Source organism: Moschus berezovskii, chromosome 24 (genome assembly GCF_049115385.1).
Source record: "Moschus berezovskii isolate FMDL1 chromosome 24, NW_MosBer_1.0, whole genome shotgun sequence".
Taxonomy (NCBI): Eukaryota; Metazoa; Chordata; class Mammalia; order Artiodactyla; family Moschidae; genus Moschus; species Moschus berezovskii.
In genome coordinates this window covers 55,875,180-55,947,268 of record NC_142483.1, presented here as the reverse complement: position 1 = coordinate 55,947,268, position 72,089 = coordinate 55,875,180, and the positions used below count along the sequence as shown (strand labels likewise).

The following is a 72,089-nucleotide window of genomic DNA, read 5'->3' as shown; positions in this document are numbered from 1 at the left end:
GAGGGAAGTACAGGGGTTGAAAGCGATAAGTAGCAGATGGAAGTAAAGCACAACACAACTCTGACCACCACTCTCCATGTCCCACTTTATTCACCACTAAGGCCGAAGGCGAGCGATCAAATTAGGGAGGGTAAAAATTAGGACTTCCCTGACAATCCAGTGGTTACAACTCTGTGCTTCCAATGCAGAGGGTGAGGGTTCGAGCCCTGATTGGAAGCTAAGATCCCACATGCCACACAGTGTGGCAAAAAACATTTTTTTAAATTTTTTAAAAAACTGGAAAGTTGGAAGAGTGGATAAATTTGATGGGAAAAGCAGGAAGAACCACTACCAAGAAGAGACTCCCAAGGAAAGGCACCTAATGATCCTTAGTTATCATCATTGGTGCTGTTGAATCAAGATATACCATTGCTGACCTCGGCTTCAACCAAGAAGCTCTGGCTCAACTCAATAAGCAGCTCAGTCCAGAGACTGAGACTGAAAAGGGAATAAATTGAAGAGCAAACAGAGCTTATTTTTAACATAGTATCTTGAAGATGATGACAGAAAGGACTAGGCTTCGAGGACCACCCTTGGTGCCAGTTAGTAATATGACCTTGGACAAAGTCATAGCCCCTGGTTTAGTTCTCCTGTCTGTGAAAGGGGGGAATTTGTTCTCTCCCTCCCTCTCTCCCAGGAGGAATGGGAGCAGATCCAAGATAGAACTTTGGGCGACAGGAGCTCTCTCTGAGAGGAAAATGCTCTCACAATGGTAGGTAATCTGCACCTTTCTGATGGCGCATCTTCTCCACAATGAGAAAGCCTCCCTCTGAAGTGCTGCCGGCTGCGGATTATCACAGAGCTGGGTTTTCAGGTCATTTCTCCCTCCTGGTATCAGGCGCTGATCAGCAAATGGGTTTATGAAGAAGGACTGCTTGCCTGCTACTGTTCATAATTTCCCAGGCAGGAACGGCAGCCAGAAGTGACAGCCAAGCCTCCCAGGAGAATTGCTGAATTTGCCAAGGAGCTAAAATGCACTTCGTAGTTTACGGATTAAACCATTATGCTCCCTGCTATCACTGTCTCCATTTATAGACCCTCAGAGCCACTGAATGTTAAGATCTTCTGAGGATCCTGCAGGCTGTAAACCCTTAGCAGCCCCTCCCCTCCCTCCTTCCCCTCCACCCACAGTGTAACCACCATCAATACACAGGCTATATCCAGTCACGGAAAATTTACAGTGGGGCAGTCACTCTGGCTCTTCACCTTTCAAATGTGGGCATCGGGGTCCGGAGACATGAAAACCTCCAGCAAGATCACAGGGAAGATTAAAGGCAAAGCCATCAGTGGGCCCTAGGACCACTTAGCTGATGCCTTCCCTTGGACACCCACAGAAAATGACCTGTGTTACTGAGTCTGATCTCCCATCCCCGCCCCCCTCACGCTCACAGCCTGAATCAATGCAAGGAACTCCGAGCTCCAGGAAAGACCAAGACTTCACAGGCACCTGGGTGATCCCAAAGAGAGGCTGCCTTCCTGTGACTGATTTGCTTCTGGCTTCCAGTTGCACAGCAAAATTTATCTTAATTACATTCCCTTCAGCCTTCCCTCTGCCCTGGAGTCAAGGTGAACGTACAGACCTTCCATAGCTCTTTCCTCAAGAAATATGCTCATGGGCTGCAAGAGTCCAATGATATACTCTGGTGAAGTATTATTTGTTGGAGAAATATCAAAATGAACTGGGAGAAATGAGGGCCATCTGTGACCCCAGACTTTTTCCCCAGTGGGCTCTTCCACGAGAGTGGAGGTTTTGGTATCTTTCTGGGGTCTACTTCCCAGTAACCCTACCAGTCACCACCATCCACCCTCTCTTCTAGCATCTGTCTTGTGTTCCATGGAGCTTAGTCCTCCACCTTGAAACGCACAGGCCTGCCACCTGCTTTAAGGCCAACAAGAGGACTATATCCTGTCTTGCTATATCCACAGCCTCTCTTCTGGATTCCTCTGTCCTGTTCTTCCCAATCAGCCTCTCAACCTCCTCCTGCTCCCAAACCTCCTACCCCTCGGGCACTAATGCCCAGCACTGTGATTCACTCTGAGATTCAACTCAAACATCTTTTATTCAAGTAACCAAGAAACAGCGATCGTTTGCTATATTAGGTGCTTGACTAGAGAGTATTCAAGGGCAAGCAAAATAGACATGGTCCCCATAACCTCGTTCTGCACCTCCGTTTCCTCATCTGTAAAACAGGGGCAGAGGACAATTACATCAACCTCACCCAGTCCCTGAGATGATCAAATGAGTTAATTTGGCCTTAAAAGAGGGCCCGGCACAAAGAAAGTGTCTAATACATGGCAGCTGTCATTGTGATTGTTCTGATTGTTGTCTATAAGGACAGGGGTTTATCAAGGCATCATAGAAGCAAAGGTAAGATTCTAAGTGGTTCCAAGCCATGCTAGGAGGGTGTCTGCCAGGGGAGGGAAGCTGCTCAGGGAGATCAGAGTAGACTGGAGAAAGTGACCTGTGAGCTAAGATCAGAAGGAAGAGTGGAAAATGGTGAGCACAGAGAGGGAAGGAAAGGCCTCGAGACAACAGATGATGCAAAGGTCTGACGTGGGAAGATGCTCGATGAGTTCAAAGGCCTCCAGGAAGGCGTGTGGGGCTACTACAGAGACAGGCTGCAACGTGAGACAGGGGAGTCCCATGGGGTCGGAGCAAGCAGAGCCCCTTGGATCGTCTTTGGGAGTCTTCTTTACCCCCAAGTAACACTAGGAACTACTGTGACATTTAAGGGGGAGGGGTGACACGGTCAGATTTGCACACTGGAGAAAAATCAGTCTGTTCGGAATCCTTTACAGCATCGATCTTAGAGGCTCTCCTCAACTCTGACTTCTACTGGGCCAAGGCTGCTATGGACGATTATGCAGGCTGGCCGCTGTACCGTTTCAGAGACTGCTGGGCAGACGCCGCTCTCACAGACCCTTCCGTAGACCTAGACGCCTGCAGTGTCCACTCTGCACGTCATGGGCAGCAGCCTTCCATTTATGCTCTTGGGTTTAGTTTCTCCCCAGAGCTCTAGTTACACCTTGCAGCCATCAGACCTGGGGTGGGAAACACTGTTCAACACCTGGGTGAGGATCTTTAAATGAAGGAGCCATTTGCAGAGGTGCTGGCGGGCTGGCAAGCCTGCGTGCGGTGCTGTGGTACTGAGACCAGCATCAGCTGGGTAGGGGGTGGTCATCGCACCAGCCTCGCTCTCAGGGCTCCAACACCCTGTGAGAAATTGCCTGCACCTTGCCTTCGTGCTCCCCTCCCCATCTCCTCCTCCCTACCGAGAGCCAACATTTGGATCTCATTTCACAAAGGCAAGATTCTCTGATGCCCTACCCCATATCCTTTCATACTCCAGTGTTAATTCTCAGATCTGAGTCCCCAGCTCAAACTAAGAGTATTTCAAGCTGTGCGTTTTTGGAGACACAGAATAAAAGTCCTTTTTATCTCAAGTGCCTGGTTCACACCAATCAAAATCAACTAGGCTTTCGCACTATTGTTGCAAGCGTGCACTCGCAAAACCCTTAAAAGTCAGAAATAGCAATGAGCTCTTTGTTCTATCCTGTATCCAGCCGCCTCCTAAAGCAAAGAATACTATTCACTTGGATGGAGGGTGCGGGGAGAGGTGAAGGATAACCAGAAGCATCTGGGGCTTCCTGAAGTGAAAATACATCCTTTAAAAAACCCCAACCTGCTCTGTTTGCAAGTCTGAAAGGTGCCTGCCACTTGATAGGGAAGCGGGAGGGACTGAGGGGCTCACACGAACCCTCTTCCTGGGACTGTTTGCTTCTTAAGAAGGACAAGACACATGATCCTGCTTAAGCTCCCTTAAGTACAGTCCCATTCTAGTCCTGCTTCCTAAAGAGGAACTAGCAGCCATCACCTCAGCTCAATCGAAACATCCCCAGAACTTCTCAGCAAAAAGTTTCACAAGCAGTGTCCTGAATCACTTTTAGAGCTGGGTAACTCCTCCAGGATTTTTTAATGTTACTTATTTATTTCATGGAGGGTCACTTTTCCTGGTCTGCTGGGAATCTGTGATGCAGATGGCCTCGAAGTTAGCCAGAGACATTCAGGGCACGGGCAACAACTTACCTGGTTACCCTTCATCCTGCAACCAGGGACGCGAATGCGACCTTCTGGGCTCCAGCCCTTTATGAAAGTCATGAGTCGTGTTCACTGGATGCGGAGAACAAGGGAGAAGGAACTAAACCTGCTCACCTTTATCTATCTCTCATGTGCACCCCTGGCCACAGGAGAGAGAATCTCACCATTTGGGTCCAAGGTAGTGGACCCATTTAATGAAGCATCTTGGGCAATGACCATGGTGTTGGCCCCCTGAGGAGGTTATCCAAGCAATTCATGGTTCACAAAAACGTCACACTGGTCCACTTCCCCAAAGGCTGTTGTACTGGAATGAGAGACTTATTTCTCATTGACTAATTAGCTCTTAAGACCCACTCTTTGGAAGTAGAGGCCTAATTACTATTGGCTCAACTGCCTTATCTTATTCAGGGAGACACAGTTTAATAACTCCAGGAATTAAAAGGGTATCAGCCTCTCTCTTTGATGTCCATGGGGCTTTTGTGTATAGAAAGGAAAAGGCACTTGTATTTGTATTTTGTTTAATGCTCAATTCATTCAACTCATATACCTAATAAAGGACATGTTGAAAGCCTTTTATTCTTAAGCATTTACTCATTGATTACAAGTTTGATGAATTTAATTCCCTCATACAGTTTAAACTGCAATTACCAATGTTGTATGGATGATTCTTCTAAAAGCTTTCAATGCGCTGAAGAACAGACAAAACAAAATACAATGATTTCAAAACTATTTAAAACTCTTTCTTAAAAAATTAAAAAAAAAAAACTCCCAAGTGCAAAAATCATGAATTTAATCTTTTTTTCCCCTTGCAAATACTATCCTTTTCAGGGGTTTCAAATTCCATAGCTTCCCAGGGCTTCGGTAATCCTAACAGATACCATTTCAAAAGTTTCCTAGAGTTTTCATAATTTTACTGGACTCAGAAAGAAATGAGCTCCATCTCAAATAAGCTTAGAAGGCAGGTGTTGGATTGATAACCTGGTGGCTTTTAGCCAGAACATAGGATTTTGTCTGGCAGTCCTCTGATGATCAGGCCAGATACATTTTCCCCATTTTCACTTATGGGAAACTTACACCCATGCTTTTCATTTCTGAGGTTAGGAGTCCTCTCCCAAAATGAGAGTTTCTTTAAGTCTCGACTTGACAGCCAACCATTCTCATTGCCCTATCATTATGAAATATTGACCAGGATTGTTGGTGATATTGAAAATATATTTTCACCATTTTGGAAATTTAGTTGGGATTCTCATAGAGTTAAACCCACACCCACAATGTGACTTGGAAATTCACACTCCTAATTATTTAGCCAAGAAAATAAAACCATGCTTACAACAAGACTTGAATAAGCATGTCCACGGCAGTTTTATTTATGGCAGCCAAAAACCAAAAACACTCTCCACCAATAAGAAAATGGAATAGCAATTTGTGGTGTGTTCATATAATAAAATATTACTCAATAATTAGAATAAACTGCTGTATGTATCAATCTGAATTAATCCTCCAAATACTATGTTTAAAAAAAAAATACAGGTATAGTTGCTTTACAGTGTTGCTAGTTTCTGCTGTACAACAAAGAGAATCAGCCACTAAAAGTCAAAGTCGCTCAGTAGTGTCTGACTCTTTGCAAACCCCATGAACTGTAGCCCACCAGGCTCCTCTGTCCATGGGGAGTCTCCAGTCAAGAATACTGGAGGAGATAGCCATTCCCTTCTCCAGGGGATCTTCCCAACCCAAGGATGGAACCCAGGTCTCCCGCATTGCAGGCAGATTCTTTGCTGTCTGAGCCTCCAGGGAAGCATATCCCCTCCCTCTTGGACCTCCTTCCTGCCCACTCCCATCCCCCGCCCGCAGGTCATCAGAGAGCACTGAGCTGAGCTCCTTGGGTTATACAGCATGTTCTCACTATCTTCTGACTTCGGGAGCTCATCTTCTGGTGTCCTATCTTTTTGCCTTTCATACTGCTCGTGGGGTTCTTGGGGCAAGAATACCGTAGTAGTTTGCCATTCCCTTCTCCAATGGACCACGTTTTGTCAGAACTCTCCTCCATAATCTGTCCATCTTGGGTGGTTCTTCATGGCGTGGCTCGTAGCTTCACTGAGTTACTCAAGACTGTGATCCACGTTGTCACTTTGATTAGCTTTCTGTGTCTGTGGCTTTCATTCTGGAGGCTGTGGAATTGTAGTTCTTGCTCCTTCTGTCTTCCCACTAACTATCTGTTTTACACATTGTGGTGTATATATGTCAATCCCAATCTTCCATTTCATCCCGCTTCCCCATCACAGGGCACTACACACTGTACACTAAGAAAGTGACTTTCAGGCAGGGCTGAGTGTCCTGCCAAGGGATAGAATGGTATTGTCCAGACACGTGCTTGGTTGTCACAGCTAAGTGGGAGCAGATTAGGGGGGTGGGAGTGAGGAGGAAGTGAGAGGGTGATGGTGGGCTGCTGGCATCTTGAGGGGTGAGGTCAAGGGTGCTGCTAAACATCATACAATACCCAGGACAACTCCCCACAAATGGACATTTGACCTCAAATGTCAGTAGAGTGGAGGTTGAGAAACTCTGATCTGAGTCATGTAATCAAAATCCAAAAGTAAAAAAACAATCCAAAAGAACAAGCAAGATCTTCTGGAAGGTGTAAGAGTTTTAGCCCCTTCGTGGATCACAGTCTTGTCAGGGCCAAGGGGTTTATGTAACTCAGTGAAGCTGTGAGTCACACAGGGCCACCCAAGATGGGCAGATCATAGGGGAGAATTCTGACAACACTGGAGGAGGGAATGGCAAACCACTGCAGTATTCTTGGCTCAAGAACCCCATGAACATGGGGTCACAAAGAGTCGGAAATGACTCAGAGACTGAAAAACAACAGAGTTTTACAGCTGCCAATGGGTGAGCACCCTACCGCCACTGTTCCGAGGCTGATATAAAAGAATAAGGTCAAGTTCAAATTTATACTATACAAGTTATCTCACCATCTTGCTGTCCCTTTCTTATAATATGTAATTTTCTCAGCTACTGAGACTTCCTCCTACATTGGCCGAAACATTTTTGTGTTCAAGTCAAGGGTGACCTCTTTGAGGTAGATTTCATGTAACAGTTCTAATGGTTCCCATGAAGACAACCTTTGTTCTCCTTCCGTCATCCTTCAAGGAAAAGTAATTACAAAGAGAACTCAAAGAACTTTCAGAAAACTGTACTGATAATCTTTCCACAGATTAATCATACTACTCGGATATCGGGTTTCTTGGTCAGCAGACAGCACTCTGGCTATTTCTTCAAGAAAATGTCATGTATCGACAAATTCCTACCTTTCCAATTCTGACAAAAAGGAAAGAAATACTGCCTTTCCTAGCCTTCTGAAAGACAATTCTAACTGGGAGAATCAGGAAAGTTGAAAGCCTTTATTTGTGGTACAATAATCCTTCGGCCAAACCAGTAAACTCAATCTCCACCCAAAATAAGTTTGCCTGCCTTTCTCAAAGTGCACAAATACATTCATTCACACCTGCAGACATCCCTCCCCATCTCAGCCACACTTAGAGACACACGCAGGCACACACACATGCACAGTCCATGTACATTTTCAGTCTTTAAGTTTTTGAATCAAACATTGTACAGAACAGATATATTTTCAGTCACTAAGTCCCTTAGGGGCAACAAGGAACCCAGTTCGATTCAAATTCACTGTTGAAAACTTATTTCAAGCCAGTTGACTTGGTAACCAAGCCACTGCTACAGTTTAGAGCTCTGGCCTGAAAAGATGAGTGGATGGAATAAGTGGCCTGATGTGTGGATGGCATAAGTGGCCTGAAAAGATGAGTGGATGGAATAACTCTGATAAGCATCAGTATTGTTCCTTTAGGCAGCAGGTTACAATTTGAAGTGTGAAGTCTGTGTTCTTTTACTTCCTTCAGATTTGCATTTTTCCATCAGAAAACTGAAACCAACGTTTATTAGCTGTATCTTCAGCATATGAGATGGAAAAAACAAAGGCTGCAGATGAAAGCGACCTGGCATCCTGCCACAGATAAACATGACAGTCAATATTCACCCATGGAGACTTCCCTGGTGGTCTAGTGATTAGGGGACATGGGTTCGATTCCTGGTCCAGGATGATCCCACATGACTCAGGGCAAGTAAGCCTATGAGCGGCAACTACTGAGCCCATGTGTTGCAATTGCGGAAGCCCTCGAGACTGGAACCTGCGCTTTGCAACAAGAGAAGCCACCTTATTGAGAAGCCCATGCACCACAACAAAGAATAGCTCCTGCTCACTGTAACTAGAGAACACCCACACGCAGCAACAAAAACCCAGCACAGCCAGAATAAATAAATTAATAAAAGGAAAATAAATAAACAGAACCAGCAGCATTAAAAACAATACTGACCTATGACTTAGGGCCAAGATCACTTTTAAAAAGTATAGCCACAGAAGGGTAAAAAAATATTAAGAGCAGGAAACAAATCTAAGCTACCCTTTTTTTTTTTTTTTTTTTGGCCTCGCAGCTTGTAGCATCTTAGTTTCCCAACCAGAGACTGAACCCCCCACACCCACAGCAGTATGGAGTCCTGACCACTGGACTGCCAGGGAATCCCCAAACCTAAGCTGCCCTTTGTCAGTTACATATCATGGCGGAATGTACTCAGTCATGGCTGTTTGCACAGAAAACAACCTCAATTCAAAGTGTGAGTTAGATACTAGATAATTAGGATGAGAGGGATGCATTTTCAAAGGTCATCAACTCCAACTATGGAAAGGACAGTGAAACCATTTATAAAGCAGTTACATATGTGCCCTGGAGGATGATGTCAAACTGTCTGATGGAGAGACTCTCGTGGAATTCTTACAGCGATTGTGTAAGGTAAGTTTTGGTGTCCAGACTTTAAAGATGGGAAAACTGATACTAAGAATTAGGATAACTTGCTCAGAGCTTAAATTCAAACCCCTATTACTCTGACTCTAAAGCCATAAGCCTATTACTGTGTCAGAAATCCACAGCAGAAATCTCAGTGGGCATGGGGAGTTCAACCTGGTGTTCTGTGATGAGCTAGAAGGGTCGGATGGGGTAGGGGGTGGGATAGAGGTTCAAGAGGGAGGGGATGTATGTGACCTTGTGGCTGATTCATGACATTGTATGGCAGAAGCCAACATGATATTGGAAAGCAGTTATTCTCCAATTAACAATAAATTTAAAAAATAAAATCCAGATGAAAAGCATACATTCTGGAGCAGGTATATGTATACTGACATGGATATAACACATGAAAAAGGCATAAGAGCCTGTGTTCATAAGGAAGATACTTCCAAATGGAAACAACATCGACAAATACCACTTCTTTTTATTTACATAATTGAATTCTGAATATTAGATTTAATCAAAGTGAATAGAGAGAGGAAATGGTAGATTTCATATGGAATTGACGATAGACTTCACCTTGTAGAGATAATATAATTGCATAGAAATTGAACTAGTTCCTAATTTTAATGGAATAGGTTTCATCAATGCTCTAGAAATCCAAGTACTATATGAGAGTGACATTTGTGGGAAAAGACACTTTTAGTGTTAAATTTTAGTCACTGATAGCAGATATCTACACCAACGTTTTCCAAATTGTACTTCATGGACCTTTCCTCTTAAAATAGACTCCAGGATTCAAACCATTTCAAGAAAGACTGGTTTAACACCACAGGGAATTTCTTACTCTCCAAGAAAGAGGCAAAGTAGGCTAGGATGACCAAATGTCCTTGTCCATGGGATGCTTGTTTCACTGAACACACAGCAGAGCATGTTTTCTATAAGGAAAAATTTGGGAAATGTTTGTCTATATGCAGTTATGGGCTAAGGAAAAAGTTTGGCGGGAGTTGAGAACAGGAAAAGTGAGAAGATTGCACTGTTCAATAACCTTCACAAATCATTACCTTACTTTATTCTTTCACCTTCGGGCCTGAGAGGACCTGCACCATCCTCAATAGCCATTAACATGAAATTCCCATTTCCTTCCATGTCTGTAACTTCACTTCCTTGACCTTCATTAGAATGAAAAGCATTCAAACTCAGGACGATTGACCTTGCAATTACACATGGCTTAATGTTTCCTTTTCCCCTCAAATTAAAGTAGCAGGCCATTTCTTCTACCTGATTTCATTTTAACAACTTCCTATTGATCTTTGGGGAGGTCTGAGGAAATCATGGGGAAAGGATTTTGAAGCTCAGTTGGCAGAAGGGTAGATTTAAATCTGTTCATGATGGTTTGGGGCAGATGTTTATATATATATATATATAAAATTTTAATTAATTTATTTATTTTTGACTGTGCTAGGTCTTCGTTGCTGCCCTGACATTTCTCTAGTTGCGGAGAATGCGGGCTACTCTCCAGTTGCTGTGAACTGGCTTCTCACTGTGGTGGCTTCTCTGATGGCAGAGCACGGACTCTAGGGCGCATGGACTTAAGTAGTTGAGGCATGTGGTCTCATTGGTTGTGGCTCCCGGTCTCTAGAGCACAGGCTCAAGAGTTGTGGCCCACGGGCTTGGTTGCTCTGCGGTATGTGGGATCTTCCTAGGTCAGGGATCGAACCTGTGTCTCCTGCAATAGCAGGTGGATTCTTTAGCACTGAGCCACCCAGGAGTCCCTGGGGGCATGTTTTATGCATGTGATTTGAGTTCATGGCTGCTGCTGCTGCTAAGTCACGTCAGTCGTGTCCGACTCTGTGCAAACCCATAGATGGCAGCCCACCAGGCTCCCATCCCTGGGAGTCTCCAGGCAAGAACACTGGAGAGGACTGCCCCCCAAAGAGTCCAATAAATGAGTTGGGGCAACATAAAGTGGGCAGATAGAGCATCGCTGAGGAAGTGCGTGCAGAGATATGGAAAGATAGAATTTTGCCTTCAGATTTCTTTCCTCTCATCATAATCTTGAAAGGATTCTTTATCCTTCATGATGAATGTTGATAATTCTCGGAGAGAAGCTGGGAGTTGTTTTCTGCATTACACAGACAAGATAATGAGCCTGATTTCAGAGTGGAGGTGTCCATACAATTGGGAGGTTGCCTATGAAGCTGCAGGGAAGTGCCACTCCCTGGAAATTCAGTCATGTCACCAAGCATGTTGATACTGATTATGGAAACAAAATAGGTGAGAGAATCTGCACTGATTGTGCACCTACTACTAAATGAAGCAGGGCAAAGGCTAATAGAGTTTAGCCAAGAGAACGCACTGGTCATAGCAAACACCCTCTTCAGACAACACAAGAGAAGACTCTACACATGGACATCACCAGATGGCCAACACCGAAATCAGATTGATTATATTCCTTGCAGCCAAAGATGGAGAAGCTCTATGCAGTTAGCAAAAACAAGACCAGGAGCTGACTGTGGCTCAGATCATGAACTCTTTATTGCCAAATTCAGACTGAAATTGAAGAAAGTAGGGAAAACCACTAGACCATTCAGATATGACCTAAATCAAATCCCTCATGATTATACAGTGGAAGTAAGAAATAGATTTAAGGGTCTAGATCTGATAGACAGAGTGCCTGATGAACTAGGGATGGAGGTTCGTGACATTGTACAGGAGATAGGGACCAAGACCATCCCCATGGAAAAGAAATGCAAAAAAGCAAAATGGCTGTCTGAGGAGGCCTTACAAATAGCTGTGAAAGAGAAGCGAAAAGCAAAGGAGAAAAGGAAAGATATAAGCATCTGAATGCAGAGTTCCAAAGAATAGCAAGGAGAGATAAGAAAGCCTTCCTCAGCGATCAGTGCAAAGAAATAGAGGAAATCAACAGAATAGGAAAAACAAGAGATCTCCTCAAGAAAATTCGAGATACCAAGGGAACATTTCATGCAAAGATGGGCTCGATAAAGGACAGAAATGGTATGGACCTAACAGAAGCAGAAGATATTAAGAAGAGGTGCCAAGAATACACAGAAGAACTGTACAAAAAAGATCTTCATGACCAAGATAATCACGATGGCGTGATCACTCACCTGGAGCCAGACATCTTGGAATGTGAAGTCAAGTGGGCCTTAGAGAGCATCATTACGAACAAAGCTAGTGGAGGTGATGGAATTCCAGTTGAGCTATTTCAAATCCTGAAAGATGATGCTGTGAAAGTGCTACACTCAATATGCCAGCAAATTTGGAAAACTCAGCAGTGGCCAGAGGACTGGAAAAGGTCAGTCTTCATTCCAATCCCAAAGAAAGGGAATGCCAAAGAATGCTCAAACTACCGTACAATTGCATTCATCTCCCACACTAGTAAAGTCATGCTCAAAATTCTCCAAGCCAGGCTTCAGAAATATGTGAATGGTGAAATTCCAGATGTTCAAGCAGGTTTTAGAAAAGGCAGAGGCACCAGAGATCAAATTGCCAACATCCGCTGGATCATGGAGAAAGCAAGAGAGTTCCAGAAAAACATCTATTTCTGCTTCATTGACTATGCCAAAGCCTTTGACTATGTGGATCACAATCAACTGTGGAAAATTCTGAAAGAGATGGGCATACCAGACCACCTGACCTGCCTCTTGAGAAACCTGTATGCAGGTCAGGAAGCAACAGTTAGAACTGGACATGAAACAACAGACTGGTTCCAAATAGGAAAAGGAGTACGTCAAGGTTGTATATTGTCACCCTGCTTATTTAACTTATATGCAGAGTACATCATGAGGAATGCTGGGCTGGAAGAAGCACAAGCTGGAATCAAGATTGCCGGGAGAAATATCAATAACCTCAGAAATGCAGATGACACCACCCTTATGGCAGAAAGTGAAGAGGAACTAAAAAGCCTCTTGATGAAAGTGAAAGAGGAGAGTGAAAAGATTGGCTTGAAGCTCAACATTCAGAAAATGAAGATCATGGCATCTGGTCCCATCACTTCATGGGAAATAGATGGGGAAACAGTGGAAACAGTGTCAGATTTTTTTGGCGGGGGCTCCAAAATCACTGCAGATGCTGATTGCAGCCAGGAAATTAAAAGATGCTTACTCCTTGGAAGGAAAGTTATGACCAACCTAGATAGCATATTAAAAAGCAGAGACATTACTTTGCCAACAAAGGTCCGTCTAGTCAAGGCTATGGTTTTTCCCGTGGTCATGTATGGATGTGACAGTTGGACTGTGAAGAAAGCTGATCACCGAAGAATTGATGCTTTTGAACTGTGGTGCTGAAGAAGACTCTTGAGAGTCCCTTGGACTGCAAGGAGATCCAACCAGTCCATTCTAAGGGAGATCAATCCTGGGTGTTCATTGGAAGGACCGATGCTAAACCTGAAACTGCAATACTTTGGCCACCTCATGCGATGGGTTGACTCACTGGAAAAGACTCTGATGCTGGGAGGGATTGGGGGCGGGAGGAGACGGGGACGACAGAGAATAAGATGGGTGGCTGGCAATACCGACTCGATGGACATGAGTTTGAGTGAATTCCGGGAGTTGGTGATGGACAGGGAGGCCTGGTGTGCTGTGATTCATGGGGTCGCAAAGAGTCGGACACAACTGAGCAACTGAACTGAACTGAACTGAAAGCCAGACAGGTTTTTTTTTCTTTTTGATTGACAGTAAGCACAAAGGTAAATTTTAAAACTTAATAAACTCTTACATATGTTTACCCATGTGTAACCACCACTTCAGTTGAGATGCAGATCCTTTCCAACATCCCCGAAGGCCCCCTCATGCCCCTCCCAATCAATATCATTCCCCAAAACAACCACTGGTCTTATTTCTAGCAGCACAGATTCATTTTGCTTATTTCTGGACTTCATATAATGAAGTCGCACAATACAGGCTCTCTAGAATCTGGCTGGCTTCACTCAACATTCCGTTTGGGAGGGTCCTCCATACGTTGCATATGGCAGTGCTTTGTTTTTTCTTATCGCTATGTGGTGTGTCAATGTACCGCACTTCAGTGAATGTTTATACTGTGAATGGGCATTTGGGTTATTTCCTGTTCGGGCTGTTAAGAATAAAGATAATATGAACAGCCTTACACATGTTTTTAGTGGAATTGCTTAGGCCATAGGCTAAACCTGTGTTTAATGCACCTATAGGCGATATTCCAAGAATATCTGTACAAAGTCACTGTTAACCAGTGTGGACTCCTCTCAACTCTGAAGGAGAGTTCCCATGGCTCCACATTCTCACCCACATTTGGCATGGTTAGTCCTCTTCATTTTAGCCATGCTAATGGGGAAGGAAATGGCAACCACTGCAGTGTTCTTGCCAGGGAAATCCAAGGACAGAGGAACCTGGTGGGCTATAGTCCATGGGGTCACACAAGAGTTGGACATAACTTAGCGTCCAAACAGCAACAATATGGATGAAAGAGTAGCTTTTGTCATTTAAATTTCCATTTCCCAGTGGTCTAATTATGGTAGGCACCTTTTCATAATCTTATTGTTTATCTGGAGTTCATTTCTTATGTAGTGCCTGCAGGAGTTTTTGGAAACGAATTTGATGTAGCTTGTGACGGGCCAACTTGATTTCCAACTGCGCACTGCATAAGATTTACAAAAAGGAGGGCTTCCTTGGTGGTCCAGTGGCTAGGACTCCACGCTCCCAATGCAAGGGGCTCAGGTTTGATCTCAGTCAGGGAACTAGATCCTACATACAACAATTAAGAGTTTGCAAGCCACATCGAAGATCAAAGATCCCACATGCTGCAGTCAGATAAATACATAAATAATTTTTTAAAATCTAATGTTTAAAAAAAAAAAGATTTACTAAAAGACACTTTCTTCTCTCCAGCCCTTCCCCTCTCTCCAGTCCTCCCCACCCCACTTTCTCCACACTTGCTCCCCCTCCCCACTCACCCACCATGGGGAGCTTGTGTTAGCTAGAGATGGGAAACTATTTTAAGCTCATGGGAAAACCCAATTTCATTTAGAAAACTGAAAGAGATTATGACACTTTGGAAGTGTTCGTCTCTGCCTGCTTGTTTTCTGCTCGGTGCCCATTTCATATCTCTATTACAGCTCTGTGATTTACCGTATTTTGGCAGAAAAGAGCCCAGCACACGCTCTACCTCCCAGCATGCTAGAAATACGGCATTACATATATTTAAAAAACCTAAATCACTGTGAGGCCTGCAAAAGATAACTCAGGTATTGATTTAAACATGTCTTTTTGCAACATTCCCCCTGCACACTCCAGGGAACAGAAAGTGACATAAATCTTCCAGAAGAGCCACTCATCTTCTCTTCTGCTGTCACCCTGAGCCACAGAACCATTCCTTCCTGGGTGCTCCCAAGAGGTGAAATCAAGGGGCAGGTTGGCTGAGAGAAGAAAGCTCTGGCTGCAGTAGATTGCTGCAGGCCGTCTGCAGACAGTGCTGTCTGATCTCCCTTTAGGCTATTTCTAAAAATAATAAGCCATGGTTCCTCTTTCACATCACCTTTCTCCCACAATGGAGAGTTCAAAGAGGTTCTAGCTTAATTCATTCACTCCCCAGCGCCTTCCGAGGTAAAGAAAAATTTGCTATCCCAGGTTTTGAGAAGGATTTTAGGGTCTGGGTGTATGTATGTTCCAGGTTCTAGAGGAAAACCAAACAAACAAACAAAAAAACACAGATGGAGATTGGCTTCCTAAAATCCATCATCACTGACCTCCGGAGCCAGGAGACTTTGGAGCCCGAAGGAGCATCCAATGGAAACAACTGCGTTCAACCTTGCTCAGGGGCCATACTGATCTTCTCTACCGCTCCAGGTTCAGTGTATGTGCTGCTGGAGTGAGCGCTAAAGGCTACTATTTTCAGACGAAGAAGCTCAGACCCAAGGGGGCTGGGGGCTACCCGAGGTCACACGGAGAAAAGGTTGGAGGTCCCACCCAAGATCATAGAAACACTTCATGACTGAAAAGGATAAGACCCAGTTTTCTGACTTTCAATCCAATGATCCAAGAGATTAAACATCAACAACTTCAAGAAGAATGAGCCTGAGGAAGAGAAGGGGAACTGTTTTCATCCTCAAGATTCCAAAGGAGTGAAACCAAAGTTTAGCTCAAGATTTTAGAGGAAATTTGCCTCTGGTGGGGTCAAACAGGGAACAAGCAGTGGGTTAGAACCCAGATCTGACTGATACCAAAGTACTCTCTGAACCACCCTCTTCCTACTGGAAGGTAAATATTTGAAGTGCTTTATAATGTTCTAAGAAAGTACTTGGGAATTTTCTTTAAAAGACGCTAGAAAACTAGACAAGTGGTTTAAGGGTGAAGTGGAACAGAAAACCTTTTCCTTTTCATTTCACACCCTTTTTGCTGTTTGAATACTTGTTAACCATTATGCATTTATTACTGTAATTGTCTAAAAAAAGAGAAGTGGTTGACATATTTTTAAGGATTTTCCTGAACTATCAAATATCATTTAATTAAACAAAAAGAAAAAATTATTCTCTTTTTTCAGAATGTGTGCCCCCATCAGAGCATTATTTTATCTTCTTTCTACCCAGAGTCCTCTCACCCCATTTTCTCTGAGTATATTTTTCATGTATCCTGTGGGTTTGTTACTTGATAATTACAGCTAAAAATATGCTTGCTTCTGCCCACTCCCAATTTATTATTTTTGTGAGCTCTCACTCCATACACTCTCTCGTTATGAAGACTCAGCATAGGGCTTTAGTCCTTGTTAACTCAAGAGACACTCACTGGCCACCTTCTGTATGCTGAGCAGCTGTGACCCTGCCAGCCAAGAAGCCCGACCCTTGAGCAAAGAGCTGCCATGGCATCAGGAGAATACAGAGGTAAGCTAAGATAAGCTCAGCTAAATTAACCAGCTAAGGCATGCTTAGAGGACAAGAAGAAAGGAAAATGAGTCTGCGGAGAGAGGCAGGGAAGGGCAAATAGAAGTGACTTCTGGGACTTTCCTGGTGGCCCAGGGGCTAAGACTCTATTCTCCCAATGCAGGGGGCCCTAGGTTCAATCCCTGGTCAGGGAACTAGATCCCACATGTCACAACTAAAGATCCTGTGTGCTGTAACGAAGACTGAAGATCCCACATGCCAAAACGGAGACTTGGCACAGCCAAATTAATAAAAATAAATGTAAAAAAAAAAAGTGACCTTGGACTTAGGTCTTAAAGGATGCAATGAACTTTCCAGAAATCAAAGAAGAAACAAGTTACTTCAGGCGTGTACAGGGGAAGGAGGTGGAGAAATTGACTCACCAGAATGTTCAAGGGCTGCTCCCTGGAAGGAGCAAGGCAGTCAGGAAAGGGAAAGCAGAGACTGCCAGCCAGGAGGCTGTGGGAGAAGGGGAATCATAGGGCAGGACAGAGCATGAAAGCAGAAGCATAAAAAGAGGATAGGCGAGGGGCAGGTGAGGACCGAGAAAGGAGGCAGGGCTGTAGGATGTATCCACGGGGGTCTGGATAAACCCCAGCGCCATCCTCCAAAAGGGAAATCTGTTACCGGCCCAGAGACGCCCCCTCTGGTAACAAATCCATACAAAGTCACTCAAGGATGTGATGCATATAGGGGGAATGGTGGCACCAGGAGTAGTGACGGGTGAGGGGCGTGGGAGCCTCTGGCGTGGCCGGCGTGGCCTGTCGGTTGTCCTAGGCAGGGGTGTCTGTCCTTACTAGGTTGTTTGGGAGTTTCAGTGTCTATGCTTATTTTACAGTGTGAACGGTGACAGACACCTGAACTCCGGACGTGTCTCCCTTCTCATGGCCTCAGGATGGTATGTGGCTGCCGGGGAGCTGAGGGCGAGCCTTGGGAGGCTTGGCCATGCCCCAGTCACACGTGCTCATGGTCCTCAGAAACGCACCGAGACGGGGAGCAGGGAGGGGGCCACAAAGAGGCCCAGACTCGAGACAGAGGAGGGAGGGGCAGGCGCGGAGCCTGAGGAGACCCAGGGAACGTGGGTCTGTCCCCGCCAGCATCACAGCCTCCCGAAGCTCAGCTGACAGTGACGGGGCCTGTGCGCAGGGGCAGAGACCAAGGGAGATGCCATTCTGAGCCACGGGAGCACTCAGCCCGGCCCTCCCCACTTCAGCACGACCCGGGGCACCTCCTCCACCCAGGGCTGGTCCTCTTTCCAAAAGGAAGCAGGAGACGAGAGCCACCCCATCTGATCTGCTTTTGTGGCTGGGACAGGGCGTCCGTTCCGGCTCTCTGGCTCAGAACCCTGGAGCCAGATGGCTGGGGGAGGGAGAGACACACAGTCCTGTGTGGGGAGACAGCGGACACCCCCATCCCCCAGAGGCCACCCTAGGGGCGTGGCTGGATTCAGAACACCCTTCCTGTTCTGCTCAGGATTCCACTTCCCTCCTTCATCCTGACCCTGCGGGCTCAGTACCACAGGGCAGGGAAATGAGCGCTTGCATCTTGGTGTCGGACTGAATGGATCCAAGGTGACCAGGGTCTCGCCACTTAGGACTTCCCTCCGCAGCCTCCACCACACCCAGACTCTCTGGTCTTCCCCCGAGCAGTGAGGACACACCTGGATCCCGGGGCTCATTTGCGGACTGAATGAAGTATTCTCTACCTGACTCAGGGTCTGGCACTTACTAGATACTCTGTGTTCATTGATTCTAGAGTTAGGTAGAATTCACAAGCAATTTTTTAAAAACCCAGAATGAGATAACCTCCATAAGTGATCAGCAATGTCAAAGGGCGGGAAGGATGGGAAGGATCCAGAACTGTTATATGACCTGGTGGGAGGGTGAAGTGGTCCCATCACCCTGGGAAGCTGGTCACCAGAATCTATCAAGGGTAGAACTCGACACTTCCACCCCTAAGTGTCTACACACCCAATACAACACAGAGTACGCGTCCTGAGAGATAAGATGGCCATTGTAGCATCTTTCACAGCAGCCAGAAACTGGAAGTTACCCACATATGCAGCATCTGCAGAACAGATACATAAATAATGGCGTACACCCACAATGGACTATTACCCAGTTGTGAGATTAAATAGATTCCGATTTGACTCAGCAACAGTAACGAACCACCTTAGGCAAGGGTTGAGCTAAAGAAGCACACACACGAAGGGGCACATCTCCAGTGTCCTCTTATGTGTGTATTTCAAGAAATAGACCAAACTCACTTGGAGGTTAGGAGTCAGGAAAGTTGTCACTCCTGGGGCTGACACAACGGGTTGGTGATGGGAATGGGCAGGTCAGACATCTCTGGAGTTCTGGAAGATTCCATTTCTTGATGGGTGGTGGTTCCTAGGTGGTCTCTGTGTGTGTTCACTTCATGATAATTCAATAAGCTATATACCAGTTGCATGCATGCGTGTGAGCTAAGTTACCTCAATTGTGTCCAACTCTTTGCAACACCATGAACTGTAGCTCACCAGGCTCCTCTGTCCATGGGATTCTCCAGGCAAGAATACTGGAGTGGGTTGCCATGACCTCCTCCAGGGGATCTTCCTGACCCAGGGATTGACCCTGCCTTTCCAGTGGCTCCTGCATTGCAGGTGGATTCTTTACTGCTGAGCCATCAGGGAAGCCCTATACACTGGTTATATGTCTGTTTTTCTAAGGATGCTATATGTCAATTTTTTTAAAGGTTAAAAAGAAAAGAAGTGTAAAAAAATCAGGCCATTAAATACTGGTGCACCCCAAGTTATAAACTCCATCCCATATAATCAACTGTCCATCTTTTCTCAGAGTCTTCAGAAAGATTGCATCTTATCAGGAAAAGCTGGCCATCACTGAGCACTACCGCTGTGTCAGCATGCCTCAGGGAGCTATGTGCATTCATTTCTTTAATATTCATTGGAAGGACTGATGCTGAAGCTGAAGCTCCAGTACTTTTGCCACCTGATGTGAAGAACTGACTTATTGGAAAAGACCCTGATGCTGGGAAAGATGAAGGCAAAAGGAGAATGTGGTGGCAGAAGATGAGATGGTTAGACAGCATCACCAACTCAATGGACGGGAATCTGAGCAAACTCCAGGAGACAGTGGAGCACAGAGGTGCCTGGCATGCTGTGGTCAATGGGGTTTCAGAGTTGGACACGAATTAGCGACTGAACAACAGTTTCGTTAACTCCTGTAACACTTTATGTGGACAATGACCACACTTTAGATTCTGGGTGGGGGCCCAGTTTATTCCTGTCACCCAAACAGAATTATTAACAGCACCCCACCCCCTCTTTCACAGCCCGGAGTGCCTGGGTTTAAGGGACAAATCGCAGAGCCATCCTGCCCACGAAGTGGGTCACATTATTCTCATCTTTGTTTGTTTTAGCAACACACAGGTAAGTTTGGTAGTTTTCCCAAGGACACAGAGCTGATAAGTAGTAAAGTCAGAATTGAACCCAGAGTCTGGCTCCTCATCACTAGGATATATAGTCTTTTTGGTTCAAATATCATTTACCCTGAGATTCAGAAATTTCTTGATATCTACATTTTCCTCGGTTGCTACAGTTTTAACCTATTCTCTGTGGCCAAGGATTTCCTGGAAATAGGAGGAGAGCTGCCCATTTCCCACTGTGAGCCCCATGGCTGGTCCGCCTCACATACAGTGGCCTTTCCAAAAGCCTGAAAAATGAGAGGAACTCATCTTCTTCCATTTAAATTTTTTTTCATCTTTTTTTTAAATGATATGAATATACTTCTTTTCACATTTATATTTTGCCTCACAAAATATATTTTCCAATGCTTTGGCTGTGTCTGTAAATCTGTTTCCCACTTTTCCATTCATTCATCCAGCAAATTATTCAATGAGCCCTGCTCTGTGTCAGGCAACTGCCAGCCTAACTGGCAACAAAATGGTCATAAACAAGATGAGGGTAGCCTGCGCTCCAAGGAGCCTGTGGTCCAGTAGGGAAAATGACACTAAAGAAATGATGACACGAACAGTTATTTACTAAAACCACAATAAGGGCAGTGAAGGGTGTTCTGGGGGACTTGACCCGATGGGGTTAAACATCAGCAAAGGTTTCTAGAGGGAATAACATTTGGGTCAAGTCCTAAAGGATAATTATGGGCCCTGGCCTGGGAAAGGAAGCAGGGAAAGGATTCCAGGCAATGGGAAAAGAATGAGCAGAGGCCCTTGAGGATGGAAGGAGTGTGGACTGTTCAAGGAACCCAGGACCAGTCTGAGAGCCTGGAAAATCCTTCACATGTATTATTCGACCATTTGCCTTCATCTCCTCTGTCCTCATCTGTTCTTTGGAAAATACAATAAACTGCACATGAAGTGGACAACTGGATAAGCACAGCCTATGTAACTAGCCCCATACCTGTATCACGGCACAGAGGAGCATCCCCCCAGGGAGGCAGGTATAACCGGCAGGGGAAGCTGGATCTCGCAGCACCTGAGACCAGCGAGTTCTCGCTCAGTGGGAAGCATTTGGACCCATTCAGCAGAGACGCCCAGCTCGCCTGCCCACTGTGCTTCAGGTCTGGGCTTTCAAATCACTGGAGCATTCCAGCTAAATGAGCAGGGAGGCCACCTGCACTCACCCACGTATCCCGAGAGCAAAGACTATTTTTAGAATGTTTTTGAGGACAGTTTTACAAATGAAAAGCCTATCCCCAAATGCCCTTGGTTACCAGAAACTTTCTCTTTTTCAGAAACACACTGCCAACTGATCCACAGAGACTACATTTGTCGGGAGCCCTGGATCACTGACCCCAGTGGCCTGACTCCCGTCTCCCGTTCTGGTCTATCATTGTGCTCAAAGACCATGATCTCCACAAACAGCGAGGGTAGAAGCCACTGCGGTTGGGTGATGTGACTGCCTTGCCTACATTCAGCGTCTAAGACTTGGGTATCTACTTGTCTTCATATTTGCATCTTTATTTACGAGTCTATGTGCCTACCTTATTCTAAAAATGATTTAAAGAGGCTTATAAGGATAGAGAAAATAGAACAAGATTACAGAAAGAGGACATAAATTCAAACAAGGAGGAAAATAAAAGGAAGAACTAGAGGAGGGCCATAGAAATGATTCAGGAATGAGATTATTACAAAAATGCATTCTTAGAGTTCTGTACATTTGCTGCTGAGCTTTCTTTTTTTTAATCATTTTTTTAAATATCTACTTATTTATTTTTGGCTGCACTGGGTCTTGGATGTGGTGCATGAGTGCTTCACTGCTGTTCACAGGCTTTCTCAAGTCGCAAAGAGTGGGGGCTACTCTCTAGTTGCGGTGGCTTCTCTGGTTACAGAACACTGGCTTTAGCACAGGCAGTCTTCAGTAGCTGCAGCTCGCGGGCTCTAGAGGGAGGGCTCAGTAGTTCCGGCACACAGTCTTACTTGCCCCATAGCATGTGAGATCTTCCCGGACCAGGGATTGAACCCATATCCCCTGCTTTAGCAGGTGAATTCTTAACTACTGGACCACCAGGGAAGTCCTGGCTCTTGAGTTTTTAACAGCCAATATTGTTGGAATTTGAGGGCACTAATTAATCAGATCCTTCTTTAGAAGATTCAGAACCAATTAAACAAATAGAGCTGGGAGACAAACACCATTTCTGTTTTCATGCTGGAATACCTGGAACTGGACTTGGGTCTGAGGTCCAAATAGGCTTCCTCCTGAAGCATACTGACCAGGGTCCACTGCCCCAGATATAGTTGTGGACAAATGTCGACTTCCCCTCTCCAAGGAGCAGAACCTGCCTGGACCACCCATGACCTGGGGAGGATGAGAACACCCTTGCCCTTGCCCTGAGGGTTGGCCCCAAGGGAGCACTGAGAGATGTCTGCGGCAGCCATGGTCCCAGCGTCACCACCCGGTTCAATTGTCTTCCATCGCAGGAAGGAGGTTATAAAAGGCACAGAGAAGAATAAAAACAAATTTGCAGCCAGACCTTTTCAGTCCTGTTCAGGAACACAGCTCTCTGTTGCTTTGACCTCACTAAACATCTGTTTTGTATGGCTTGTCAAATTTCTGTGTGCTCACAGACAGCTCAAAGATTTTTGTTGAACTGTGGATTTGGATACATGGGTCTGGGGTAGGGTTGAGATCCTGTATTTCAGCAGCATCCAGGTGATGCCAATGCTGCTAGTCCATATCGAGAGCACCTAGAACCGGTGTCCCTGACCTGGGTCCATATGGAATTCTTCTACTCATGGAGTCTGTGAATTTGGATGATAAAAAACATGTACATCTGTGTTTTTACTATCTTCTATTACCAATCCTGGGACTTCCCTGGCGGTCGCGTGTTTAAGACTCTGAGCTTCCACTGCATTGGGTGTGGGTGGGATCTCTGGATGGGGAGCTAAGAGCCTGCACAACCAAACTAAGGCCCTGTGCCTGTGTGGCACAGCTGAAAAAAGATAGAAACTTATCACTCCCTTCTATTATGAACGTAGACAACAACTAGAGCAGTAGGAGGAGCACCTGTAACTTTGTCCCAAATAGAAACCTCAGGTCTCTTCAATATCCCTCCATTGCTCCAAATTTCCCTTTATGATCTCTCCAAATCCTACTGATGACTGTTTGGGAATTACAGTAGAGATTAGGCCCACCACTAGTTCTTATTGTTTCATATGTTAATAAAGAGCCATGTACTTTATCATAACACAAATGAATACAATAGGATATTTTTAATATTGCAGTAGCCACATTTCAGTAAAATTGGTTTCCTTTGTCATCCTATGCATTTTTTTCATGTGCAATTGGAAGTAATATTCCAGAAAACAAACAAGGAAACAAAAAATATTATTCCAGGAAAAAGTTCATGGACATCCCCAGAATTCTAGAGGCACACGGTAATGTAAGAATCCCAAATTCCAGGACTTGCCTGGCAGTTCAATGGTTATGATTCTGAGCTTCCACTGAAGAGGGCGTGGTTTCGATTCCTGGTCAGGGACTAAGATTCCACATGCCCTGTGGCACAGCCAAAAAATAAACATCCTCGATTTGGAAGGAAGGTTCCACCAGAAGGCCTCTACCCAAGGGTGCATGCGTGTGCGCTCAGCTGCTCAGTTTTGTCTGACTCTTTGCAACCCCAAGGACTATAGCCTGCGAGGCTCCTCTGCCCATGGGATTCTCCAGGAAAGAATACTGGAGTGGGCAGAGAGCTACCCCCTTCTCCAGGGGATGCTCCTGACCCAGGGACTGAACCCACATCTCCTGCGTCTTCCACATTGGCAGGCGGATTCTTTACTGCTGCACCCCCTGGAAAGCCCCCTCCCCCAATGGTGGTGGGGACGTATTCTTAGGATGGATTCTGAGCTGACAGCGTGGATCTGAATCCTCCCTCCTACGAGGTGTGAGAGCCCAGGAAAGTGTTAACCCTCCCTGTGCCTTGAGAGCATGTAATTCAAAAAAGAATGTCAAATTACATGCTCTCAAGGCACAGGGAGGGTGTAAACTTTCCTGGGCTCTCACACCTCATAGGAGGGAGGATGCTCGGGGCTGGCATGCGGGGATGACCCAGAGGGAGGATAAAAGGAGGAGGGAGGTGGGAGGGGGGTTCAGGAGGGGGAACTTATGTAAACCCGGGGCGAATTCATGTCAATGTGTGGCAAAACCAACCAATATAATATTGTAAAATAATTTGCCTCCAATAAAAAATAAATTAATTACCAAAAAAAATGTCAAAGAATTAAAGGAGGGGGAATGGAATGAATTGGGAGATTGAGATAGACATATATACACTATTGATACTCTGTATAAAATAGATTACTAATGAGAACCAACTGTATAACACAGGGAACTTTACTCAAAGCTCTGTGGTGACCTAAATGGGGAGGAAATCCAAAAAAGAGAGGATAGACCTATGCGTATAACTGGTTCACTTTGCTGTACAGCAGAAAGTAACACAACACTGTAAAGCAACTATACTCTAAAAATTTTTTTAAACAATAATTAAAGAAGTTACTGTTATCAAGGTATAGGAACAGTCCCTGGCTGAAAGTGGGTACCTTACAAGTGTTGGCTAAATAGAGCGTAGGAGTACTATTTTCAGAATCTCAGCTGAACAAGAATCTCTCGAGCACTCACCAAGGAGACAGAAATGGAGACTGCAAACTCCCTGCTCTCATGTAGCCCATGAGTTCAGGAGAGAGGGCAAGCCAGAAAACTGAACACACAGCTCAGCAAGCAACTCATCTCCAAGCAGAGCTGCAGGGTGTGCTTAACTGACAAGCACCCCTCTACCCTCACCTCAACCTCCAGTCCCAGAAGCCCCAGTGACCACAGGCTCCCCTCAAAACTCAATTTAAAAACCACTGTTGGAAGCCATGCATAAGCTGGATTAATCCTGTATGGATCTGTTTGGTTGTTTAACAGCTTTACTGAAATATGAATGAAACACGACAAACTGCACATCAAGTGGGCAACTGGATAAGCACACACCCATGCAACTAGTGCCACACTTAGAGAATGAATTCAGCCATCACATCCAGGGTTGCCTCAGCCCTTTGTAATCCTCTCTCATCCCTCTCTGCCCTTCCCCAGTTACCCACTCCTCCAACCCCATCCCTATCCCAAGGCAATTCACTGTTTGGCTATTTAAATGAATTACAATGAAATAAAATTAAAAGTCACTTCTCCTGGAAAGCTAGTCATGTGTCAAGTGTTCAGTCGCCACGTGTGGAGCCGTGTTGGATGGTGCCGGTAGAGGACATTTCTGTCATCACAGTGTCCAGTTGGACAGCACTGCTCTGAATATTAGATCTTTTCCCTTTAAGAGCACTAGGTAAAAGTGATCCAGATTTCTTCCGAGGCTCACATTTCTTTTATAAAAGTTTCTTTTCTAAAGTGTATTTGTTTATTTGTTGCTGTGCTGTGTCTCCCTTGCTGCATGTGGGCTTTCTCTGGTTATGTGGAGCAGGAGCTACTGTCATTTTGCAGAGCACAGGCTCTAGGGTGTGCGGGCTTCAGCAGTTGTGGTGCGTGGGCTCAGCTGCCCTGTGGCATGTGGGATCTCAGCTCCTGGACCAGGGTTCAAACCCAGGTCCCCTGCACTGGCAGGCAGACTGTTACCCACTAGACCACCAGGGAAGTCCTCAGGCTCACATTTTAAAAGATGCATGTGTGCTAAGTCCCTTCAGTCGTATCCGACTCTTTGCGACCCTATGGACTGTAGCCCACCAGGCTCCTCTGTCCATGGTAGTCTCCAGGCAAGAATACCGGAGTGGGTTGCTGTGTCCTCCTCCAGGGGATCTTCCCAACTCAGGGATAGAACCCAAGTTCCTTATGTCTCCTGCATTGGCAGAAGCATTCTTTACCACTAAAGCCACCTGGGAAGGTGTTTTTAAGGACGTTTACAGCTAAAGATACGTTGGGCTATTGCGAGCTTGTTTAATGAAATGAATAATCACAGTGGCCCTATGAGGTAGGAACATTGAATGTGCCCATTCTCTAAATGGGAAAACCAAGGCTCAGTGAGGTTAAACGGATGGGACAGCTGGGCCAGCCTCTCCAATTTGCCCTTGCCCTTGCTTTATTTCTGAGACAGCACACTTCAGTGATTAAGAGCACAGACTCAGGAGTCTGCCTGCACAGGATTCAGCCTGGTTCCACCACCAGCTGTGTGATCCTGGGCAAGTCATCAGTAATCTTTGCTTCATGTCCTTCTCTGCAAAACAAAGATAAGGATAAAGCCTCCCCTGTGGTTGTTGTGAGGATCAAATGAGCTAAAATAGATAAAGCCATTAGGAGGGTGCCTGGCACACAGGAGGGTCTCTATAAGTGCTTCTTATTTTAAACCCTGTTCCTCACTCCCACCCTGAGCTCTTTTGTACAACACACCAGTTTCTCAGAAACAGAAGCACACACTCCGAATAACTGGCCATTTATCCATCCCGTTATTCCCTAGCTTGATGTCCCCTCGAAATTAAGTCCCCACAAAGCTCAAGGCTCGCTGGGGTCTGCACTGGCACACAGAATGATGAATGAGGTCCCTATGGCTTCTGACTTGATATTTCTGCTCAGACTTCCCCCCAGTGATCCATAAGTCACTTTATTTCCTTTTTAAAATACACACAAGGTGATTTGAGGAAACAGAAGCACAGAATCATTTTCCCACTTCACTGGTTTTTCGAAAGAGTTAAGTGGTGTTAGGTTCCTAATTTGTACCTATTCTTTTCCTACCTTTTTTTCTTCCGTTTGACTGCCTCACATCCCCGCCAGAGCAAGAACATAGGTGTTTTCTCAAGGAAACTCAAATAACATATTATCACCATAAGAATCCTCGTGACAGATTATCATTGCAAGAATCATTAAGTCTCAGTATAGAAGTCCATTAAGGGAAACTTCATTTGGGAAACAGAAATGCAGATTTTGCAAACAAGAGACTGCCTTTTCTAACAGACAAGACAGAAACACCCATTCACAAGGTTTTTTCTCCTTTAGCGAACAATTCTCATTTCAGTCTCTGTTCTCGGCTCCCTGCCTGCGTTCAACATTTGACTCCCAAGAGAAGACTTTCACTTGATGAAGATGGAAGACGGTGGCCCACCTCACTCCACTCTCCAGTAGTACCAGTGTCCCCAGGACAAATGTCCACTGGTCATGGGACTGAACTAGGAGTCCTTCTGGACTCGAAACTCACTACGGACAGTTGACCGCAGCCACGAAATTAAAACATGCTTACTCCTTGGAAGAAAACCTATGACAAACCTAGATGGTATATTAAAAAGCAGAGCTATCACTTTGCTGACCAGAAGCTCTAACAACACACACACACGCACACACACGCACACATATGCACACACACAAACATTTCTTCAGCTTACTTTCAGATGATGTCATTTACATTCTAAAGTCACAAAATTTTTATCCAACCTAAAAGTGTTAAAATTTCTTCCTAATTACCGAAACCAACATTTTTTAAATGGATAGAGTTTCGATTAGGAAACCATGAATCTATCCCATGAGCATGCAAAAGTTCTCCTTGGGTACATATTGATCCTTAGAAACACAATTTTATTTTCTTGGACAATTAAAGGGAGATTATACCACTGGGTCTAAGAAGATGCTATCACCTCTTATCTCCTGGCATCCAGCCGATTGCTATCTTAATTTAAAAAACCCTAAAGGTCAATGATTATTTAGTTCCTTGCAATAATCTGTTTTGCCATAATTTTGCTTTTCTATTTAATTCCCTTATCTAGAGCAGCATTTTCCAACTCTAGTTTTGCAGAACAAGAGATCCATGAGGTGTTAATGAGTATCCCTGATGAAAAATAAACGGTTGTATAAGCAAATACATTTGGCAAAAAGCTGGGCTGAAAATTTAAGCAGGTTTCTTTCATGCAGGACTTCTCAGAGCCTTTAATATGCTAATGTGCAGAGTGAACAGGATTTAAGAGAGCAGTTTGTAATCTGCAGGTAATTTAACAACAATCCATGTTAGCTTTTGTAATTATTAGCTATGACAAATTTGAGGCTTTCTAAACAGTCATGTTAAGAGTACCCTTCTTCCACAGAACAGCTCTCTGGATTTTTTTTTTTTTAAGTAAAAATTCAGTTTATTCACTAGTGGGGCCTGATTAAACTTAAAAGCTTTTGCACAGCAAAGGAAACTATAAGCAAGGTGAAAAGACAATCCTCAGAATGAGAGAAAATAATAGCAAATGAAACAATTGACAAAGGATTAATTTCCAAAATATACAAGCAACTCATACAACTCAATACCAGAAAAACAAACAACCCAATCAAAAAGTGGGAGAAAGACTTAAACAGACATTTCTCCAAAGAAGACACACAGATGGCTAACAAACAGATGAAAGGATGCTCAACAATGCTCATTATTAGAGAAATGCAAATCAAAACCACAATGAGATATCACCTCGCACTAGTCAGAACGAACATCATCAAAAAGTCTACAAACAATAAATGCTGGAGAGGGTGTGGAGAAAATGGAACGCTCTTGCACTGTTGGTGGGAATGTAAATTGATACAGCCACTATGGATGATGGTATGGAGACTCCTTAAAACACTAGGAATAAAACCACCATATGACCCAGCAATCCCACTCGTAGGCATATACCCTGAGGAAACCAAAACTGAAAAAGACACATGTGCCTCAAAGTTCATTGCAACTCTGTTTACAATAGCTAGAACATGGAAGCAACCTAGATGTCCATGGACAGATGAATGGATAAAGAAGCTGCAGTACGTATATAGAATGGAATACTACTCTGCCACAAAAAGGTACTCATTTGAGTCAGTTCTAATGAGGTGGATGAACCTAGAGCCTATTATACAGAGTGAAGTGAGTCAGAAAGAGAAAGATAAATATCATATACTAACGCATATATACAGAATCTAGAAAAATGGTTCTGAAGAATTTATCTGCAGGGCAGCAGTGGAGAAACAGACATAGAGAATAGGCTTATGGACGCGGGGAGAGGGGAGGGGAGGGTGAGACGTGTGGAGAGAGTGACGTGGACACTTACCATACATAAAACAGATAACCAACAGGAATTTGTTGTCTGTCTCAGGAAACTCAAACTGGGGCTCTGTATCAACCTAGAGGGGTGGGATTGGGAGCCAGATGGGAGGCAGGTTCAGAAGGGAGGAGATACATGTGTCCCTGTGGCTGATTCATGTTCAGGTTTGACAGAAAACAACAAAATTCTGTAAAGCAATTATTCTTCAACTAAAAAAACAATAAATTTTTAAAAATTCAGTTTATTCATCTGTTTAAGACACAGTACTCAAGATACAGTGTTTCACATCATAGAGTTCACTTCCAAATCCTTGGAATGTTCATTTCTTTGGCTATAAAGAGGGACTAGATGGGAAAGTCAGGTGATGTGCAGGCCTCTAAACTGACAAAGGAGACGGTGGGGTGGGCAGCGTTAATGTCATCCTCCCAAGGATGGGCACAGGGGCTGTTAGCCCAAGCTGACAGTGAAGAGCTGTTAGCTGGCGCACGGGGCAGCCATCCTGGAGGCTCGGGCTGTTGTGGGGCTCAGTCACCCCCACCACACAGGTACAGCAGCGCTTTCTGACTGTCGCCCTTGGTGTCTTGCTGAATGTAGTAGTGCAGGGACTTGCCGAACTTGACTTGAAATCAGATCTTATTTTCAACATGTCCATGTCACTGTGGGGGACTCTAATCAGGACCTTACCACGAGAGCCCTAGCCATTCATGGAAACGTACAGTCTGTCAGCAAAATACAGGGCCTTGTTCTGAATGCACTGGACCGGGTTCAGGAAAACACTCTCCAGGGCGCCTTTGAGCTCCTTCGTGGCGCCCACCAGCATGTCGTAAGGGCTGCAGCTCTGGTGCCTTCAGGAAGGGACACACGCCCCACTCGGCCATGATGCAGACACACTTGGGAACATCAGGTTCTTTCCTTTCCACACCAGCATCACAGAGACAGCAGGAGTCCTGGTCAGTCAGTTCAAAATCAACAACAGAGCCATTCTCTGCTCTTCAACCCTTTGTGAGGGCAACCATCAGCTTGTGGAAGTCGCCAGACACGTTGGAAACGATGTCCCTCTCCAGACCCGTCTTGTACATTTCCTTATAGACTCTGATTTCCTGCAGCTCCTGGTTGGTCCTTGAGCAGATGATCTCAATGAGAGGGTCCTCATCAACCCCTAGTCCCTTCATGGATGCTTTCAGCTCAGGAACATCATACAGAGCAGGTGTTTTCAATAGGCCCAAAACCACTGCCTCCAGGTGGCAGAGACAAGGTTGACTTCAGTGCTGATGCAAGCTCCTTCTTGGTCCTTCGCTCGTAGGCGAAGGTGATATCCTGTCTCTGTTCATTGCTGCGGTTGGCCAGGATGTTGACAGTGGTGAGCTCATCCACACTTTGGTCTTGATGGTTGTCTCAATGTTCAGAGCATCCCACTCAGCACGAAAGTTGGTGTACGCTTTGACTAATCCATGTGCACTTGGAGGTGTGAAATGATGACCCTACAAGGTGATCATTCCGCAGAATTGCAAGAATGGTAGACATTTTGAAAGAAACTGGGCTGGGTGCAATGCGCTCAGTGTCCCCAGATTCAGAGCACACTCTCTAGATTTAATATTCCATGAAGCATAGTTTGGGGAAGGTTAACCCAGCTCACTTCCTATAGCTGTTTAATAAGTATTTTATTCATGTCTGTGAGCAAAGAATTAAGGTAAAATATAGTGCAGTGTAAAAAACACAGTTATATGAAAGAACCTTACTCCAGGATTTACAATCTCCAAACAAAACTAGATCCTGAAAAAAATAAAAACTAGATCCTGTCTGGATAGGAAGTCATTTATTCTGTCTCTCTCACCAGAACTAATGATCCTATAGTTTTATATGGTCCCAATGCCTTTCTATCTACCTAAAAAAGGATGCATCCACACATGTGAACCATTTATTAAGAGAAAAACTTACGGGACATAGAGAAAATCCACAGGTTACTTTGATCAGTCATGAATTCACCCACTCACTCACTGAAATACACACATGTGTGCGCACACACACATGCACGCACGCACACATACACACACACACATTAGGCTGGCCAAAAAGTTCATTCATGTTTTTCTGTAAGATAATATGGAAAATCCCAAATGAACTTTCTGTCCAACCCTATATATATTATAGATATATGTGGATGTATATACACAGACACACATATGTATTTATGTGTATATGGACTTGTTATGTATCAAATAACAGGTCCTGGAGATAAAATTTTAAATTTAATGTTCTAATTTAATCTTAAATGTTGTAGGTCCTGGAGATACAATTTTAAATCAAGTAGATTACTTCCTCACCCTCCTGGAGTTTTGCATTCTAGTGGACAAGTGAGATAATGCATGGATAAATAAGGAAATATACAGTATGCTAGTATAAGTTCACTGGAGAAAAATCCATCAGGATGAGAGGCTCAGAAAGTGACAGAGGAGTAGGGGAGGGTGTTAATTCAAGTAAGGGAGTTGGGAAGGCTTCACTGATAAGGTGATATTTGAATGGAGACCTGAAAGTAGCAAAGGACAAATCTTGCAGAGGGTGGAAAGAACTTGACTGATGAGTTTGAGTAAAGTGGAGTAGAATGTGGCCGCTGTGGAGCCAGCAGCGAGGAGAGTGATGAAGCTGCAAGAGGAGTGGGTGGATCTGCAGCAATATGGATGGACCTAGAGATGATCGCACCCAGCAAAGTCAGAGAAGACAAATACCATATGCTGTCACTTACATGGAGACTCTAAAACAAATGACACAAATGAACTTATTTACAAAACAGAAAGAGATTCACAGACTTGCTGCTGCTGCTGCTCCGCCGTCCCTGGGATTCTCCAGGCAAGAACACTGGAGTGGGTTGCTATTTCCTTCTCCAATGTGTGAAAGTGAAAAGTGAAAGTGAAGTTGCTCAGTCGTGTCCAACTAGTAGCGACCCCATGGACTGCAGCCCACCAGGCTCCTCTGTCCATGCGATTTTCTAGGCAAGATTACTGGAGTGGCTTGCCATTGCCTTCTCCACAGACTTAGTAAACAAATTTATGGTTACCTCAGGGAAAAGGAGGGCTTCCCTGGTGGTTCAGGTGGTAGAGTCTGCCTGCAATGCAAGAGACCCAGGTTTGATCTCTGGGTCAGGTAGATCCCCTGTAGAAGGGAATGGTTACCCACTCCATGGATAGAAGAGCCTAGCAGTCTATAGTCCTTGGGTCCCAAAGAGTCAGACACAAATGAGTGATTAACACACAAAGGGAAAAGGTGGGGGGAATAAATTAGGAATTTGGGATTAACATATACACACTACTATATATAAAATAGGTAACCTACTGTACAGCACAGGGAACTATACTCAATATCTTGTAATAATCTATAATGGAAAAATTCTGAAAAAAAAATCACCTGAATCACTTTGCTGTATAACTGAAACTAACACAATATTGTAAATCAACTATACTCCGCTAAAAATAAAGTAAAATTTAAAAATCAAAAAGGAGGAATGAGTTGAAGAGGCTGTCAGATCATCTGGGCCTTATAAGTATTTGTCAAGACTTTGGCTTTTCCTCTGGGGAACTGCCTCAGGATCTTGAGCAAAGATCAAGCTCCATTTTGATTTCAAAGGATCACATTCTCTGCTTGAGTGAGATGAAATATGGTGGCCATAGAGGGCAGAGGTGGGAACAGGGGGAGCCACCTAGGTACAAAGGACCATGGTGCCTAGGACCTTAGAAATAGTGATGGATGGAGCTCCAGGAGTGAAGTTCCTTATGGAAGAAGTAACACCTGTCAGACTGCTCATCACTCAACAGACCCCTCAGGAGCTTGGCTGACGTGTGGAGCAAGGCTCTCTGTCTTTCTGAGACTGGGGTATCCAGCCACCATGGTTAATCTTGCTCAGTGAGTAAATTAGCTTATTAGAAACCTGTCATCTTCTTCCTCTCCCAGAGATTCTTACAATCAAGATCTAAATTGAGATGTCTGGCAGATTACCATAGCTACAGGTGCCTGGCAACCAGGACTAGACTGATGGCCATTGATCTGTGGGCTGCCAGATCAATGTGGGCTCCCAGGGATGGAATGCACTGCAAAGGGCATCCAAGTTCCTGAAATAGTCCAAAGCAGAGAGAAAACCACGCAGTCATTGCCTTGTTCTATCTGACTGACCTTTGTCTCGCACAGACAAGGGGCCAGCTCTCATCCCATCATGGGTTCACTCAGATAAGGGGCCATCCAAACCACTACCACCAGAAGACGTGTAAGATCTAAAGGTAGAGGCAAAGTCATGAGAACAGAGGAGATGAAGGCAATCAAAAAAATACTTAACCATTCAGTGTTGGAGAGGAGGGAGCAGAGACAAAGCAGGACAGAGGGTAAGAGGGAGTCAAGGTTGGAGAATAGGAGCCTTGGGTCTGATTGGCCCACAGCCTATTTTTTTCCTTAATAATGTTTTATTGGAAAACAGCTATACTGTAATCATTTACATACTCTCTATGGCTGCTATCATGGTGTGATGACAGAATTGATTAGTTACGATTCACAAAACCTTTTGGCTTCCCAGGTGGCAATGCTAGAGACTCAAGAGACATGGGTTCGATCCCTGGGTTGGCAAGATCCCCTGACAGAGTGCATGGAAACCCATTCCAGTATTCTTGCCTGGAGAATCCCATGGACAGAGGAGCCTGGTAGGCTACAGTCCATAGGAGTGCAAAGAGTCGGACAACACAGAAGTGACTTAGCATGCACATACGCACACAAAATTTTTAATATGTATTACTTGAGCATTTGCCAAGAAAAAAAAATTGTTCTCTTCTGGTCCAATGGTTCCTAAGATGGGCTGGAAGACGTTGTCATCTTGTTCACCAGAGAGATTGGCTTGGTTCAAGGCACAGAAACATGGTGGGCCATGAGGCATGCTAAAGAAATAGTAACAGCTTAGAAAATTAGAGCCAGCATCACTTTTATGATGAGGAGATACACCACCGCTGCAGCTTCTTGTCTCAGCTGGCAAGGTACAGAAGAGTATCTCTCCCTCAGGGCATACCTTGCACATGGGGAGTCAAGACATGGTGGGCATAGAGATGGGACAGGAAGAGGAGCAAGGCCCCCAAAGGAAAACGATTGATACATCAGGACTTCAACGCTGTTTTCATCAACTTCACTGCTGTGGACTGTGAAATTGTGTCCCACCCTGGACAAAATTTCATGTTGAATTCGTGCTGAAGCCCTAACCCCCAGTGTGTTAGTATTTGGAGGTGGGGCCTTAGGGAGGTGATTAGGTTAACTGAGGTCATGAGGGTGGGGCCTCATGATGGGATTAGTGCCCTTATAAGAAGAGACACATCAGCCCGCCCTCCCTCCCTCTCTCTCCCTCCCTCCCCACCTCACCCCCCTCTCTCCCTCTCTCTCTCCCTCTCCCCTCCCCCTCTCTCTCTCCCTCTCCCCTCCCCCCACTCCCCTCCCTCCCTGCTCTCTCTCTCCCTCCTTCTCTCCCTTCCTCCCTCTGCTCTCTCCCTCCCTCCCTCCTCTCTCCCCACCTCCCTCCCTCCCTCTCTCCCCACCTGCCTCCCTCCCTTCCTCCTTCTCTCCCCTCGACCTCTCTCTTCCATTTGGGGGCACAGTGAGAAGACAGCTATCAAACCCAAAAGGGGGCTCTCGTGGGAACCCAACCATGCTGGCACTCTGACCTTGGACTTCCAGCTTCCATAATAGTAAGAAAACAAATTCCTATCGTTTAAGCCACCCAGTCTATGATGTTTGTTATGGCAGCCACAATCAACATAGACACTTGCAAAACTGTTTGACCCAACACAGTGTGGCTTGGTGAGCAGCTGAACAGGCATGACTGCAGAGAGATCTCGGAAATAGCCTATTCCTTCTTCCTTATGTGATAGGGACTCTCCCTCTCTAGGAAAACCAAATTTTAATTTTATCTCTTCCAAGCACCCAACCAGAAGTCAAGCACCTGGTACAAGATGCTGGCTCCATTTTTCCAAGAAACTGTTCCTCGTTAATGGCCCATGGACATTGCCCAGTGTCCCCCAGGTTTTCCTGCAGTACTTCCATTTGCTGCTGATTATTTTCTGGAATCAGAGCTCATGGAAACAGGCTCCAAAAAGCTTCCCAAAATAGCCACTGTACAAAATGCCAAGGATTCTGGTTTCTTTCTTGCAACCTTAATTTATTGGAGAGTACTAGTGTTCACGCCTGGAGAATTCCATGGACAGAGGAGCCTGGCAGGCTATAGCCCATGGGATCACAAAGAGCTGGACACGACCGAGTGACTAACACTAGGGCTTCACTGTCACTTCACGAGTGTTCAAGAAAGTGGTCATCTATGTTGGGCTTGGAGAATTTTGAAAGATTTGGGAATTTCAAAGACTTTGTGGGACAAAAGGTAAAATACGGTAAAATAAGGTCATCTATGTTGGGCTGGGAGAATTTTGAAAGATTTGGGAATTTCAAAGACTTTGTGGGACAAAAGGTAAAATAGTGTGGCTTCTCCTACCCACCCCTCATATCATATTGACTGAACCAAGGGAAGACAGTGAGTTAGTTTTTGTTCCCTTGACCTTCATTACATGAGCCTCAGAAATTCTCTGAAAGTGAGAAATGGTGAGGGGAACAGACATTTTGTTTTACAGGATTCTTCAAACCCTAGGTCTCCTTTGTAAAGCTCTGTAGCCACACAGCTCTTCCATCCTCTGTTGAGAGATGGATTGAGTTTGCTTTGATGACAAAACAGTTTAAGACCTTTCTCTGAAAATGTTGAGTCAGGACCTGAGAATGCTGTTGACCATGCTGAAATTGTTTCCTGATGTCTTGTGCTGGGTGCTGTGTGTGTTTAGTTGCTCAGTCGTGTCTGACTCTGCGACCCTGTGGACTGTAGCCTGCCGGGCTCCTCCGTCCACGGGGAGTCTCCAGGCGAGAACACTGGAGTGGGTTGCTTTCCTTCTCCAGGGGATCTTCCCAACCCAGGGATTGAACCCAGGTCTCCTGCATTGCAGGCAGATTCTTTACCATCTAAGCCACCAGGGAAACCCCTTGATGCCTTGCTGGGGGGAGGGGGGGTACAAATAGCTTACACTTAAAAGGTGGAAGCAGTTGTTTCTGGGGTCCTACCCTGTCTGCAGAATTACGGGAATCCATCCCTTTCTGCTCCTGGAGCCACATGGCAACAAGACAGGCCCATCCTATACGCAGCTCATTTTCCCTTCTTGAAGATCTGTAGGTACAAGGGGTATTTTTCCATCACAGGTTTTGCCTTTTTTCTTCAGCATTTTCTGTCCTTGACTGTTGATTTCTTCCACCTCGTGTTGTTTTGTTAAACCTGAAAAGAGTCTAGAGGGAGAGGAGAGAACACAGGCTCTGATTTCCCTGTGGGAAGGGGAAGTGTGGGGCTCCCCAGGATGCTTTTCTACTGAGCTGGAAGTCAGTGCTGTTCTGAACTGTGTCTCTTCTTTTGAAGACTGGGGCACATTAAAACACACAGTTAAATTTAACTGGTCTGAGAGAGGCTAATGGAAAAATTGGAGACCATGAAGAGGTCAAGAGCCAAAGGGAGAAATACAAATGGTCAATAAACATGCTAATAAATGTTACATTTTACAATAATCAAAGTTGCTAATGCAACTCAAATGACAAGATTTCATTTTCTGCCATGACATTAGCAAACAGTATTAAAAATATATGTAATGGACTCTGACCCGTATGTTTCACCCATGAGGTTCTGAGGGAGGTGCACAGGCTCCTCAGCACGCTCTCCAGAGTAGGTGCTCAGGTGGGATTTGTACCTCCTTGCTCGTCCTGCTTGGGTGGCCTCACTGGCACCTCACTCTGGGGTGCTGGAGTCACCAGCAGCACCTCCACTGAAGCACTGACAGGGCTTCGCGTTTGCGCACCGTGTACCACCTCCAGTGCAAGAAGGCTGCCATCCTGGTGCACAGAGTTCAAAAGTTAAGCCTTCAGTAGATGAATGGATAAAGAAGCTGTGGCACATTTACAAAATGGAATATTACTCAGCCATGAAAAGGAATGAAGTGATGCCATTTGCCGTAACAAGGATGGACCTAGAGATTATCATGCTGAAGTAGGTGAAGTAAGTCCGATGGAGAAAGACAAACATCATATGACATCATTTATATATGGAATCCAAAAAAAAATGATACAGATGAACTTACTTACAAAACAGAAAGAGATTCACAGACTTAGAAAACAAGCTTATGGTTATCAAAGGGAAAAGGGTAGCGGGAGATAAACTAGGAGTTTGGGATCAGTAGATCCACACTAACTATATATAAAATAGATAAATGACAGGACCTACTCTGTAGCAAAGGGAACTATATTCAAGATCTTGTAATAACCTAGAATGGAAAAGAATCTGAAAAAGAGTATATATGCACACACACACACGTGTGTGTGTGTGTGTGTGTGTTACATTGCTCTACACCTGAACACTTGAAACTGATAAGGACAGAGTAAAGACACAAGGTAGGTGATTAAATAGCTAATGTCACTAGGGGATTGTAAGCAGAGAAAAAAGTATGGGAGAGTCTTCTAAATTAAACATCACTCAAAGCAGGTTTGCTTAACCACAAAACCAAGTGGGCTTACTTAGCAACAAACCCATGCAATGGAAGCATGGGACATGCACCCCCAACAACGGTACATCCTGCCCACTGATGTCAGTAAGTTACTGATTCCTAGGACATGCTCCTCTATGCACACTAAAGACAAAAATATAGGCAAACATGACCTTATACTAAAACCTGAGATCCTTTACCATACTTTAGTATACATTACTGCCCTTTTGGTTGTTTCCACTGCACCGTGACAATCCCAACCTGACCACCTGACATGGAGGAGGAGTTGGTGATGGAAACGTGACATCTACTCAAGAAGGAGGAAGAAGATGTCTTCTCCCCTTCCCCACTTTTCCTTTGATTACAAAAGTGTAGCCCACTAAGTTCTTGGCAAGGTACTTCTTTGCCCACCTACTTGTAAGTCTCACAAGCATCCTATTCTAATAAATCACTTCTTATCTATCACTTTACCTCTTGGTCTGCTGAGACATAAACAACTAGATTCCCCCGAGACACATTTCTGAGATTTCACAACTAACACAACACTATAAATCTATTGTGGATCAATTTTTAAAATGTCTCCAGGAAACTTCTTACACTTTCTAAGATCACACAACCAGTCTACAGCAGAGCGTGGATCTGAACCAACAAATGTTTGACTTCAGGTCAAGGTCTTGGCGCTCCTCTGCTTAATGAAAGGGCTTTCAAGAAGTTTGGCCTTCAAATGAACCCCATCACCTCCCAAGGTATTCCTTTAGGCAACTGATCCACAATACGGGGCTAGGTGTATTTCTCCCCACCACCACCCCCATGAGCCACACCTCCCTGAGGTCGTGTCGCCTGGGCCTCGAAGGACATACTGTGTGCTCTGCAGGAATTTAGGGCCAGCAGGTAGATCTCCAGCACACCCAGAACCCTGCACCTCAGCTGCTCTCCATCATCTCAAGAGTGGGGAACAGCAGAGTCCATATGCCTCACCCTCCTGACAGATGTAAGGAGAGCACATTGTAAGCAGCAAACATCAGTCTGTGTCTGTAAAACTCATTATAAACATCACCAGAACGAGAGAAAAACAAAGCATCTCTATTTACAGTGTGAGAAAGAGAAAAACAAAAACCTTCCAAGCATATGCTTAATCATACTTCTGTACTGGGAGGGGAAAATTACCTGTAAATCTTTCCTTTGTGGTTGATGCAGAGCTGATGGATCTTCCCTTTGGAGATAGATGTTTATGACTCCCTAATGGCTGGGGGAGAAAGCAGGCCCCCTCTTTCCCGTGCCAGCCCACTGGGACCCACATCAAAGCTGTTTTGTTTAAACTGGGACACGCCCGCCCAACCGACCCCACCCTATGCCTTTTTGGATCCTCTTGCTCTCTTGGTGGAATCTGCAGTAAGCTCTGCAGCTGACCTCAGGGGTCACCCACAAGCACTTTCCTGTTTGAAACTTATTCCGCAGGCTGCGTTTCCACCGCCTTTGAGTCATTGTCCTCCAGCCCTGACATCCACACCCCCAAAAGATGAAAGAGCTCCGCCATCTCCGCCGTCCTGAACACAAAGGCGGCAGGGCTTCTTGTTGTTGTTTAGATTTGCTCTCAGTTTTTAAAAATAAAAACCTATGTTGCACTTGTTTCTTACTACAAAAGCAATACCTATTTATCATCAAAATATTCAAACAGTGCAGACAAGCAGAATGCAGAAATAAAAAGCACCCATTATTGCACCAGAGAGAAAGCACAGGAAGCACGTTGGAATACATCTTTCTGACTTTTCCCTCGGCAGAGACCTATCTATCTAGTGCTGCGAAAGGAGATCACCCTGAAAATCCAGTAATGGACCTGCTTTTTCATGAGGCCCTATGTGGGGAACATCTTTCCATGTCATTAAATATTCTGTATGTTTGGTCATATTTTGCAACATGAACCGGGTTTAGTAGTTTTCATCTGAATATAAAAGCAATTCACACTTAAAATTTCATCTCCTTTGCTCAGGCCGTTGCTTTCCTGGGGCTGTGGAGGAAACACTGTGGGTCGATCAGAAGAAAGCATGCTAGATTTTTTTTTTTTTCCTTTCTGAAAAATGAGGACATTGCTAATGTTCTCTTAACTTCTAGGGGCTTTGATTACCTGCTTTGGGGAGCTTGATGGCACTGTTGTGCAAAGATGTTCCCTCTCCCTTACATTCAGGTCAATTCAGAAGAGGACCAGGCTCTTGCCCCGCTTTCTGTTTCCTCCCCGACTGCTGCCATATTGGAAGTTATACCAGTTATCTTCCCACTGGGGAACCTGCCTCCCCAGGAACTATTACACAAAATGCAAACCTCAAAATCACAGCTCTTAGGAGAAAAGAGTCAGCCCAACTTCCCCATCGACTAGGAGACCACTGGGATCTACCCTGTCTTCTAGTACCACGCTGTCTTTGCTCCGTTCGTGGCCTTGTGGTGCTCTAGGGCCAACGATGTTTCTGGGTCATTGGTGGTGATGCCAACCGCAGGCTCGGTCCAGCTCCGAGCACGGCAGCCACTGTGCTGGGACAGAGGATATCTCCACTCTTTGTACTGCAAGGCCAGCTCCAGGGGCCTCTCACTTAGTATCCAGGGCCCGAGGCTCCTGGTCCTGTCCTTCCCACAAGAGCTATTTCTACTGGGACTTCAGCCAGGGGAATCAGATCAGAAATGCGTTCAGGAACCCAGGTTTTGCCAAGTAGAACCACTATTTATTCCATTTTCCTCTTATGTGGATCCCACAGCCATACACCTGGCATCGCCACCTCCCTTTTCAACACTGTATGTATTAAAGATCTCCTTTATCCCCCTTTCTGGTCAGTAGGACACTGGGGCAGTGACGTAAGAATTCAGACCCTCAAAACAGTGAGCCCCGCCAGGCAGCTTCACCACGTTGACCCTAGATAGCATTGCTGGCTTTCTGCTTTCAAAACAACAGGAAACAGTAACACCGAAAGGGAGACCAGACTCCCACCAAGAGGCTGGGGGATAAAGAGGACATTTTATTCGTGATGGAGGAGGAATAATTTCCCTTCCTCACCTTTTATTCTATAACCCAAACATAAGCCAGGGAAACCTTCAATGTGTCTTGCTGTAAAAAATAAAATCCAAGCTAGGTTTTAAGTGGGTCACCCTGCTAAACAGCAAAATTAATCTTCAATGGATCGTTCCCTCTGTCTTTAAATGAACAATTATTGTTTCTAGAGAAACAGCGTGGCACCATGAGAAACCCCTGGGGTTGGAGTTGTGAAACCCAAGATGTTCTACCCCTCCCTCTTACCACCTTTTGACTCTCAGTCGAGTATCAGGCTCTCTGAAGCCTTTCTGTCTCTGCCTAAGTTTGGACTTGACAGTGGAACCTTAATACCCAACGTCTGTTAACCAAGAGTCCGTGCATCCTTGGGCAGTGCTGAACAGTTCACCATCAACATTTGTCAAGGCAGCTTATTTTCCTGTGCATTTTGATTTTATGATTTCCAGGGGAAAAAAACAAAAACCCTGAAAATCCAAATACTTTCCCAATATGTGGGAACCATTAAAGTATCCTAGCAAGGTCAGTTCAGTCACTCAGTCATGTCCAACTCTTTGCGACCCCATGAACTGCAGCATGCCAGGCCTACCTGTTCATCACCAACTCCCGGAGTCCACCCAAACCCATGTCCATCGAGTCAATGATGCCATCCAACCATCTCATCCTCTGTCGTCCCCTTCTCCTCCTGCCCTCAATCTTTCCCAGCATCAGGGTCTTTTCAAATGAGTCAGCTCTTCGCATTAGGTGGCCAAAGGATTGGAATTTCAGCTTCAACATCAGTCCTTCCAATGAACACCCAGGACTGATCTCCTTTAGGATGGACTGGCTGGGTCTCCTTGCAGTCCAAGGGACTCTCAAGAGTCTTCTCCAACACCACACTTCAAAAGCATCAATTCTTCGGTGCTCAGCTTTATTTATAGTCCAACTCTCACATCCATACATGACCACGGGAAAAACCATAGCCTTGACTAGACGGACCTTTTCTGGCAAAGTAATGTCTCTGCTTTTAATATGCTATCTAGGTTGGTTATAACTTTCCTTCCAAGGAGTAAGTGTCTTTTAATTTCATGGCTGAAATCACCATCTGCAGTGATTTTGGAGCCCCCAAAAATAAAGTCAGCCACTGTTTCCACTGTTTGCCCATCTATCTGCCATGAAGTGATGGGACCAGATGCCATGATCTTTGTTTTCTGAATGTTGAGCTTTAAGCCAACTTTTTCACTCTCTTCTTTCACTTTGATTAAGAGGCTCTTTAGTTCTTCTTCACTTTCTGCCATAAGGGTGGTGTCATCTGCATATCTGAGGTTATTGATATTTCTCCCGGCAATCTTGATTCCAGCTTGTGCTTCCTCCAGCCCAGCATTTCTCATGATTTACTCTGCATAGAAGTTAAATAAGCAAGTGACAATATACAGCCTTGATGTACTGCTTTTCCTATTTGGAACCAGTCTGTTATTCCATGTCCAGTTCTAACTGTTGCTTCCTGACCTGCATACAGCAAGGTAACATAGTTGATTTACTATAATTTATTACCCTCCCTGAAATTCAGCTTCCTCAACTACTATAACACCTAACATCAATTCTATAGGCCAGACACTAGTCTAAACATTTACGTATATTAACTCATTATAATTTCATAGCTGCAACTCAATAAAGTAGATCCTTTTGTTATGATCATCTTTACAGGTGAGGAAACTGAGTCAAAAGCTTTTAAGTGATTTTCCCAAGGTCACAGCTCAGAAGTGACAGAATCAGGATTTGAACCCAGCAGCCTGGCTCCAGTGTCCACAATCTTCAGTGTGTGTCGTGACACCTCTAGCTCTGAGATGACGGAATGGTGAATCAGATTCACCTCCCAGGACTGCCGAAAGGACTAAATGTACACCAGACACTGTACCTGACACAAGTCCCCAAGATATAAATACATATTACTATGTTATTATTTTCTAAATAAATATGATAAAGTATTCTGTTACTAGTCAAAAATTATCAAAACTTCATGACAACATAGAGAAACCCAGCTATCAGATAATACAGAATGAATTAAAGCGAAATGCAGTTCTGGTTGAGCCTATGTCAAATTACATTCACATTGTTTAAGTGCATCAGTCAGGTATTGCTGCATACAAACAACAAGTACTTATTCCTCACATGTCTGCTAGTTAACTACAGATCTATGTTTTCAGACCAGGCTTGCCTGGGTGACTTTGCTGTGGTTCAGCTGGGTTTTTGCCCCTGAAGTAGGCTGAACTCAGGTCTACTCCACACATGTCTGTCCTGGGGCCCAGGCTGAAGGAGCATTTTCCATGGCAATGACAGTGGTACAAGAGGGCAAGTCCAGCAGCACAAGTATACTTTAAGCCTCTGCTCACATCATTCCATTGTCAAAGCAAATCAGGGACTTCTCGAAGTCCAGTGGTTAAGACTCCACTCTGCCACTGGAGTGGGCAGGAGTTTGGTCTCTAGTTAGGGAACTAAGATCTCACATGGCACAGCCAAAACAACAGCAAATTAAATCACATGACTGAGCAAAATAAGGGGATAAGAAAGTACACTTGACACCCCATGAGACCAAAGTAAGTCACAGGGCCAGGTCCAACATCATCTATGGAGGAAAGCATACTTCTCCCCACAGAAGTGGAGGTGAGCGGGGACATGTTCTTGAGTAATAATCTACTATAAAAAGGACCAGATATAAACAGAAAAAAAAACTGAGAAGCATGATAATTTGGTGAGATTGAGGGTGAGTATTTTTGTCTTCCTTTTTTCCCAAAATAACACTTACTATATTGTCTTTGAGATTGAAAGGAAAAAAACAAAACAAAAGGAAGCCTCAAGAATCAGTCCTAAAAAAACGAGCTGGGGATTAGCAGATACACTCTACTACCTATAAAATAGATCAAATAAGGACCTACTGTACAGCACAGGAAACTATTCAATATCTTGTAATAACCTAAGTAGAAAAGAATAATCTATAGTAAAGAAAAGAATAACCTTTCAGTAAAATATCTGAAACAGAATATTAAGCCTCTTGATGAAAGTGAAAGAGGAGAGTGAAAAGGTTGGCTTGAAGCTCAACATTCAGAAAACAAAGATCATGGCATCTGGTCCCATGACTTCATGGGAAATAGATGGGGAAACAGTGGAAACAGTGTCAGACTTTATTTTTGGGGGCTCCAAAATCACTGAGGATGCTGATTGCAGCCATGAAATTAAAAGACGCTTACTCCTTGGAAGGAAAGTTATGACCAACCTTGATAGTCTATTAAAAAGCAGAGACATTACTTTGCCAACAAAGGTCCGTCTAGTCAAGGCTATGGTCTTTCCCGTGGTCATGTATGGATGTGAGAGTTGGACTGTGAAGAAAGCTGATCGCTGAAGAACTGATGCTTTTGAACTGTGGTGTTGGAGAAGACTCTTGAGAGTCCCTTGTACCGCAAGGAGATCCAACCAGTCCATTCTAAGGGAGATCGATCCTGGGTGTTCATTGGAAGGACTGATGCTAAAGCTGAAACTGCAATACTTTGGCCACTTCATGCGACGAGTTGACTCACTGGAAAAGACTCTGATGCTGGGAAAGGTTGGGGGCGGGAGGAGAAGGGGATGACCGAGAATGAGATGGCTGGATGGTATCACCGACTCTGTGGACATGAGTTTGAGTGAACTCAGGGAGTTGGTGATGGATAGGGAGGCCTGGCATGCTGTGATTTATGGGGTCGCGGAGAGTCGGACACGACTGAGCGACTGAACTGAACTGAACTGAACATATGTATATAACTGAATCACTTTCTTATACACCTGAACATTGTAAATCAACCATATTTCAATTTTTTTAACTTAAAAATCAATAAACATATACAAACAAATTTTTTAAAAAAGGAATAATTTGAAAAGAAAGATTGACACTGAAAAATGTGAAAGTGTTAGTCGCTCAGTCATGTCCGACTCTTTGCAACCCCATGGACTGTAGGCCGCCAGGCTCCTCTGTCCACCAAATTCTCCAGGCAAGAATACTGGAGTGGGTTGCCATTCCCTTCTCTAGGGGATCTTCCTGACCCAGGGATCAAATCTGTGTCTCCTGCATTGCAGGCAGATTTTTGACCATCTGAGCCACCAAGGAAACCCAAGACTGATGCTAAGTAACCTTTGTTCACTCACTCAGCAAACACTTGCTGAGTCCTCCTATGCAGGTAAATCTAGCCCCTGTCCTCAAGCAGCTCACAGTCTAGCAAACGAGCAACCATGATCATGACAATGATGATGACGATGACAATGATCATGGTGAGAGCCGAAATTAAGTGGCCCATATCCAGGTGTAAGCCATTTACATGGTATAATCTGTAATTACAAAGCTCCATAAAGGAGGTTCTGTTACAACCCTATTTCATAGAAAAGAACCAGGCTCAGCCCACACGTGGCAGAACTGGAGTTCCCACCAGGCAGTCCAGCTTTAGACCCTGCACTCTTTAGCACTTCACTCCCGATACACTCGGACCCCTAACCTGTCCCACACCTACATCTTCACATCAACCCTCTCCATATTCCTGAGTTAAAAGATTACTTATACAACATGCCCTCCTCTGGGAGGTTTCGCAAACACAAAGCCTGTGCATTTAACCAATTAGATCCCATAGACTGGTGTGGGCAAAGAGTGCCAGCCTTCAGTAAAGAAGCTGACTTTTTGATCAGCTTGGAGAAGACGTGAAGAAAGGGAAACACAGTTGTGTTCATTTCCTAGGTTGATGGTGGCTGAGGATCCACTGAGAGCAGCAGCTGGCTTTTCTCTCCCTCGTATAGAAGCAGTAAGCAGCAGGCCTTGCACACAGCATCAAGGGAAATGGGTGAGGCAAAGGGAACATTTCCAGATTACATGGACCTTATTTTTAGAAAGAGACTCCCAAGCAGAGGGCAGATCCCTTTTCCAGAGGCAGAGTGGTGAAGCAGGTCAAGCAGGGAGCAAGGTACAGATGGATGAGATGGCCTCACAGGACACCCTAGAATTCAGCAATTCTTGTATCAGGTTCTTTTTTCTACCTCCCTTTCTGTAGATTTTTTTTTTTTTATGTGAACCATTGTTAAAGTCTTTATCGGGCTTGTTACAGTATTGCTTTTGTTTTATATTTCAGTTTTTTGGCTGGTAGGCATGTGGGGTCTTAGCTCCCCAACCAGGGATCGAATCATCACCCCCTGCTTTGGAAGGCAAAGTCTTAACCACTGGAGAAGTCCAGTGGTTAAAGTCTTAACCACAGGGAAGTCCCCTACCTCCCCTTCTCGAGGCTGTTTTCAGAATGTGCCAAGCAGCAGAGGTTTAGTCAGATACCAAAGCCCAATTCCATCCCGATGATGGCAACCCAATCCAGTATTATTGCCTGGAGAATTCCAAGGACAGAGGAGCCAGGCAGGCTACAGTCCACAGGATCACAGACAGTCGGATGCGACTGAGTGACTACCTTACCTACCTGGATTTCCTCGCCTTCCCAGACCACCCTGGGGTCTGCTCTTGTGCACCCTTCCTCTGGGAGGTCAGTGAAGGGAAAACTAGCCTCCCACTTACCCCCACCAAAAGACAACAGAACACGGGAGCCCTGTAAACACTGGCATAGAACTCAGCTCTTTCAGCTACAGTCACAGTATCTCATACTCAGTAGCTAACACTAAGAGTACCAATAAAAAACAACCCAACATGAGCCCATTTGCTAAATTAGGTGGGAAAGAACTTATCTGTCTGTCCGTGTCCGATCCAGCCCATCATGAATGACCTGACAAAAGGGCTGAATGACAGCTGCAGCGGCCCTGCCAGAGAAACCCCACACGGAGGCTGCCAGCAGTTCACTTTTCTTAGAAATAACGGCCAGTCATCTTAAGTACAGTAACAGAAAAATCAGTCTGACTCTCCCATTAAAACTGGGTCACCCCGCACCAGAGTGGGCCTGGGTTAATAGATATCTCCCAGCCAGCTCACCTGATTAACAAGCTGTGGGGTTTTCACCAGTGGGTTTCCAGATTTATCAGCCCTCACATGACCGGCAGGAAGGAAATTAAGAGATTAAAGAGGTACTATTTTTAATAGGGTTTTATAACGCATTCCTTCCAGCCAGCGTCTGCCGTGTCCCAGCCCTCGTGCTCTTTTCACGTAAAGATGTCAGGAAATGCACTGTTATTTGCAGAGCCCCTGCCACCGCACTGCTCTGGTTCTGCTGTTCCATGATGTGGGACCCAGGACAACCCTCCAAAGTTGGGCAAGGAACAGCCTGGGGAGGGGGGCTGCCCCCGCCCTCACTCTCCTTCCCCTCCCCCTCAAAAGACTGTAGATAGTGGCGGTTTGCAATGGCATCTGGCTTCATTTAAGTCACAGGACACACTGTGAACACATCCTCTCATCCCCTGGCCTCTTCTTTTATTGCTTCCTTGATTCTTTCTTATCATAACTCCTGTCAGGATGTGACCTTAAAATAAATTATTGAAAAGATATCATTTTTATTTCATTTATTTATGTTTCACTGAAGTATAGTTGGCTTACACTATTGTGTTAGTTTCAGGTAAACAGCAAACTGACTCAGTTATATACATATATATACACACACATTCTTTTTCAGATTTTTTCCGTTATGTTATTACAAAATACTGAATATAGTTTCCTTGTTGGTTACCTATTTTATATATAGTAGGTGGCTCAGAGGTTAAAGCATCTGCCTGCAATGCGGGAGACCTGGGTTCAATCCCTGGGTCGGGAAGATCCCCTGGAGAAAGAAATGGCAACCCGCTCCAGTATTCTTGCCTGGAGAATCCCATGGACAGAGAAGCCTGGTGGGCTACAGTCCACAGGGTCGCAAAGAGTCAGACACGACTGAGTGACTTCACTAGTGTGTATCTATTAATCCCTAATACCTAATTTACACACCCCTGCCTTTCCTCTTTGGTAACCGTAAGTTTGCTTTTTATACCTATGAATCTATTTCTGTTTTACAAATTTATTCATTTGTATCATTTTTTAAAATTAGATTCCACCTATGAGTGATATTATATGACATGTGTCTCTCTCTGGCTGACTGACTTCACTTAGTAAAATAATCTCTAGGTCCATTCATATTTCTGCAAATGGCATGATTTTATTCTCTTTTGATGGATGAGTCATATTTTATTGTACATACATATACCATATCTTCTTTATCCATTCAGCTGTTAATGGACATTTAGGCTTGCCTCCATGTTTCGGCTATTGTAAATAGTGCTGCTTTGAGCATGGGGGATGCATGTGTCATTTCAAATTATAGTTTTCTCCAGATATATGCCCCACAGTGAGATCACTGGAGCATATGGCAATTCCACTTTTAGTTTTCTAAGGAATTTACATGCTATTTCTGAGGGACCTCCAAACTATTAGTTTTCTGAGGACTCTCCATATCACACTTAGAGACTGTACCAATTCACATCCCCACCAACACTGTAAGAGGGCTCCCTTTTCTCTGCAGCAAAGGCGCCACTTTTATAGAATGTGATCCGGGGCCCCTGCTGTAGGTGACGTGTCTGGTGGGAGATGGAGGCCCTATTCTGTGACTAGTTTAAGGATCAGAAGGGGGGCCCAAGAGGGAACAGGGACTAGGAGATGGAGGCGTGAAGAAGTGTTGAGTGGAGACAGCACAGAGCCTGTGGGGAAGGGGACAAAAACTAAAGACACACAGGAGCCAGGACAGCATGAATGAAACTTGAAAAGTGATATGAGCCAGTTCTGAAAGTATTGTCTGTACGGCCCTACTCATAAGAGGTACCCAGGGGAGCCAAGTTCATAGAGGCAGAGAGTAGAATGTTGTTTCCAAGGGCTAGGGGTGGCGGTGGGGAGTTAACTGCTTTGTGGATACAGAGCTTCGGTTTGGAAGATGAAAAGTTCTGAATGGTGGTGACGGTTGGGCAATTATGTCAATGCATTTAATGAACTAAAAGTGGTTTAAATAGTTCATTTTGTTATATATATATATATATATATATATTCATGATAAAAAATGTTCAAGGCATGGGGCTGAGGTTAGTTTAGTTTTGTATGGAAGACCTAGTCTGGTAAGAAGCAGATTCACTGTTCCTCTGAAATTCAAGGGCAGAGGGCAGAGTCGGGGGCAGGGCAGCAGGACCACTGGGCCTCTCCAGGCAATGCCCCTCTCAACAGCATCTGAACTTGGGAACCTGGGGTCTTTCCACCTGGCTGAGGGGAGGTGGAATCCTTCACTGGGAATCACCTCAAATGTACAGCAGACATTCGTGATTCCTGCTTACCCACGAGACAGCCCAGGGGTCTGGCAGTGAATGGGACTCCCCTCCCCTTCCTTCAGCCTTTCTACGAAGGCTGAAAGGTGTGAAGGGTGACTTGTGTATAAGCTCCGACTTTCAGATTGGGATGAAAACCCTAGCAAATCTGACCACCTGGAAGTCACAAAACTCTGCAAGAAACTAGAAGAGACTGTGGTACCCAGAAGCCCTGCTGCAGCTGAACTCTGGTGAATTAGGTCAGCGTGTGCTTTGCACATCCACTGGGTCTGCCCCGAGTCTGGTCTCGTGCAAGAGCGGAGACTTCCTAGACAGTTTGGGAGCTTCTGTTGCAGGAGGCCCAGCCTCCCAAAAGAGTCTGGGTTGGCGGTCACCCTAGCATCCTGTTTTGCTGCAGGCAAGCATCTTTTTTCTCTGTTATTTTTGTCTCTGGCCTTGGCTTGTTTTTCCCAGTGCCTCTCCTTGGCTCCTAACGTTTCTTCCCTGGTTTATTAAGAACTGAGATAAATCACCTAATAAATCTTGGCTAAGCTTTTTTTTTTTTTTTTCCAAACCTCCTCGACAATTGCCAAAGTCACAAAGTTGCATATTTCCCGCAGCGGGAGGCTAACAAAATAGCTGGTGTGCTCAGAAAAATGTATAGATCAAGAAAACAAAGGGAAAATATTTAATTATTCAGAAGCCTCCCACTTCTGGTACTAAATTTACTCGCCAGGGTTTGATTTAAAAATGCAGAGCTGTACCTGAGCAGCAAGCAGGCAGCGCCACGCCCATCAGCAGAGGAGCAGCCTGCCTCCCTCTGCAGCACAAAGAAGACGTGCATAAATTAACTGTCTTTCCCTGTTGATGGGATGATTCCTGGGAGCACTCCTAGCATTTAATTATTAAAGCTATCCCTCCCTCACTCACATAGATGCAAACCTCTGCTCCTTCGATTTCTTAAAACCATTGAATCACACAGTTCTGGCATTTGAAAGGAATTCAGGCATCTTCTAATGTCACCTCTAATTGTCACAGAAGCACAGGATTCTAAGGATACTAAAAATTTCCTATTCTGAACTTCCCTGGTGATCCAGTGGTTAAGAATCCGCCTGTCAAGGGAGAGGACACAGGTTGGAGCCCTGCTCTGGGAAGATCCTACATGCTTCGGGGCAACTTCTGAAGCCCACGAGCTCCAGAGCCTGTGCTCTGCAACAAGAGAAGCCGCAGCAATGAGAAGCCCGAGCGCAGGGACTAGAGAGGAGCCCCCACTGACTGCCGCTAGAGAAAGCCCGCAGGCACCAACGGAGACCCCGCGCAGCCAAAGATAAACACAAGTAAACGTTGCCTATTCTGACACCCACTCTCCCGATGAGATGCTGACTGACTGAACTGATAATTAGAATACACAAATCCACTTAGCACCCCAATAGCACTTTATACAGGACACACGTCCGTTCATACTTTGCTCATTCAGTGTAACTAGTTCTTTTTAAAAGTTTAAACTTTAGTTTTTGAAAAGTAATATGTTCACACAGTTGGTCATTTGAAAGGTAAAAGAATATAAAACCCTAACCCTATAGACACCTAGTTCTCCTTCATAAAGGCAACTAACAATAATTCTTTCAGTGTCTTTCCTGAGATATTCTATGTCTATACACTTAACTATGTCATTTTCTTCCCTCCTTTTTACACAAATCTTTTCACACTGGTCTGCATTTATACTTTATTCTGAAGATTTTTCTGTTTCAAGCTTCCTTCTTGTAGAGAGTTCTGTGGCATTTCATTACATGGAGGGGCCATAATCTAGGAACATTATGGTTTCCTCCAATCTTTTGTTTTATAAATAATGCTATAATAAATAATCTCCTGTTTTCTACCTTTATTTCCTTCAGAGAGACTCCCTGAAGTGGAATCACTGGGTCCACAGGTATGTACATTTGCAATTTTGATTGTTTTTGTTGTCCAGTCACTCAGTTGTGTCCCATTCTTTGCGACTCCATGAACCATAGTACGCCAGGCTCCTCTGTCCATGGGATTCTCCAGGCAAGAATTCTGCAGTGGGTTGCCAGTCTCTCCTCCAGGGGATCTTCCCTACCCAGGGATCAAACCTAAGTCTCCTGCATTGTCAGGCGGACTTTTCATCATTGAGCCACCAGGGAAGCCCCACAATTTTGATAAATCTTGCCAAATGTCCTCCCCTAATTTCAGTTCTCACCAACAATAGATGCTGTGTGGCTTGACCAACAGTGTGTCATGAAACGTTTGACTTTTTCTATAATTAATCATTTGCCTGCCTCTCCCCTTGGCCCCCTTCCCTCATTAGAATGTGAGCCCACCAAGCTTCCTCAGAAACTAACATGATACCTGGTACATGACAGATTCCCAAGGAATATTAGAAAGCGCTTGTTTCAGCGCCATGTGTACTAAAACTAGAACAACATGGAGAAGACAGCACGGCCCCTGCGCAAGGACGATACACAAATTCCTGAGGCACGCCATAATTTTAGAAAGTAGACCTTAAGTGTTCTCACCACACCAAAAAGTGATAGGTAAGGTGATCATTTCTCAATATATACATGCATTAAAGCAGCACACTGGACACCTTAAACTTACATAACGTTACATGTCAATTGCATCTCAATAAAACTGGAGAGGGGTGGACAGGGAGGAAAGCTACTCTCTCCCCAAAATGAATTAATATACTTCAATAATGTACACAAATGGATGGATGAATCAGTGAATTGTAGGGTTCTTTAAATCACAACTAAAAATGACGTCTGTCATTTTCTCCACTTTGTGAGTCTGGGTGTGCTGCATTTCATTTCATTTAGGTGCCATTCATTGGTATAATGGAGAAGGCTATGGCAAGCCACTCCAGTACTCTTGCCTGGAAAATTGCATGGACAGAGGAGCCTGGTGGGCTGCAGTCCGTGGGGTCGCTACTAGTCGGACATGACTGAGCGAATTCACTTTCACTTTTCACTTTCACACATTGGAGAAGGAAACAGCAACCCACTCCAGTGTTCTTGCCTGGAGAATACCAGGGATGGCGGACCCTGATCGGCTGCCATCTATGGTGTTGCACAGAGTCAGACACGACTGAAGCGACTTAGCAGCAGCAGCAGCATTGGTATAAATGTACTAATGGTATCAGTTCAGTTCAGTTCAGTTGCTCAGTCGTGTCCGACTCTCCGCGACCCCATGAATCACAGCACGCCAGGCCTCCCTGTCCATCACCAACTCCCAGAGTACACTCAAACTCATGTCCACAGAGTCGGTGATGCCATCCAGCCATCTCATTCTCCGTCGTCCCCTTCTCCTCCCGCCCCCAACCTTTCCCAGCATCAGAGTCTTTTCCAGTGAGTCAACTCGTCGCATGAGGTGGCCAAAGTATTGCAGTTTCAGCTTTAGCATCAGTCCTTCCAATGAACATCCAGGATTGATCTCCCTTAGAATGGACTGGTTGGATCTCCTTGCAGTATAAGGGACTCTCAAGAGTCTTCTCCAACACCACAGTTCAAAAGCATCGATTCTTCGGCGATCAGCCTTCTTCACAGTCCAACTCTCACATCCATACATGACCACGGGAAAAACCATTGCCTTGACTAGACGGACCTTGGTTGGCAAAGTAATGTCTCTGCTTTTTAATATACTATCAAGGTTGGTCATAACTTTCCTTCCAAGGAGTAAGCGTCTTTTAATTTCATGGCTGCAATCAGCATCTGCAGTGATTTTGGAGCCCAAAAAAATAAAGTCTGACACTGTTTCCACTGTTTTTACATCTATTTCCCATGAAGTGATGGGCCCAGATGCCATGATCTTTGTTTTCTGAATGTTGAGCTTCAAGCCAACCTTTTCACTCTCCTCTTTCACTTTCATCAAGAGGCTTTTGAGTTCCTCTTCACTTTCTGCCATAAGGGTGGTGTCATCTGCATATCTGAGGTTATTGATATTTCTCCCAGCAATCTTGATTCCAGCTTGTGCTTCTTCCAGCCCAGCGTTCCTCATGATGTACTCTGCATATAAGTTAAATAAGCAAGGTGACAATATACAACCTACTCCTTTTCCTATTTGGAACCAGTCTGTTGTTCCATGTCCAGTTCTAACTGTTGCTTCCTGACCTGCATACAGGTTTCTCAAGAGGCAGGTCAGGTGGTCTGGGATTCCCATCTCTTTCAGAATGTTCCACAGTTTATTGTGATCCACACAGTCAAAGGCTTTGGCAGATGGTATAATTTGAAACCAGGATGATCTGTCCTCCAAATTCAGACTCAGGCAGTAATGTTATACTTTTTCCAAACGCCACATTTCCCTCCGAGGACTATGCACCATAGTATTGGCATGTTAGAGCATAAGAATCTGTGGAAGAGACAGCAAATTGCCCCCATCTTTCCCTACTAATAGGACCCCAATTCTGTTTGGGGTGACAATATGCTCAGGTATAAAGGCAGTTTTAGCCCCCTCCATTAAGCAATGAGATGCAAGCAGAAGTCTCTAAAAGTATTTTCTGAGAATGTCTTTAAAGGGGAATCATTCAGCTGGTGAATACCCTCTCCTGCCTGAGATACATACATAATGGCTGGTGCCTTGGCAGCTACTTTGAGTGGTTATGAAGAAAAGGATCACACTATACTACTCAGCCATAAATAATAATGAAACGGTGCCATTTGCAGCAACAGGGATGGACCTGGAGATGATCACACTTAGTGAGGTAAGTCAGAAAGAGAAAGACAAAAATCATATAAGTTATAAGAAGAATCTTTAAAAATATATACAAATGAACTTAGTTATGAAACTGAAAGAGAATCACAGATATAGAAAATAAATTCACGGTCACCAAGTGGGAAAGGTGGGGAAGGGATAAATTAGTAGTTTGGGATTAACCTATACACACGAATACACATAAAATAGGTAAACAAGAACCTACTGTATAGCACAGGGAACTATACTGAATGTCTTGTAATAAATTTTAATGAAAAATAATCTGAAAAATAATATATATACATACAACTGAATCACTTTGCTGTGCACTAGAAACCAATGCTCCTGCTGCTGCTGCTGCTGCTAAGTCGCGTTAGTCGTGTCCAACTCTGTGCGACCCCATAGATGGCAGCCCACCAGGCTCCCCCATCCCTGGGATTCTCCAGGCAAGAACACTGGAGTGGGTTGCCATTTCCTTCTCCAATGCATGAAAGTGAAAAGTGAAAGTGAAGTCGCTCAGTTGTGTCCGACTCTTAGCGACCCCATGGACTGCAGCCTACCAGGTTCTTCCATCCATGGGATTTTCCAGGCAAGAGTACTGGAGTGGGCTGCCATTGTCTTCTCCACTAGAAACCAATATAATGTTGTAAATCAACTATACTTCAATTTTTTTAAGTTAAAATAATCAATTAAAAAATGCAAAAAGAGAGATCACACCATAAGAAGAGACTGGATTTCTAGAAGCCTGAGTCTGTTCATGGAGCTACTACATTCGTCCTCAATTGCCCACATTAGGACTTCTCTTTAGGTGAGAAAATAAAATCTTGAATAATGGTGTTAGCCACTACATTCTAGGTCCCTATTAGTCATGGTCAAAATTGATTCTTCTCTGATACAAGCCCCTCTAACATTTAGTCCCCTACTAAACTTAGAGGACTCACTCTCTCCCGGTCTTCTTGCTTAAGAAGAATCAGAGCACCACGCTAGTTGGCGTTACCCTGCCCTGTGCCCTGACACATGCCATAATGAAGACTCCTCATTCTCTTCTGCCAGCCTGGCATGGTCAGGTCTGTAGCTCCTGGTTCCATACCAGGACCAGGAATTTATTAGCCAGTAACTACCTGGACACTGAGTCCACACTCCTGGCCTGTACTGACTTCTCATCTTCTTGTGGCCTCTCTAGAGAAGTGAACCTGGGGTCAAGGGAGCCCAACAGTTAGCACTCATCATTATTCGTTTGTTCGACAATTATTATTTTTTATTTTACAAAGCACATTTGTGAGCTATATGTCTTTTGACTGTCACAACAACTTTGACCAATGCACGAGGAGAGTATTGGTTTGTGTCCCCATTTTAAAGTTCAGGAAACTGGTTTCTGGAATGGCTGAATCATTTTTCTAAGGCATACAGCCAGGATGCAAACTCAGCATTTTGGTGCCACGGTCCTCACTCTTTTCAATATGCCAAAGGTCCCAATCCACTTCTTCAATTTTAACGTCACAACTCAGTTCAGGCAATCTCCTTGGAAGCAAATTAGTCTGGCCATCAGCTTCCTGTCACTGTCTAGTATCTGATTATTCATCATCACCAAAGGGCTGATTCACTCACCTCAATCAAGAGAATATCTGCATGGTGTACAAAACATTGGTTAAATCAACACCATCTGTGTCCACTGCACAGTTACTCTCTATAATGGGCAATGCTGACATGAACAAACAATGATAATTCTGTAAACATCCAACAGATGAATCACGTCTCTGAGAACAATGGCAGTTTCTTCACGGTTGCTTTGAGCATAGCAGGGGACAGTGACAAGTGAGGCTGAGAAGATGCTGGCTCTCAAAGGAGAGAAGATACAAGGACAGACTGGCACCTCCCAATTAGTCAGGGGAGGTTTCCTGGGGAAGACAGTGTGTCAGACGCTATATCATTCAGGAAGGAAACAAGTTCAAGAAGATAAGTGCCAGTTCAAACAGAGGCAGAAATGGAAGAAGAATAATAAGAGTCAGCATGATCTTTGCATAGTACTAGACAGAATTCTTCAATGTGGGAAATAGAAATTGGCTCTGGCTGATGTAAGCACAAAGGGCATTTGCTGAAAAGATACTGGATCACTTGCGTTAATTGCCGAGAATTTGGGAGGACCCGGCTCTGAAAATGAACAGGAGCAAAGAGACCACTCTGAATCCCAGCACACCGTCTGGCAGTGGACACAAGTACCCATTAGCTGTTTCTGCAATCACACTGTCTAATCAATAGCGACAAACACGTGGTGAGAGATGACAAGGGTTTGTTGCTTGTGTGTTTGGGTCACTCAGAAGCTAGGAGGCAGCTTCAGGGTCTTGACTGGACCCCTCATGAGACTCCAGCTGGGCTGCTATCAGCTGTTCTAGGCTGGCGTCGCCTGGGCTGCCCCGGCTCTGCCCACACATCCAGACCAGGCACACCCACATGGCAATGGCAGAGGAACAGAGGAATTACAAAGGCAAAGGCCCGGGATGTCTCTTGAGGCTCAGAACTGGCAACACCATCACCTGATTGGCCAAAGCAAGTCACAGGACAAGCCTGCTCTAAGGATTAGGGGAACAGAGTGTCTCTTTTCTTTGGGGGGGGGGTGCGGGGGGAGAAGAGCATGGAGCAGTGAATATAGTTGCTTTCCACTATAGTTGCGTTAGTTTCTGCTGTACAGCAAAGTGAATCAGCTATGTTTATACGTAAGTTCTCCTAAACCTCTGCCCAGGCTACCCTGACAGAGAATGAGAGGCATGTGGTTTGTCTCAGCCTAGATCAGCCCATCGACAGGTAGACAAGCGACAGACATACGAGCAAGCCCAGCCTAGATCTGCAGAACCATCTAGCCAACCCCCAGCAGAACCAAACACACGAGCAATAAACACTTATTGTCATACGCCCCTGTGGTTTTGTGGTCATCTGTTACCAGAAATCCCTGGGACAACAGATAACTGGTATAGCCTGCCAGCAGGTTGCACATAAATAAACACATCTCATTCTTAGCCTGCAAGGCAGATATGAGAATTTTCATTTGCAAGAAGAGATAAGGTAAGCTTTCTAGGGTTGCTCAGGCTGGATTTAATAGTAGTTTTCTCTCCATGGAAGACATCCTCCAGATAACCTGACCCTGGAACGTAATTAGAAAGAAGTGGGTTCATGACCCTGACTGGCACTTCCGGGATGGAGCATTTCCTCACCTCATCTGGGCCCACAGTGACTCTGAAATGAGCCAGAAGACTCAGGCAAAGACCGAGAAACCCTTCCAAGGCCAGTCCCATCAGAGTGCACCCTGGGAACAATGCAAGGTCATTCCCTGCCCTGGAAAGTTCTTGAAATCAGGGAACCGCCAACAAGGACCTGGAACATTTTGTGGTTTCTCCTGGCAAGAGGCTTGGCTATGACAGGATTGGGTCTGTCCCCTGTTCTTAAAGGGCTGCTGCTGCTGCTAGGTCACTTCAGTCGTGTCCGACTCTGTGCGACCCCATAGACGGCAGCCCACCAGGCTCCGCCATCCCTGGGATTCTCCAGGCAAGAACACTGGAGTGGGTTGCCATTTCCTTCTCCATCTTAAAGGGCTAAAGGTGCGCTATCAATACAGATAATTGCATAGCACTTAAGCTAGTACCATAGATGCAGCGTGGGATGACATCAGGATGCCTATTATATAATAGGCACTCACCAGACATCAGGCCTCTCCTTTGCCCTTGCAAACAGATTTACAAAATCATATTGTGCATATGTGCTAAGTCACTTTAGCTGTGTCCGACTGTTCGCAACCCCACAGACTATAGCCTGCTAGGCTCCTCTGTTATGCGATTCTGCAGGCAAGAATACTGGAATGGGTTGCCATGCCCTCCTCCAGGGGCATTTCCTGACCCAGGGGTCGAACCTACATCTCCTGCATTGGCAGGCGGGTCCTTTACCACTAATGCCACCTGGGAAGCTCACAGAATCTTCTCACCAAGTCTTTTTATTCTGCAAATCACAGCTCTTGGGGCCTGACAAACTCAAAATTATGTGTTGGCTCCTTCATATAAACTGTAGGCCTACTATGTGCTAGGTGCCAAGAATACAGAGACCTAGAGCTGACCTGGAGCACACAGACTCTAGGGGAAACAAAAGTTCTCACAATCAGACTTAATAACTAACCAAAGTTAATGTTTTACCATCATGCCATGCACCACACTTGGGAAGATACAATGAAAATGTTGGATTGTTATGTTAAAAGGTGATTTTATTCATTTAATCTCTATTAAAAAGTATCATGACTGATTTTCAATTTTTATAAGGAAAAAAGCACCATATTAATTTCCTGCATTGATGAATATATTATACATTTTAACACATAAAAGCTGAAATCTATATTAGCTTTGATACACATCTCTTCTTGCCTAAGTCCACAAAACTATAAAAATCCTACTTTACAGCTGAAAATAAAAACTTCATAATAACATAAAAGCTAAATTTATGCATGCATTTAAACTCTATTATAAAGATATCACAAATTATTGTTTCAGTGTCTTTGAAAATAAATACCGTTAAAAGGTAAAGGATCTTTTTCCAAGGCAATTCCTGTCTACAAAGTCACATTCTGAGGGAAAATTGGCAGAAAGTTCAAGGAAAACACGAGAAGACCAACTTTAGAGAGTTGCTTTAATAACAAAGTGGAATTGCCAGCAAGACCTTAACTTTATCGCATGCACACACCACCCAGCCATCAACAGTAAGACCCAGCTGTATGGTCCCTATTATCTCATTCCAGGGGCGATTTGGAAACCATTATGAGAGCTGTCCAACTTCATTTGTGCCCTCAAAGTCTTTCCTTGGAAGAGGACATTCTGACCATCCAGGCCATGTGCTTTCAACACAAGGCCTTCTATAGACATTCATGGATTAGCATCCAAGGGGCTAATTCTTCATCAAAATGACCAGCAGTCATGCAGCAGGAAGGGAGTAGGGTTCGGAGCGAGTGAGACGGAGATGCTGAGTCTGAATTAAGGAAAAGTTCTGAGGAAAAGGGATGGTAAGCACAGAGATAACTGAGCAGGTGATGCAGGCCTGAGTACAGTTCCATCCATTGGCTGGGGATGCTCCCGCCAGCAGCAGGAAGAGCCACAGGGTCTGCCAAGTGGGAGCTGGGTGAGGAGGAGACCTACCAAGTACAGCGCATCACAGAGGCTCAATAAGCATGCAATGAAAAGCCCATTTGACTACAGCAGACCAACAGTTTGGCTGTAGTTATTCTGTCCATATGGTGAAACTCACAAAGTCAACATTACCCTTGAAAATCCATCAAATGGCCCATGCATCTTTAAAAAATTATTTATTTTTTGGACCACGCCTTCCTACATGTGGGATCTTGGTTCCCCAACCAAGAATGGAACCAGCGCCCCCTACATTGGAAGTGTAGAGTCTTAACCACTGGACCGCCAGGGAAGTCCCTGTTACTTGCATCTTGACAGCTAAATTTGTTGCAGCCATATCTATATGCTCCAGATCAGAAGCCAAAACACCAACACACCAACACACCAACACACTGTTATCTCTCCCTGAGCTCATCACAAGCAGGTTTTTTCCCAGCAATGGGACCTATGCCTGTATCTTCAAATAAGTGCCAGATGAAGCATCCAGCTTGTGTTAATGATCATGTTGTAAGAAATGACACACACCTTTAAACACCAAAAACACACTCAACGTAGCAAGAGGTACATGTGATAAGAGGCGTGTGGCAACTCAGGCCAAACAGGAGAGAGCAGACTGTCCTCGGGGACAGCACACTCAGTCGAGGACAGAAACTCACAGCGGTCCCGCGGGAGCCCTGAGAACACTCCTTGTCCCAGCGAGCTAGTGACTCGATAAGGGTCAAGCAGTCATTGTGTCCGGAAACATACAACAGATCAAGGTCAACATAAATAAAAACAAAACCAGGTCTCCCTCTCAGAGAAAATCCACAAAGCTGGCCAGCGCTGGCGATTTGAAGGCACAGGATTTCAAACACGTCCTTGATTTTCTGGGAGAGTTCCAATTTAAATATTTTGACACCATGATAATCCTGACCTGAGCCTGGAAAGATAAGTAGGGCTTAAATATTCTGCCAAGCAAGACAGCCAAACAAAGACAATATGAAGTGGGGAAGGGAGTCACAAAAAAGCTCTCTCCTTTTCCTTTTTTCTTCTTTTGCTCAAAATGTCAGAAGATACATGCTTTGTGAACATATCCAGCACAAAGTAGTCCCTGAACACACATTTATAAACACTCCTCAGCTCAATAATATGGCCTTAAAAATTCCATATTACATGGTCTTTCCTTAGGTTAAGTGAACTTGGTGGACACAGAAAGGCACCACTCAGATGACTCTCTAAGAAAGAACTCAAGGAGCATGGGAAGGGACTTCCCTGGTGGTCCAGTGGTTAAGACTCTGTGCTTCCAATGCAGGAGGTGCAGGTTCAATCCCTGGCTGGAGAACTAAGATCTGATGTGCTGTGCAACCAAAGAAAAAAGGAGTATGAGCATCCAACAACCTCCACTTTCAAGTCAAGTTCATGCTCTTCTCAAGGGTTTTTCAGCCAATGACTGAGCAGAGCAGTGATACAGGATCAAACCATCTCCACCCAGCACTGCTGCTGCTGCTGCTGCTAAGTCACTTCAGTCGTGTCCAACTCTGTGTGACCCCATAGACGGCAGCCCACCAGGCTCCCCCATCCCTGGGACTCTCCAGGCAAGAACACTGGAGTGAGTTGCCATTTCCTTCTCCAAACAGGACCCGATAAAGGACCATCTTGCTCTGAGTCTCTCCCTGGAGCTGGCCGAGGCTCCATTCAATGTGCACCCTGATCTGACAGCTCCCACTGTGCAGTCCTGCTCCACCCTTTTGCTTCCCCGGGTGTGACTCCCCAGTAAGTTTTACCCTCTTGAATTTATCTCAGCATCTGCTTCCCGGAGAGCCTAACCTGTAATCAGCAGTATCCTCAGAGTTTCTCTATGAAAAGGCCAGTATCGTGGGACACAGCAAGCCCCGCCCAGCCATGCACAGTTTAAATGAGATGGGAGTGGACCCCTGCACAAGTACACCTTAATGGAGGCAGAGAATTGATAGGACAAGCCTGGGATGTTTTCATGGTGTTATGTTGCCTTAGTGGCCAAGAAAGGATAGAACAGTTGACAAAGCTTGTAAGATGCTGTCATTGCATTAATTTTCAAGGCAATCTCTTTAGGGGTCCTGAGTAACTCCCACGTCTGCCAAACAAATATCACTTTGGAACAAGACTTTCTTTAGATCCCAAACTTTCCCGTAAACTGGTTGAAATTTGTAGATGTTAAATATAAAGATGAATATTGCATCTTGATAAATGTAATGCTTCACATTTAGGGACTCATTCTATTAACACATTTACACTGTAGGGATGTGGCTGGATTTTAACGAGGCATTTTTAAAGGATGATCATGACTGAAGTGCGCCTGGGATGTTTGGGGCCTGAATACCCAGTCATCCTTGCGACACCTACATCCACCTGACCCCAGAGAGAGCAAGGACTCGACAGTCGGCTCCTTGGAGCAGCCAAGGACACACGGGGCTACCCTGCACCTGTTGAGGCCCATGGAGGAAAGGCTGCTCCCCACTCTTAGCGAAGGCAGGACCCCAGTTGTGCAGGAGCCCCTGCCTATGCACCTGCGAGCAGCCCCCTGCAGCAGTGGAGCAGGGCATGGAGAAGCTGGAACCTCACAACCCCTTCTTGAGCCAGAACCTTCCTTTTTCTTCCCCTGTTGTGTTTCAGAACCCTAGAAGGCAGTCTTAATGGTTGCTGTGTTTTCCAAGTGTCCTGAAAATCTGCATGAACATCCATTCATTTTGGGGCAAAAACCCACTTCTAGTTTCAATCTCGTCCCTGAAACTGAGGACTTAATCTCTAATCAGTACAGTACAAGAGCCACAGAGAAATGTTACTCACTAAAAAGCATGGACATGCTTTTATGTCCATTACATGCTTGCCTTGCAAGGTGCGGGATGGAAAAGAAAAGAAGTGCCAGTGTCCCCAGCAGAATTCGCCTGTCCCTGTCACCCATTAAATTTTCCCATGACCAAACCAGCTACTCAGTATATGTGTTTTCTTCCTTCGTCTCTCCTTCCACCTCTCAGCTTCTGCTTACTCACAGTATCTCAATACTTTCCGCTTCCTGTTCTTCCATGTCTTCTCAATTCCTACTCCTGTTTCTCTCCTTATGAGTTTCTGCAGATACTTTCAAGGCCCCTTTGCCTGCCCCTAAGGCCACCACAGCTGTGGTAGAGTTTCCAGCAGGTTGAGCTGCCGTTTGCCTTCACCAGAGGTCCCACGGGTACTTGCTCAGTTGCCTCAAGTAACAATCCAGAAAGTAAAGGAATTAACACCCTAGAAGTAATAGCCCTCGACTGGTGGAGTGCTCATTGCTCATTGTCATGGGGGAGAGGGTATTACCTATTGGGATGGGCACTCCATGAGTGCGTGAGTCAGTGTCTTAGTCACCCGTCCTCCAGAGGGACGAATCCATACGAGTCCACACAGTTTCTGAAAGGGTCCCCAGTAGAGGTGAGCTCCGGTTGCCCAGAATAACCACTCACTCACTCCATCGCTTTTCCTCCTATGCACCCCACTTTCCTACCATAGTCTCTATTTTAATTCCTGGAGTCACCTCTGATGTTAGCTCTCCAGAGAGAAAGAACCAATAGGATGGATGGAGAGATGGATTGACAGGAAATTTATTATAGCATTGGTTCAGTCAGTTATGGAGGCCAAGAAATCCCACCGTTGGCCGTCTACAAGCTGGTGAGTTAACAAAGCCAGGGGTGTAATTCAATCAGATTACACAGGCCTGAGAACCAGGGGCCCACAAGTGTAAGCCTCAGAGTCCCAAGGCCTGAGAACTAGGAGCTCCGATCTCAAAGGGAAGGAGAAAAGGGACAAGAGAGAGAGAAAATTTGGACTTCCCTGGTGATCCAGAGGTTAAGAACCCACCTGCGAATGCAGGGGACACAGGTTTGATCCCTGGTCCGGGAAAATCCCGCATGCCACGGAGCGACTAAGACCGTTCACCCCAACTACCGAGCTCCTGTGCTGCAACACCGAAGCCTGCGCTCCTAGACCCTGAGCTCTGCAACAAGAGGAGACCACACGGCGAGAAGCCCAGGCACTGCAAAAGGGAGTAGTCCCCACCCCTACTCGCCACAACTAGAGAAAGCCAGCTTGCAGCAAATTAATTCAGTTTAAAAGAGAGAGAGAGAATTTGCCCTTGTTTCTTCCATTCAGGCGGTTGGACGATGCCCACCCACACTAGTGAGGGTGGATCTCTGTACTGAGTCAACCAAATCTCATGCTAATTTGATCAGGGTGTTTGATCCAGAAACACCCTCACAGACATGCCTAGAAATAACGCTTTACCAGCTCTCTGGGCGTCCCTTAGGCCAGTCAAGTTGATACACAAAGTTAACCATCACACTTCCCAAATAAACTTCCTACACCCACTTTATCCTCTATGAATCTTCTCCTGGAAGAACCTACACTAAAAAAATTTCCCAGTTCAAATCCCAAGAGAACTGCATTGAGATAGAGCTCTTCACACATCACTACACAGATCAGCTATTACTGGCTGCTCTTGGGTTGGGGTCTTGGGTCTAAACAACCACGTGGTATGTTGCATGGCTGTAAGAGCTGCCCCCTCAGCAGGACAGGTACTTGGACCAAGCAGTTCAGTAGAGAACCCGAGTATCTGTGGCATCCTGACAGTACAGACCCCATGGCCCCCCTGCTGGGACATACACACTGTTCCAGAGGCCCACGTGCATTTGTAAGTACAAGTGATCAAACACCTCCAGAGACTCATCAGCCACTCAGCTTTGTTTCTGCTTCCTCCTGAACCCCTCTTGCCATAGAACACTTTGTGATGGACTCTGCCAAGAAAGGCCTGAACACCCAAGGACTTGATGGGCAAATGTGTGTATAAAGGGATATAGGGAGCCAGCTGGAGCCACGTTGATAGCAAAGGCGTCTCCTGCCTCTGGACTAGGTCCCCGCCACACAAGTCTTTGGTGGGGAGCAGCACAGAGGGAGTGTGGCCTTGGCACAAACGCAAGCCAGATTTCAAAGTGTAACAGCTGCCGTCAATGAAATGCCCCACTCAGCCACTCATGGACTGTATAGTTGTCCCCCTGTTAGAGACGCTCTCTGCTGGAGGACCACACATCTTACTATCTGTGGGCCGGCCAAATGACTTGCTTTGGCCAATGGGATGTGAACAGAAGTGAAATGGATCACTTCTGTGTGTGCTTAGTCACTCCGTCGTGTCCAACTCTTTGTGACCCTGTGGACTGTAGCCCGCCAGGCTCTTCTGTCCATGAGATTCTCCAGACAAGAACACTGGAGTGGGCTGCTGTTTCCTTCTCCAGTATCACTTCCAGGGAGCAGCTTTAAGCCCCAGCATAGGGTTCACCATCTCCTTTTTGTCTTCTTCCTCAACAAACCGCAGAGTCCCAGACAGAAGCTACTTCATCGACCTGAGTCCTGACTCCCTAGTCAAGGGTGACACGGCACAGGGTCACAGTCGACCGTGGTCACACAGTGCAAACAAGACGGAGACCTTGGCTGTAAGTCACTGAGATGCTACATTCTCAGTTGCCAAGCATAACCTACCCACACTGACTCACACACAACTTCAGCCATCGCTACCGGTCTTTTTCTCCACCCATATAAAAAAGCCAGATGATCCTTACATAGGATTAGAGAAATTATTTGTTTTCTCCAGCTGCCTTTCTCCCCACTCCCAATGCCACAGGCAAAAAGTTGGATACTTTAATGTCTGTTTGTATTGTCAGTTTTCTCATCAGCTAGCAATATTAAGAAAAATGCTTATGATTTTATATCCAGAACTGAAAGTTTTTACAGATTTTTTTGATGTGGATCATTTTTAAAGTCTCTATTGAATTTGTTAAAATATTGTTTCTGTTTTATGTTTTGGTCTTTTGGACACAAGGCATGTGAGAGGGCTTCCCATGTGGTGCTATTGGTAAAGACTCTGTCTACCAATTTGGGAGTCACAGGAGACACAGGTTCGATCCCTGGGTCGGGAAGATCCCCTGGAGGAGGAAATGGTAACCCACTCTAGTATTCTTGCCTGGAAAACTCCATGTACAGAGACTGGTAGGCTATAATCCATGGAGTCACAGAGAGTCAGACACGACTGAGCACGCACAGATTAAGGCATATGGATCTCAGCTCCCTGATTAGAGATCAAACCCCCACACACCGCCCCACCCCACCACCCTGCGTTGGAAAGTGAAGCCCCAACCACCAGACCACCAGGGAAGTCCCTGGAGAAAAGAATAGGTATCTTGATTTCACAGTCTGAACTTTGGTGATAGAGTTCACACTTAACAGCACGGCCCTGCTGGATTCCTCTTTGGAAACCTTTTCTTAAAATACATACCCTGTGTGGCTCTTTGTTTTCACTGATCATTCCCCATTATGTACCATGCTGCTGCTGCTAAGTCACTTCAGTCGTGTCCGACCCTGTGCGACCGCATAGGTGGCAGCCCACCAGGCTCTGCCGTCCCTGGGATTCTCCAGGCAAAAACACAGGAGTGGGTTGCCATTTCCTTCTCCAACGCATGAAAGGGAAAAGGGAAAGTGAAGTCGCTCAGTCCTGTCCGACTATTAGTGACCCCATGGATTGCAGCCTACCAGGCTTCTCCGTCCACAGGATTTTCCAGGCAAGAGTACTGGAGTGGGCTGCCATTGCCTTCTCTGATCGTCTCCTTTTTCCCCTCTTTTGCAAATCCTTACAGATTCAAGGGACTATAACTACATTTAAGAACTTAATGTTCTGGCTGAATTTATACAACTTCTAGTGAACAGGAAAATAATCCTGACACCCTGACAAAAGATTTATAAATACAAATCCATTTTGGCATCTGTTTCCTTGATTATAAAATAAAAAGAGGGAATGGGAAGCACCTAGCAGTTGCTGGTTTAGAGCGGCTCATTTGGTCACCGGCTTCCTTGCTGACTGGTGCTAGAGGCCTGGTGCGAAGGGCCTATCAGGATTTGATATCTGACCTTCTTCACTTGCCAGGGGTGCAAGGTGCTTGGGAACCACGTGGGGTATCCCCTTTGATTTAATCATGGATTAAGATGGACTTTGCAAACTTTTGGTAAGAAAGAGCACACAGAAATTTCTGGAAGAGAAGTTTGTGAAGAGGCTGGTCTTCAGATAAAAATAGAAACAAGGCAGAATGCTGACTAATTAACATACCTAACTATAGGGATTTCTTACAGACAAATGCTCATGTCAGCTTTTTTCTCTCCTAATGGTCCCTGGTGGTTTCCCAGTCAGAAGGAAATAAAAAATCACGTGTGGGAAGGCTGTGGATTTTTGGCCAAAGAGAAGAGCTGGGGATGTGTCTGGAGATTTCTTGTGCTGGGGTAACAGTCCTACTATTTCAGGTTGAGGTTCACCCACTCTGTCCCCTGACTCTCCTCAAATCTGGAGACAGATTCCCTGGTTCCTCTGGATACCAAATACATTTGGTTTCTAATAGAATCAGTGAAGTGTGTTCCATTTCAGGCTTTCAGCTGTAGTAAGATATTCCGACTGGTGGAAATCAATCCAATTGAAGTACCCTTGAGCACAGATCACATGAGACGAGACTGTAATTGAGGGAAATTATAGTCATAACTTTGCTTTAGAAGCTAAGTCGCTTTCTCTCTGCATGATCTCTGAAATGGTACGGATGCTCTCGGCTCTCAGCAGTGATACAGGTGCCAGAACACGTTTCTGCTAAAGAGTTATTAAAATGTCTTTATCTGTCTGGGTGTGTCATCATTATTAAAAACAAAAGCAGAGAGAAAAATAATACAAGTTGAATCGTGTTCAAGGGGTTCCCAGCCCGACACATGCTGGCAATGCGATTAATGACAGCATTCAGCGGGCTCCTGAAGCATTCCGTCAATCAGTACAAACATGGCAGAGTGCAGAATAGCTAAAAAGATGACTTTTCATGAGCAAGCTCTCCTACAGCGTTTCCACAGTCAGCTTCCATAGTTTACGGTCCTGTAATTGGGCACATCACACAAGGTTTCTGACAGGTCCACACTCTCAGGATCACAGAATTTGGTTCAAGAGGGAACCTCGGTCTCCACGTCACAGATGTCTATCCACTTATCCCGCCTCCATTCCGACACACTCAGTACTCAATTCCACAAATGAGAGAAAACGAGGCCCACAGAGGTCAAATGAGTTGCCCAAGGTCACACAGCAAGTCAGAGACAACCAGAATTAAAATCCAGGACCAGAACAGCTTCTTCTCTAGAGTTCTGTCTCATTGCTCATCAACAGCTTCAAGTTGCTGTTTTTATTTTTCCAGAAGGGATTAGGCTGTGAATTATAAATAAATCAATAGTACTACACACTGAATCCCCCAAAGGTAACTGGGTACAGGACGCCTCTGCTTTTAACATTCTGCAATTAAAATGCGGTTCATTCCTGGGAACAGATGTTATGAAGCTAACCATCCTCAGGCAGACCCAGGCAAGGCTGCACCCACATGGGTAGAAACATTCACACAGACCAAAGACTGCAGAATAACCGACCAAGAAGGCGAGATGGAAAGCCTAGGGGTCCATTAGGAAGAGCAAATAAAGAAGACAGATGTGGCAGGTTGAAAAGTAGACCCTACCTGTACATGCAAATGGAGCCCATTCATCTTTGAGGACAGCAGACCCTAAATGTCTGGTGCTCCAAGCTCTGCTTCCTGTTATTTGAATTCAGCTCACCGAACCTTCACTGAAACCCCTGCCACGGGCCAGGCTCGAAGGGAGGCATGGGAATATTTAAGCAGTGAACCGAACAGCCCCTGCCCTCAATGAGCTCACAGTCTTAGAGCAAAGACAGAGCAGAAAGAGGGTTTTTCAGTAAAAGTCTTAGGTGTTAATGCACACCGCCTCCGGGAGCACACAGCCCAGTCATCCAGGTGAGGAATAGAGAGAGACAGACGTAGGGAATGTGGACACCGTGGGGGGAGGGGAGGGTGGGATGAGACGGAAGATGGGGGCTGACACAGATACACTACCTTGTGCGAAAGAGATAACTAGTGGAAAGCTGCTGTACAGCACGGGGAGCTCAGCTCAGCGCTCTGTGATGACCTAGAGGGGCGGGATGAGGCAGGGTGGGAGACTCAAGAGGGAGGGGATGTATGTACGCATAGAGCTGATTCATGCCGTTGTACAGCAGAAACAAACACAGCACCGTAAAGCAATTATACTCCATTTAACGGCTTCCCTAGAAGCGAAAGGCAAAGGAGGAAATGAAAGATATACCCATTTGAATGCAGAGTTCCAAAGAACAGCAAGGAGAGATAAGAAAGTCCTCCTCAGTGATCAACACAAAGAAATAGAGGAAAACAAAAGAATGGGAAAGACTAGAGATCTCTTCAAAAAATTAGAGACACCAAGAGAACATTTCATGCAAAGATGGGCTCAATAAAGGACAGAAATGGTAGGGACTGAACAGAAGCAGAAGATATAAAGAACAGGTGGTATGAATACACAGAAGAACTGTACAAAAAAGATCTTCATGACCCAGATAATCACGATGGTGTGATCACTCACCTAGAGCCAGACATCCGGGAGTCCGAAGTCAGGTGGGCCTTAGGAAGTATCACTGTGAACAAAGCTAGTGGAGGTGATGGAATCCCAGCTGAGCTATTTCAAATCCTGAAAGATGATGCTGTGAAAGTGCTCCACTCAATATGGCAGCAAATTTGGAAAACTCAGCAGTGGCTACAGGACTGGAAAAGGTCAGTTTTCATTCCAATCCCAAAGAAAGGCAGTGCCAAAGAATGCTCAAACTACTGCACAATTGCCCTCATCTCACACGCTAGTAAAGTCATGCTCAAAATTCTCCAAGCCAGGCTTCAGCAATATGTGAACCATGAACTTCCAGATGTTCAAGCTGGTTTTAGAAAAGGCAGAGGAGCCAGAGATCAAATTGCCAACATCCACTGGATCATCAAAATGCAAGAGAATTCCAGAAAAACATCTACCTCTGCTTTATTGACTACGCCAAAGCATTTGGCTATGTAGATCACAATAAACTGGAAAATTTTTCAAGAAATGGGAATACCAGACCACCTGACCTGCTTCCTGAGAAATCTGTGTGCAGGTCAAGAAGCAACAGTTAGAACTGAACATGGAACAACAGACTGGTTCCAAATCAGGAAAGGAGTATGTCAATATACAAGGCTGTATATTGTCACCCTGCTTATTTAGCTTATATGCAAAGTACATGATGCAAAATGCCAAGCTAGATGAAGCACAAACTAGAATCAAGATTACCAGGAGAAATATCAATAACCTCAGATATGCAGATGACACCACCCTTATGGCAGAAAGTGAAGAGGAACTGTAGAGCTTCTTGATGAAAGTGAAAGAGGAGAGTGAAAAAGCTGGTTTAAAACTCAACATTCAAAAAACTAAGATCATGGCATCCGGTCCCATCACTTCATGGCAAATAGATGGGGAAACAGTGGAAACGGTGTCAGACTTTATTTTGGGGGGCTCCAAAATCACTGCAGATGGTGACTGCAGCCATGAAATTAAAAAACGCTTACTCCTTGGAAGTAAAATTATGGCCAACCTAGACAGCATATTAAAAAGCAGAGACATTACTTTGCCAACAAAGGTCCGTCTAGTCAAAGCTATGGTTTTTCCAGTAGTCATGTATGGATGTGAGAGTTGGACTATAAAGAAAGCTGAGCACCGAAAAATTGGTGCTTTTGAACTGTGGTGTTGGAGAAGACTCTTGAGAGTCCCTTGGACTGCAAGGAGATCAAACGCATCAATCCTAAAGGAAATCAGTCCTGAATATTCGTTGGAAGGACTGATGTTGAAGCTGAAACTCCAATCCTTTGGCCTCCTGATGCGAAGAACTGAGTCTCATTGCAAATGACCCTGATGCTACGAATGATTGAAGGCAGGAGGAGGAGATGACAGAGGATGAGATGGTTGGATGACATAACTGACCTGATCGACATGGCTTTGACAAGCTCTGGGAGTTGGTGATGACAGGGAGGCCTGGCATGCTGCAGTCCATGGGGTTGCAAAGAGTCAGACATGACTGAGCGACTGAACTGAACTGAACTGGTAGCTCATTGGCAAGAAAACCACCTGTCAACGCAGGAGATGCAGGTGTGATCTCTGGTTTGGGAAGATCCCCTAGAGAAGGAAATGGCACCCCACTCCTGTGTTCTTGCCTGGGAAATCCCATGGACAGAGGAGTCTAGTGGACTACAGTCCATGGGGTCACAAAGAGTCAAACATGACTTAGCAACTAAACAACAATGACAATAAAATGTAAAATAAAAGAATAATCTCATCCCAGCTCTAGGGTGAGCCTCACAGACTTAAGCTAATCAGTGTATGACATTTGTGCAGCCCCATGATTGGCTCCAGGTGGAAACCTGGCCTGAGATTGTTCACTTAGATCGAAGCCACTCTTCCTCAGTGTTTGGCGCCCTCCTTTGTCAGTGTGGAGGGTGGATGAGACGCCAGCACAGCTGTTTTATGGATAAAACTGGAAAGAAAGAAAAGTAAGAACCCCTTCCTTGGCAAAATTCTACAAAGAGCAGGAAACTCCTCAAGTTTCAATTAAGAGGCCCTTGAACTGGTTCCCCTTGCGCCCCAAGTCACACGAGGACCCTGGAGACCCCCGTGGGGTGCAGGCGCCCACCACACTGCTCGGCTGGATGTCCCCTGGGCTGTAGACACCCGCACACCTACCTCGGATCCCTGCTGCCAAGGCAAAGGGAGGGAAGAGTTCCCGGGCGATGTGGGCAGGGTCCCCAGCAGATGGGCCGAGTGACCAGTCTTCTTGCCTGCGGAGTTCTTGGGTTGGGGGTGGCCAGTGTAGAAAGTAGGGACCTGGTGTGGTGTGTGTGGACAAGGTATGAGCCATGTTCATCCCACCCTCACTGTTCCTCAAGGTCATTGGATGGCGTGGAAGAGGCTGTGGAAGTTCGTGACTTCACATGAACGTCACAGAGGTGTGAAAAGGAAACAGAAACCCAGAGGCTGTGTGGGCATTTTTCAGTTGCCCAAGGCTGCCACCCACCTGGAGAGGATTCGAGTCCAAACTCCTCCTGTAGGTGATGAAAAAAAGATGCAACTGCCCTCTCCGAAGGTTCTGTATCAGGAGGGTGGGATAGAGTGAACGGCATCCAAAGGAAAGCTGCTCACTGTCAACACAGGTCACCTGGAACCAGGGGAGGCTGGGAGCCACTCCTAGCACCAGGGGCAGCCAGGAAACGAGACACTGGGCCAGGGTCCCAGTCCCTCCTCCAGTGGAACTCACGGAGACTCTGAAGCTGAAAGGGCGGGGGGAAACTAGACAGGCTGGGACTTGGGACCCCTGGCTGCAGTGTTTGCACCTGGACAAATGTCTCCTCAAGCACCAAAATACAAAGAAACTGCATGGGACTAAAAATAAATGCCTGCATATGCAGTAGGGGGAAAGTCTGGACTAAAGACACAAAAAGACCAAAGTGCTCAACCACCACTTTTGAAGAGCTGGGAGCAAAAGCAGGGTACTGTGTATGCCTCTTGCACTTGACAACACCAGAGGGGTGGGCAAAACACCTAAGCCACCCTCCAGCCAGACCTCTGGACACACCTCTACCTTCACTCTGTATGAGAAAACAGCTCAACCCCCCGGCTTCCCCATCTTGGGGAGTGAGTGATGAAGGGAACCTGTTGCTTTTCTCACCCCTCGCCCAGCCCTGCTGCAGCAACGGCCCCAGTAAAGCCTTGCCTGGATTTCTTGCCTGGCCTCCGATCAATTTTTATTGATTAAGGAGGCCAAGAGCCCTTGACGGTATCAGAGAGGGATGCCTGAGAGCCCCATGCCTTCTCTATCGCAATAGCCTCACACCCCAACTTTAGTTGAGCTAGGGGAAAGGGATATACGATGAAGTCTTAACAGTAGGTAGGAGATTGGGGTTTTAACTACAAATAAGACAAGGTGGAAAAAAGCTATGACAAACTTAGAGTAAAAAGCAGAGATATCACTTTAT

At 45.2% G+C, this 72,089-nt stretch overlaps 1 non-coding gene and 1 pseudogene across 1 annotated transcript; one reads left to right on the top strand and one right to left on the bottom strand.

Moving 5' to 3' along the window:
* Positions 1-29,763: 29,763 nt before the first annotated feature.
* On the bottom strand, positions 29,764-30,958 carry LOC129547555 (annexin A2 pseudogene; annotated as a pseudogene).
* A 20,726-nt stretch (positions 30,959-51,684) lies between these two features.
* On the top strand, positions 51,685-51,790 carry LOC129548234 (U6 spliceosomal RNA). Its single transcript, XR_008684311.2, has one exon. It is a non-coding gene; the product is annotated as a U6 spliceosomal RNA (small nuclear RNA).
* The last annotated feature ends 20,299 nt before the right edge of the window (positions 51,791-72,089 follow it).